Here is a 72,089-nt window from a genome sequence, read left to right on the forward strand (position 1 = left end):
TGCTGGGCCTGTGCGTCCGGAGCCTGTGCTCCGCAATGGGAGAGACCACAGTAAAAAAGAAAAGAAAAAAAAAAAAGATACATATACCCCAATATTCTTTACAGCACTATTTACAATAACCAGGACAAGGAAGCAACCTAAATGTCCATCGACAGATGAAGGGTTAAAGATGATGCGGTACTTATATACAATGGAATTTTACTCAGCCATAAAAACAAATGAAATTGAGTCATTTATAGTGATGTGGATGGACCTAGAGTCTGTCATACAGAGTGGAGTAAGTTAGGAAGAAAAAAATGAATACCGTATATTAACACATATATGTGGAATCTGGAAAAATGGTACTGATGAACCTAGTGGCAGGGCAGGAATAGAAATGCAGATGTAGAGAACAGACTTGTGAACAAGGGGGATGAAGGGGAGTGTGGGTCGAATTGAGAGCGTAGCATTGACATATATACACTATCATGTGTAAAATATAAAGCTAGTGGAAGCTGATGTATAGCACAGGGAGATCAACTAGGTGCTTTGTGACAACCTACAGGGGAGGGATGGGGAGGGTGGAAGGGAGGCCCCAAATGGAGGGATTATAGGTATATATATAGCTGATTCACTTTGTTGTACAGCAGAAACTAACTCAAAATTGTAAAGCAATTATAATCTAATAAAATAACAAGGAATATTAATAGCAATAGTAAACATCCATTTTACTGTGAATTTATATATATAAACTATATATATATATAGTGTATATACATTGTGTATATGACTGCTTAATGCATATGCATATATATATAACAGATATATACATACACACACACACACACACACACATATATATACACACACACACATATATCTAAAACACCCAAATATAAACATTTGTGATTGTAGGGTGTACGTGTTTAATATACATAAATGCTTGGCTCTATGTTGTGTAAGTAAAATTAATTGCTTCTTCTCTGCCTCTTCACCGTTTATTCACCCATTAGATTATCACGTAGTTTTATCAGTATAGACAATTGCAGATACTCATTTTATTCCTTGGTTTAGAATCTAATACTATTGCCATTAATTTTGTTACAAATTTGGCCATTGGGAACTCATTTTAGTTGGCTCCTATGTCCTTGTGACATGCCCTATGCCTTAATTTTTTTTTCTCTTGCTTTCTGGTATTACAAGATGTTCTAGGCTCATTTTGTAATTTCTCTGCCTCAGCCCTTAAATTATCCATTTCTCTAAGTGGACCCATTTCCTTTTATTAGAGAACTAACTGTATAAAAAACAAAGATCTAGGTGCTGGCATGTTTGTGACCATCTCTAGGTTCTTTCAGCAGATGCACCTAGGAAATCTATATGTATATATACTAACCCACCTATACCTACAACTCAATATTTATTTATCTATCTATCCATATGCATGTATAATAAAATCAATATGAATTTGTACAGATATGACTGACTCTAATTCATCATCACACAGTTCATTCAAGTCTTCTCCCCTTTCTTATATTCTATTTATTTCTCTGACAGTGTAAAACCTCCTGTCTTCTGTCATTTAAAGTTTATTAACTTATTTGTTATTTTTATAATTTGAATATATGTGGATTGGAGGGTAGAACAAATAATAATATATTTGCATTTTAAATGGTGTTTTTTAAAACTTTTAATAATAAATAGTCTCATATATATATATATATATATATATATATATATATATATATATATATATATACACATACACACACAAACGCACACACAATTGATTTTTTTTTTTCGATACGCGAGCCTCTCACTGTTGTGACCTCTCCCGTTGCGGAGCACAGGCTCCAGACGCACAGGTTCAACAGCCATGGCTCACGGGCCCAGCCGCTCCACGGCATGTGGGATCTTCCCGGACCGGGGCACGAAACCATGTCCCCTGCATTGGCAGGCGGACTCCCAACCAGTTCACCACCAGGGAAGACCACACAATTGATTTTTTATCTATAGGTCTTATTCTGCAAACTTGCTATAGTCAGTTAATATCTCAAGTAGATATTTTGTAGATTCCATACTACTTTCTCCAACCATCAGGTCACCTGAGAACAAAAACAGTGCAAACAAAGAGAGTTGAATTATTTCTTATGAGCCTGAATGACTTTTTTTACCTTAATTGCACTGGTTATGTCTCCAGTGCAATGAAGAATAGAAGCAGGGAGAGCTTACATCCTAGCCCTGTCCCTGAACTTAGTGAGAAATATTAGCTCTTTCACTATTAAGAAGGGTGAAAATTATGAATTTTTTGTAAATGCTCTTTATCAGGTTGAGAGATAGTCCTATTTGCTGGGAAATTTCATTAGAAATAGATATTAGATTTTGTCAAATGTTTTTCCTGCATCTATATAGGTAAATATATTTTTCTTCTTTAGTCTGTTAATGTGATAAATCACACTGTTTTTCAAATGTCAATATAACTCTGAATTCTATTATTTATTTTTTTAAAGTTTGGTAAAATTTATCAGTGAGGCCATCTGGATATGGAATTTTATTTGTAGGAATGTCTTTAAATAATCTAATTTCTTTATAAGCTACAGGAATATGAAGTTATCTACTTCTTTTTAAAATAGGTTTATTAATAAATGAATACAATCAACTGTATATGTTATTATCATTCACTTTTAATATTTACACACGTTTGTATGTATACATGTATACACATAATTAAGACAACACAATAATGAAGATATTATTACCCCCAAAAGTTTCTTCGTACTGACAATGTTTGTAAGCTTGCACCTTCTCTAGAAAGTAACCCAAATCTTTCCTGAAGTGTGATTCACAGCTATTGTTCCTACCTGTATAAGTTTACTCAGATCTTTTATTACAGTTTACAATGAAACTATTGAAATAGTGGGAAACACCCTAAGAGAGTTCTCTAGGTTGCATGTATTATTTTCCCTCTTCCCATTGTGCAGAAGCAACCTTATTTTCTCTTGATAGTCATTAATCACCCCCAAACAACACTTAATCTTCAGTCTATTGGTCCAGAATTCAGTCAACAACATATTATCAAATGCCAGTCTCAAATTCCAGCTCAAGGTAACTCTTTCTACTCTCTCTTGTTTCAAGTTCAGGAATCAAAAAGATGAGAAATAGGTAATTAGACACAATGATCAGAGACATCTCTCTACTTATAGATTCCTCTGACTACAGAAGAAACAACATCATGTTCTGTTTACTGATTCAGAATATATATCTCCTGCTATAAAAAAGAAATCTAATATAATAAGTTTTTGTCTCCTAGCTGGTACCATAACTAAGTCCTATATAAGTTATGTCTTTCTTTGTGATCAACTCTTTATCAATAATGGGGCATATTTTCTGCTATTAAATGACTTACTTGCTCAGAAACAATGCTGTAAGAAGTGACATACCTTAGAAGACTTTTTTGTTTCTTTCTTTTTTTGTTTTTTAATAATTCTGTGGTTAACATTGCATGTGAAGCATAGCAAGTAAAGAAAGGCAAATCCATACCCAGAATAAATATCCACTCTAAGGTGAACAAATTGTTGTTTCCTCCATGAGAGAAGACATTAAATACAATCAAAATATAGTCAAGTGGCCAGCTGGCCCCTGCCTTTTCCCTCCACCCTGAATAGGATGTCATTTTGGTACTCATATTGGTTTCTGCTGCTGGCAGAGTGGGCAAGCAGTTTTGATGGTAACGGGAATAGTTGTGGCAAAGATGATCCACATGTTTGATTGCATGCAACGCCTAAATGTCTGTGACCAACACATAATGGGTTCATGGAATCACCATGCCACAGTGGATGGTAATAGGCCAAATTCCATTTACCACCTAAACCCTGCAATTCCCCACTTTGCGATCCAGGGAATGACATTTTCTAAAGTCAGCGTCCAATAGTCTGGTATTGTTGACGATTACTTGTTGACATGGAAAGAAACTTGGGTTAATGGTCGTTTATCCTCTGAAGAAAGGCAGTAAGATTTTGGTGATATTTCAGGGTGTTTCTACAAGAAGATCAAAGGGCTTCATTCAAGGAGCTCTGTGTTTATTAACTGATTCAAACCCGGGAATGTTGATGAGGCACCAAAACAACTAAACTGATCAAAGATTATTTTTCTTTAGCAAGAACTAAAGGTTTTTGTTTGTGCTGTTGTTTTCTTTTTGAACATTTGAAGGTTGTCCACAAAATTGGGGACACAATGAGCAATATGTCATCTTCAAAGATTCTTCCACGCCACAGCATTCTCATTATTGTATTAGCCCTGCTGTCTATGACAATGCCCATTACTCCTGGTACTAAGGGGCTAAAACCTTGCCTCTGAAGCCAGAACTCATTCTCACTAAAATTGGAGTCCCTTTTAATAACAGTATCTCCCATATTTATCTCAGGACTTCAGAGAAAAGTAACTATAATACCTCTTTTGTTAAATAAACATTTTAGTTTAGATAGTTTTAGATTTACAGGAAAATTGGGGACAACAGAGTCCTCAAATACTCCACACAGTTTCTCCTGTTATTATTATTGTACTTTATAATTGTAGATTTTCACAGTTAGTGAACAAATATTGATATATTATTATTAACCAAAGTCCACACTTTATTTATATTTTCTTAGTTTTACGTAATGTGTTTCCTTCTGTTCCAGGACCCCATCAAAAATATCCCATTATATTTAATCATCATGTGTCCTTAGGTTCCTATGGCTCTGAGAGTTAATAAAGTGCTTTTCAAGGTTACTGAAACTTCCAAAATATTAATCAACATCACTATTAAGGGAGATTCTTTTGACCTCTGTAATGGACATAGTTAATGAATAGTTTAATGAACTGGCTTTCACTCTACCTTAGTTCAATATAGACCAAGTCTGAGTTTATGATTTAATCAACCAACCAAGTAAACAATTTGAACCATTCCCCATTAATCAAGCTAGCACAATACATTGAAATTCATCTTTAAGAGCACCCATATTGATAAATCCAACCTGGTCTTAAATTCTGCTCCTCTCCGTTTTCTGTAATATGCATGGAATCTACTCTTACACATATTCCCTAGATTTTTTTGCCAATATAAATGGGAAATTTGAAGTTGTTTTGACATTCAAAAATTTCCATCTGACATTGACTTTATGTGGTTCATGGGGTAATACTAGAATCTGGATTGGTAATGAGAGTTTGTTGTGATGAGGCCTAAGGAAATTTGACATTCGCTTGCAAGATACATCAGTGAAGGTTCAGTCAAGGAAGCAAAATCAGTATGAGTATGATAGGGTAAGGAGTTTTTGTAGGAACAATATCTTGTACTAATGTGGAAGAAGCTGGGGAAGTAAAGGTCCACAAGGGAAGATAAAGGATGAAGGGGTATTTACTCACCAATCCTCCTGTTGCCAGGTATGTCAGAGAGGGACTCTGAAGGAGAAATGATGGACTTGTGTGTGGAAGCCTAGTGTCCTGAGTCTTACAGTGGAGTTACTATTGATCAACAGGGACAGCAGTAAAGGAGGAGAATTAGACCTAGAGTGTTGTAGAGTGAGGACAAATGTCAATCTGCTGGAATTTATGCATCTGTCTGTCTTCAAAGAGAGGACAAAGACCAGCTGGAATCTGGTAGCCTCTCCACATCTGTCTCTCATTACCCCTATCTATGATGGCATTCAGGGAGTAATAGCTACTTTTACTCACTTCTGCTTTCAAAATCTCTTTCAAATTTCTGTTTTGATCAACTCTAATGTAGAAGTAGGCAATAAAGGGTATTCTGGTATTTTAGTTTCATTGTAGGTAAGTTGACACAGTATTAAACCACCACAAATTCCACTTCAGTACATCACATGAACTTGAGCTGTATCTGAATTTCAGGTATGGAAGTTCTGTAACAACAAGAATAAGAGGATATTTTAGGACAGAGTTAGATGTCTGTGGTTTTCTGACTTTGAATTGAGCCCAAAATTAACACTTTGAGTCTAACATCTTTACTTTAAATTCTCTATTGTAGCTATAAGCGAGCAGCCCACTCCACAGTTCTTATATCCCTCTGCTCCATTCACCGAACACTTTATCTAGAAAAGCTTGTCTTCAATATAGTTTATGAAGGAAACCACAGGAGTTAATTTAACTGTTCTTTCACTGAATGTCCTAGACTTCCAGGGTCCCTTTTTCTAGGGATCATGGATTTTCACAGCCTTCAAACAACCCAGGAAAAATAACATATTGTAAAGTATGTTTTTTGAAGTCTGTTACAGGGAACCACTTCCAGGGTCTAGTTATGTTATAGGCATTCTTGGTTTATAGGCAACAAAACTATATGTAGCAGTTTTAAGCATGAGGAAATGTTCTGAGGTATATATGACTCAAAGCATTATTAGAAGCATTGAAAAAGGAGACTCTAAGTGGAGTTTCTATAGATGACTCACAAAATCACACCATAAAGGTGAAGATAGAAGAGAGCTTCTGCCTCTCACCACTTCAGGGCACTGCTGAGTCAAGTGGCCACCTTCCAGAACCACACCACCACTACAAGATCTGTACCATCAATGAGGATGCTTCACATCCTCAAGCCACTCAGCTCTGAATCAGAAGTCTGGCAGAATTAGATTAATTGTTGGAATTAAACCCTTTTTGAAGACAGGGTAAATTAAATTATCCTTTCTGCAAAGGAGAGATCAGAAATGCAGGTTTTGTTTTTCAAGTTCAGAAGGTCATACCAGAAAGTAGTTTAGGGTTGATGTGAGTAATCCAAACCCAGTAGTTGCTAAACTAGGCTTAGCCAACCAAAGACACCAGCTGTCTGCTTAGAGTTGTGATCAAGTGATGCAAATAAGCAGAGCTATCAGTGATTCCTTTTTGGATGTAGCAGTAGCACTATGATTTCTTTCTTTTCTTTTCTTTTTTTGGCCCAGCACTGCTGGCAAGCTGGCAATTCAGAGCCAAGAATCCCAGTGCAAGCTATAGATTTCAGGACTTAACTGCAGCTTCAGTCGGCAGTGTTCTCGCTACCCTAATGTGCATCCTAATTTGGCTGTAACTCTGGATCCATAACCTCCTTGTTGAGATTCTTATTTTACAAAATTTGTTCTTCAGGCTTTCTTAAAATTGTGTAAGCTATCCAGTACTCTTTCATTAAATTGCTGTTACTCTTTAAATCAGATAATGTTTCTATTGCTTGCAAGTAAGTGACGTGAATGTTACAAACTGAATGATTTTATCTTTTCTAAAGTGCTATAGAAAACATTATCAATAGAAAAAAATGATAGTTAATATTTCTGCACACGGATTATTGTCAGGAGAACAGGTTAGTAAATCCATCAAAGACAAGCCCTTTAAACACATAAGTGTTATTTGTAGATACTTCTTTGACACATGTTATATATATATCATGTAGATTTTAGATCATATTTATGATTCTCTTAAGTTGCAATTGCATGCACATTTTGGATGGAGATTGTTATAATCTCATATGTAAAACATTTTATCTTTTACATAAAGTAGACATATATTTTCTCAGAACTTTTGAAAGGAAATAGCAGTGTCATAGACACAATGCATGACTTCAAGTAAAAGATGAGGGTCTGATAAGTCACTTACACTGTACTGGTTTCAGATGTCTCATCCATTAAATGGGGAATTGGATGATCTTTAAAACACTGTCTCTAAAATTCTATGATAATATGTAATTTTAACAACTTAAATGATCACACATTAAAGTTTCAAAAATTATAACATTGTATATATGAATCATATTGTGTATATATTATTGCTCAGGAAAGATACCTCTATATCATTATTTTATAGGCAATACTTTGTTTAAAATATGAATTAACTGATTTCCTGAAAGCAATTGGCTAAAAGCTGATTTGTCATTTGTTCCAAGCTTGGCCTGTTTACTCTAAAATCCATTTCTTGCCTTTGCTTGCTCTGGTTGGTATCACAAACTGACTGATTCCTACTGGCTGTCATTCCCAGGCTGTTCTGTCAGCAGGCTTGCATCTGAACTCAGCCAGTGACTTCCAAATTACAGAGGAGGAGAAAAATCAAAATGAGTATCACTTCCTTTCTCTGTCTTCTCTGTGTCTGTGTCTCTCTAATGGTGTGTCTCTGTCTCTGTCTTTCTCTATCTCTTTCTCTCTCTCTCTCCTCTACTTTGAGCAGCCTCTCTGGCAGCTGCCAGATTTCCTCCTTGGCAGCTGCCAGATTTCCTCCCTGGCAGTTGCCAGATTTCCTCCCTGTCAGCTGCCAGATTTCCTCCTTTGATTCTGGGTTAATTTCATATTTTGTAAATCTTTCAATAACAATGTTATGGCCACTTTTCACAAAAAATCAATTCATCTGGTAATGACTTTTGAGTCATTCTACAGTTTAAGGTTACTGTACTATCCTTATTTAATTTAAAATTCACTTCTCTATGATTTTATTATTATAAAATTCACTTTAGTATGTAAACTATATTACATACAATATGATTTCTATTACTGTCCTAATAAATTACTACAAATGTAACAAATTAAAATAATACCCATTTATTATTTCACAGTTACAACTGTTGGAAGTCCAGGTGGGCTCAACTGGATACTCTGCTTATGGTCTCACCAGGTTGGAATCAAAATGCAGGCCAGCCTGGATTCTTGCCGGGAGGCTTTAGGGAGAATCCACATACAGTGTTTCCGGGTTTTTAGTAGCATTTAATTCCACATAATTGTAGGATTGAGGTCCTTCTTTCTTTGGCCAGAGACCTAACAATTGACCAAAGGTCACTCTCAGTTTCTTGAGACCCCCTGCATCCCTTGACTTGTAGCTCTTTCCATTGTCATAACCAGCTGGGGTGCATTGCATCTCTCTGGCTTCCACTTTTCTCCATCACTTTAACTTCCTCTCCCTTCAGAGACAAGGGAAAGCTCTGCTTCTAAGAGCTCCCTTGAATACATTGGACCTATAAGAATAATCCAGGATAATCTCTCCATATTAAAGTCAACTAACTGGTAAATTTAATTATATTTACAAAGCAACTTTTGCCATGTAATGTAATGTATTCACAGGTATGACACTAGGGGACAAAAGTCATGGGGGCCAAAATTCTGCCTACCACAAAATATCTTAGAGAAAAGATGTGTTAAAACAATAAGCTAGATAAATATCAGGAAAATATTAAAAAAAAAACAAGCAAAATAAGTGAATTATTTGATAGGGGGTTAGATGGAAGGGTTTTGAAGGATTTAGTATGTGAGTATAGAGTAAATTCTGAGAGATATTTGATAAAGAATGATTTGCAATATCTATTTAACTACATAACCTTGTTTTTGACAAGTACCTTTAAGAACAACAATTCTATGACATTCCATTTTAAAACACTGGTTTCTAAATCTCATATGTGAATGTATATGCTAAATTCCTAAATAAAATGTAAGAGTATAAAATAGAAAAATCCCTTAAAGAAAGCATTGACCATATTTAAATATTATTTATTTAGCTCAAGAAGCAAAAGATAATTAGTTTTTGTATAAATATCAAATATATTAGAAGATATCAATGAAACTAATGATTTTGACAGATGCAAGAAAGACTTTCAATAAAATCCATTACCCTCACTTAATAGAGAAATTCTCTTAAAATACTACAGCATAAACTTATGTAACTGAGTGAAGACTACATATCTCATACTAATAGCCAAAATGATATTTAAGGTTCAAAAGGTGGAGATGTATGATACTAATATTAAGAAAAATAATGAATGAGGTTAGCTATAACTATTATTAATTGTTGTTGTTTAGAATGTATTCACAAATGCAAAAAAAGTGAAAGATAAATAAGGAATAAAAAAGCTTTCATCAAATTTTACAACCCCAGTGATTCAAAAAGGATCAACTTCTTTCACGTGCTCTCATTATTCCCCTACTCTCTTCAAACAGGATCTTTGTACAACCAACCTAGCTTTCTTAATTACATGTTTCTACCATCTATTTCACTTTATTTTGAACTTGGACTTTTTGCTTTCTGAATATCTTCCTCTTTCAAGTAGGATTCCTCACAGAGTGAGATAAAAAGACAATAATTTCTGGGTCTGAAAAAAAAGCCTATTATTGAAACAGACCCTCTCCATCTTCACCTACCTGAGTACAATTATTACACTAGTTGGTTTCATCCTATGAGACCAAAATCAAACACATGCCAGGATTATATTTGTTATTGTCTTGCCTGTCTCCCCTTTGTTTTTTCTCTTCTTAGCTATAACTATCCTTAGAGGCCTAACTCAATAAATTTCCCAGACATGTTCCCTTAGGGAATATGCCATGTTTTCCCTCCTTCCTGCTGCAATAACTGTGACATCTCAAATCTCATCTAACCCTGTTTAAAGTATTTTATGTGATATAACAGGCAATCTCTTTCCACTCTTGTCTATTGTGTGACCACCCCGTATAGATTTCTCAAACATCAGAGGGTGAGCTATCTTTTGTTTTCCCATGTCTTGTATGAGGGTGTCTCAATAATTTATTGAATCCAAGGTTCCTCAGAGATCCATGAGCAATCCCTTTCTTTGCTGTAGGTTTAATTGGGACCCTAGTCAACTTGCATGATTTTGTAATAGTGAAAATTGCTCTCTTTCCTACTCTAACCATTTAGAATATTTAGATATGTTACTATTTCAATTTCCCTTTGCTTTCTGTTTATCCTGGGTGCCAAAATCTATATCTGTTCCTTTCTTTCTCCAGCTTCTGAGTTAAAAAGTCAAAACATATTTATATAAGTATCATTCTTGCTTTTTGATTTATGTTTATTTGATTTTATAGTTCTGTTTCCCCTTGAGATTTTTTTATATAATATCTAATTGCTAGAGTTAGAGTACATCAAATGGAAGACCTCTTTTAAAGTTTCAAAAAGTGCATTAAATTTAAATTGTCCAAAAATGTGACTTTCCCTCCTAAAATAGTACTTCTCCAATAAGCTTTGTGCTTTTATAAACTTTATCATGCACCTGAGTTTTTGAAATCACAGTGATGGTATTAATTAGAATTTGACTGGAAGAGGTGTGCTGTGCTCTATCTTAGTTCAAATCGTTCAAAATTCTTCATCATGTATATTAAAAAAACAAGGTAGTGAGGGGCTAGTACACCTAAAATGTCTATTCTTAACAATACACAACCAAAATTTCATAACATAGTAGTATGACCCAAAGTCAAAACACAACAAATTTTATATTTCTGAATAACAAATACAATAAAGGAGGAATGTAGGTAAAAACTCTACCCAGTTTAAGCTCACCAATGTCCATTTAATCTCATATTTTATGTCAGCTACATACAGTGTGTTCACTTTTCTGGCTTTCCATGTAAAAAATGTTAAAACCCTGGAGATGTGAAAGGCAACCCTTTCTTCAAATACACAGGCAAGTTACAACTTATCCAAAGAAAGACCCTTTAATCTGTTTCCAAGAGAAAATCCTTACTTCTTTTGGTGTCTCCAACAAATTGGTAATGATCTGTTTTCAAAGACATCAGACGAAGCCATATTTCATTTGTAAAGAGCTTTTTCCCATCAAGCACACTGAGAGCCACTGTCACTTCTCTAAAATGTGTGGAGTCTACAGTATGTTGGGTACAATATGTTTTTGTGCCACCTGACTTATGACATCAGCTCAGCTCTGATTTCACTTGTGGGTGTGGTATGCAATTTCCTCAAAGCTCAAAATCTCTCTGATAGCTTACACCACATTACCTTGATAAGTGGCAACATTTTTCTCCTTCTCTTCAACTGTGAGAAACTGCTCTGCTCACAGCGAAGCTAAGTTGGAATTAGAGGGAGTAAGCTCTCCCCACAGCAAAAAAACTGGCAAAAAGGGGCATGCATTGATTGACAAATATCCCAGTCTCCTTTATATAATTGGTTCTATGGACTGAATTGTATCCCCTCAAAATTCAAATGTTGAAGCCCTCAACACAACGTGTTTGGAAAGGGGCTTCCAAGGTGCCAATTAAGAGTAAATGAGGTGGTAAGGATGCAATCAAATAGGATTGGTGGCCTTATAAGGAGAGGAAGAGAGAGAGAGAGATTTCTCTCATTTGACACACATTCAAAGAAGAGATCTCAGAATGAAACCTATTTTACCAGTACCTTGGTCTTAGACTTCCCAGCCTCCCGAATCATGAGAAAATAAATTTCTGTTGTCTAAGCCATCCTGTCTATAGTATCTTTATGGTGGTTATGGCAGCCTGATATAACTAATACTGTTGGGAACTTTGAGAGACTCCTAAGGAGGGTTTGGTAGCTACTATAATTTTGAGGTAGTGCTAAGTATACATTATATTTTGACATGCTTGTGGTTTCTGTTGGTGAAAAATTCACAGATACTGTTAATACCACTATGGCTTGTCTACATCTATAATTAACAAATCATGGTGTTCTTTGTTCTTGACAAGTTGTGTGAAAATAAATGTGAGAATTTTTTCCATTCAATTTCATGGAACTCATATTCTAACCAAGGACCTTTTGTGAGTTCATGTACAACAGACTAAAAAATAGAGTAACTCTATTTGTTCATGGTTGAAAATGTATTCTGACTCCATATTTATTTATTTTGTGGTTTGAGAGAATAATAAATAATTATCAAGTGCACTCATCTGTAAGATGGGAGAGTAGTAGCACCTACTCAATACAGTTATTGTATGAGATCAATATAAAGTGCTTAGGATGGAGCTGTGCCGAGTAAATTCTCAGTAAATATTGGTTATTGTTATTCTTATTCTTACTAGATGAGATGGATGAGAAATATGAGGCTTAGAGTGTTTGGATAATTCACCTGTTTTGTGTGTCAGTAATGGCAAAGTCAAAATCTGTACACGGGCAGTCTGCCTTGCTCTTAATCCTGATTCTCTTCACATGCACAAAATGGGGATTTTTGAATCCCAGACTAAAAACTGAGCATAACACTTCAACTTAGATGCTGCTTATTTGGTACCATAGGATCAATAACTGTCTTGTTTATACCTTAATCAAAAGGAAATCCCAGCATCACCTTTACTTTTATTCTCCACATCCTTGAAAAGTAGCACTGTGATATCTGGTGGGCAGCACAGCAGAGCAGAGCCCCATGGCCTCTGGGTCCTCTGATTGAAGAAGTGTCAGAGTACACACTGTCTTGCAGGGAAAATCATTAGCAGAAGCAGCAACAGCAGCCTCAGGATACCAGGGTTAATCCTCTACACAGATCACCACCATATTAAGTATATGTTATGAACTAGTGGCTTAATCTACTTCTAGGGTAAAGGAGCTTGAATCATTTTTTTCTCATTTTTAGAAATTCTTATAGAATAAAAATCACCTGTAAATTCCAATAAGAAAGGAAGAATAAAGAATTCTTGGAGGTCCAGTGGTTAGGACTCAGCACTTTCACTGCTGAGGGCATGGGTTCAATCCCTCTTTGGGGAACTAAGATACCACAAGCCACGTGGCATGGCCAAAAAAATAAATTAATTAAAATAAAATAAAATCACACAAAAATGAAAGGAAGAATAACCTGGAAAATAGGGCTAGAATCCTTAATCTCTTACCACCATAGCCACCATGGAACAATTATGGTAGAGTTACCGTTCTTTTGGATTTTTTTTTGCCTCAATCAGAAACCATTTAATGTAACCTGACAACAGTTATGAAGGAATTATTCCAATTTTGTTTTTCTGAAGGGGCAGGCAATCTTAATTCTTGAACTTGGAACCTTAAGTACAAAAGTTGGGAATTCCTTAATGAGAATTAAGCCACATTCTCTTTTGGAGTCACAGACCAGTTTCACTTAAATCCAGCAAAGAATCCTACATATTTGGTTATAATTCCCTAAGAGATTTCTAGTATGTGTTACAATCAGACAAATCTCAGAAATATCACTTGACAGTAGAACTGCCATGTTGCACAGATCTGGGGAACCCCCTTCAGGTTGTAATCTCTGTGAATAAAATCACCTGCATTTGTGCAGTGGAAAACCTTCAAGGCCATAGGCAGAGTCCCTGCTTGGCAGCCCCTTTACAGCAAGGATATCATGGTTGCTATGAATTCTAGTTCAAAGGACAAAAAAGGGCAGAGCACACAGGGGCAATCTAATGCCAACACCTGATGAATTATTTAATAGATACTGTTAGTTGCAGCACTCACATTAATTAACTTTTAAAAATAATATGAAAAATGATCCAGTATCATAGGTTATTATTAATAATATAATTAATATTAGTATCTTTATTAACAGTAATTATAGGGGTGTTTATAAGCACAGCAAATGATTTTTAGGTACAATAATTTAATTTTCAATAAAATATCAGTGTGCCACTTATTTTTTAAAATAGCATCTCTTTGCTATCTCCATTTCTCAAAAGGAAACAACACAGAAAGATATAACAGAAATAAATAATCAGAAAAAACACTTTCATCATTGTTATTTTGTGGTGAACATACTTTCAGATATTTATACATAAATAGATATTCAAACAAATAAATACATATGTATTTAATTGTACATAGGTAGATTCATAGATACCATCTGTTGGATAACCTATAGTTTTATAATACTTAATGCATGGACACCTATCCATTTTAATAAATATTATTTTGAATTGTTGCATAGTATTGAATTTTCTAGTATTTCATACTGTGGTCATCTACTCCTCTATTACTGAAAATATAACATGTTTCATTTTTTCCTTCTAAATCAGTTATGTTGTAATGAGCATTTCTTATTTTTTAATGAAGAGTCTTTATTTTTAAAAGCACTTTTAAGTTTCCAGGAAAACTGAGCAAAAATTAATAGAGTTTCCATTACCTCCTCTCTGTTCACCCACGTATTTTCCCCTAATTTGAACATCTTGCATTAGTGTGGTACATTTTTACAATTCATGAACTAATATTGGTATATGATTATTAACTAAAGCCCATAGTTTACATCAGTTTTCACTCCTTGTGTTATTCTGTTCTGTGGATTTTGATAAATGCATAATGTCATGTATTCAACAATTTCAGTAACATAGGGAACAGTTTTACTACCCTAAAAACTCTTGTGCTATATCTATTTACTCCTCCTTCCTTCCCTTAAACCCCTCAATGTTTTAATTTTATGAAAAGTAGAATCATATTCTGCTAATAGTAGAATAATGCCAAAAACTAAAGGGACTTGTATAATATTTTGTTCTTGTTCTAGTATTATTCTTTTCATCTTCTTATTAATCCAAGCTCTGCTTTTGAACAATGCATTGACAGGTATGATTTTAATGAATTTCTCAGAATGCTTGTCAATTAATTATTTTCATATATTTTTGTCTCTAATGTTGCACACTCCCCCAATCCCCCCAAAAAAGAAAAATGTCTGGAATAAGAATAGAAATATTCTTCCTTCCCTCCCTCTTTCACTGAAGGTGAGAGGCAATAAATTGTCAACCGTGGTTCATTTACCTCTCATCCTCAAGTTGCAAAAATTATCACAAATCCCCATCAGTAACACCATTTTCAGAATGAACAAAACATCATCAATAACGTTTTAACTAAGCACTTACATGGGCATAATGTTGTTAGTCTTGACCTATCAGAAGGAACTTTTTAACAGTCTGTAATGAGCACTTCTAATACATACACATATTTTGGAATTTTTTTAATTTTATGTTTTTATACATATTGCCGAAGTAGATTTCAAAAAGGTTAAATCAATTTATAAGTAAACCAAATGAAAATATTCATTTCTAATTTAACCAACACTTGATTATTAATAAAATTCTAAATTTGATTTTGCTACCCAGATGTTTCAGCTGAGGCCCAAACATGAAAACAAGAAGTCCTAAAGAACAGTACTGTACTACCTTTGCTAGACATGTAAATAAAGCAGCTCAAAACAGATTTGGAAAACCCTTATAGCCCATCACCAAATTTTATCTTAAATATAAGAGTTTGCAAAATGATTAAATAGAAATGATCAGTGGAATGGTAATTCCTTTGAGGACAGTGCTTGGAAGACTTATCACACCAGGTATGGCTGTCTGTTATGTCAGAATAAAAAAAGTGAGGAAGGCTGAGGTGAATGCACCTTGCATTTTCAGATTCTGGTTTTGCAAAGATGCAAACTTTTTTCTCAAGGGCAAAATGGGCACCACAGAAGTCGGTCATGCATGAAGTATTTTGAGAAACAATCTAGAAGAGACACACCTTCCAACAAGAGTCAGAAAGGCTGATTTCCTCTCCCATGAGAAAGACTGTTTATGGTGTCCAAGAGAAGCATGGGGGAAATTTAAGATGTTAGAGCTGGAAACGCTAACCCTAACCCTAACACTGGATGCACAAGTACAACAGGACCAGCCATGTAAAACTGTACGTTTTTCTACTCACCTCCATTGCCCTCTGAGCCAGATTCCACAGAAGAACTGAAATAGTACCTATCGAGAAAGGGAGTATGTGGAATAGAAAAGAGAAGAAAACTATCCATGCTAACATTTTCTCCTACAAATATCTGAGCCTGGATCAGAGCTGAGCTTGGGCAGAGACTGAGGATCAGATAGGAATCTGAGAAGGTGGGGAGCACTTTAAACTTAATGAGAGATTGAAATTTTGATATCGGGTTATATTTGACTTCTTAGAATCTGAAAATAAGTTTGTTTATTAATGAATGAAATTGACCATAAACATTTATATCTCTGCCAAAACTATCATATTACAGAAGGTTAAAATGTTGTGATGATAAACAATATCTGATAATTTCCCTCATAATTTGAAGACCTTGTCCTTTGTCAATCAGCAGGCAACACAACTATTTGACTTATGATATAATATTCTGTTTCTAATTTTCTTGTAAGGGGCTTATTATTTTCCTCCTCTCTCGAAACTTTTAAAACTTTTCTTCATTCCAATTTGCTGCTTAAGTTTTAGCATCATTGATTCTGTTAGCAAATATTTCTATTTTGTCTTTATTGTTCTAAATTTCTTTTCTTTTTTTCAACAGTACAGCCACATTTATTTTTCAATGTTAAATTTGTTTTTCTTTCCTCCTTTTGTCATCAGCATAAAATGAGATCAGTTATAAACTACAAAGAAATTTAATTTTTGTGGAGAGTTTAATATAGGAGTGAAGTAAGTTACACATTTAAATTTCAAATTATACAAAGAAAAATATTAATGTTACATTAATTGAGGATAAATATTCAGTTCCAATCATTGTGAATGTACTAATTTAAAGTTTTCATTAGCTGTCCTACTGAGAATCAAATTCATGCAATTAGCCACCCATCAATCTAAAATATATCAGTGTCTAAAGACATACTTGGATGTATGTTGGCAAAATTAAATTAATCTGAGATTGCTGATCTGGCACTACCATGAACCAAGAAGAGAGAAGGATAGTTGTCCTCTTGTTTATCAACCCATTATTCAATTCTGTCTCATAAGTGCACACTTACATATCTGCTTTCTGCTACCATGTATCAATTTATTAACTGTTTCTGTCAATAATTTCAGAGGAGTTTCACAAGGCAATTACAATAAAAATTGTTTTCATGCTGTAGCTTTTTTATGTATAAATATATATTACATCTAAATTAGGAACCATTTTAACCATTTTCAGTAAGGTATAAGTATAAATAGAAAAGTGTCCAATCTGAAGATTTAATATGATGAGTTTTGACATGTACACACCTGTGTAACCAACACTCTTCAGTAAATATAGAGCACTGTTATCACCAAAATTCTCTTCTGTCTTTTTCCAGTCATTCCTCACTTTCCCAAGAAACTGCTATTCTAATTTCCATTATCAAAAGTTACTTTTTTCTTTCTGTTAACTGCAAACATATGGAGTCATATAGTATACCCTCCTCTGTCTTTGATGAACTTACTGTAGTGGAGGCTCATCCTTGTGTATATCAGCAGTTTGGTCCTTTTTATTGCTGTAAATTGTTTACCCTAAATTTAGTTTCTTAATTCTGTTCATTGATTAATTTTGATTACTTCTTTTTATATAGACTAGCCCCCAAATATTCTAACTTCCTAGAAAATGTGTACAGATATTTTATTTTTTCCTTCTTTTCTGATAGTAAGTATTCCATAATATTTTTTCTGGTTCTTGTGTGCTATATTACTTGCCTTGTTTTTTGCTATAGATTTTTAAAATAAATATCCAATGATATTTTCTGTTTTTCTTTTTGCCCCAAGGGAGAAACTTTTTCTAGGGCTGGTCATTTTTTCCAAAATGAATGTGGATATAGCCTCATAATCTAACTTCTTTTCCTATTTGCCTTGTATGAACCTAATTTGCATTTATTTTTAGAGCTGGACAGTGATTTTTACATCCAGTTGCCTGCAAGAGATACAAAGAGAACTAGAAAAAAAATGAAAATCAAGAAAGATATCATCTAGTGTTACACCTCCAGTGTTTTCTCTAAAATGAGACTACTGAATCTGAAACTCACCATATTCGAAGATTGTCCTGTTCAAATGGAGACAGCCTTTGACTGGCTAGTGGATAATTAGATGTAGCTGTCAGGTAGGTTTATTAAAATCTCAACTTGCTCACCCAGGAAATTAAGACAAAGAAAAATGAGTATGCATTGAGGTTGGGCTCTTTTTTTTTTTGGCCCCACTTTCTTTGTTGCAGCTGATTATTTCCACAGCTACCTTGGCTGCAATGGCTGATTAGATCTGAGTGACATCCCCCAAGGTGAGATCACATGGCCACATGTCTCCCTAACTCCAAGTTTAAGAGTGTGATATTTGTGTATTCATCATGACATATTTTCTCGAATCCATGTAGATTGTAGTATATCTGGTCAATATCTGCCAGGTTGTGGTATGAGATCTGGTACTTTCCTAAATGTAAATGAAATTTTAATTAATGTCTTTAATCACTGATTTCATTCCACTAAATATAAGTAATTGACATTTTTGAAATATACATTAATTTATCCATATTTGTTAAACATGTAGTCATCTAGAAATTAAAACATATCTTTTTCAGTCACTATCTAGGAAAATTTATCACATTTATGTTGCTTTTATATTATTTTATTTCCTTTTTTACATTTGAAGAAGCGCAGAATAAAAATTCAAAGACTATTGGATGGAACTGGTAGACTATTCTGAGAATTTACCCCCAAATTTGACTAGTATCTAAATAAATACTTTTTCCCACCTAGGTAGTATATTTAGTTCTAAGGATGATTTTCATATTTATTAGTGAAATACTTTAGATATATTTCCAGCTGGATTCTTCCAAAATTCTTGATTTTTTTTTAAATGATTCAAAATACAAGTATATGTGCATGGGTAATAAAGATTTTTACATTCTGTAATAAATTCTGGGAGACCTTGGGGACAATTCTAAATGAAAAGGTAAAGAAAAATAAGATTTCTTCAGTGATGCATAATTTCCTGAAGAAATGGAAATAAACAATTTCTCAAGGTCTCTTTCAGTTCTACAATCATTCAAAATTCCCAGTGTTAGAATGTCTATACTGCAGAAGTCACCACCAATGTCAGATATGGTCAAGTTACAAATACTGTTTTTACTTAGATTTGGGTTAAGTGAATTTAATTATTACATCACTTAGCATCTGGTCTTTTTTATCCAGGTAGAATTTCTCATGTGCTCTATTGCTCTTTAACACAAGTTAACATTTTGGAATTTAGGCCTATATAAAATATGTAGAACTTGTCTTTAAATATTAAGCATACTCAAAAATCATTTTGAACAATTTTCACTAAATGATAATAATCCAAAACTGCCATTTTTAAAAATTTATTTTCTTGTATGCATAATTAAATGAGACCAACATTATCTGACTTTATTTATAGTCTATATATTATAAATACTTACAAACATGAGACATCTCACCCAAGTATGTATATACACAGAGGTATACATATATGTATGTGTGTGTGTGTGTGTGTGTGTATATATATATATATATATATATATATATATGTCCTAGCAATAAAGCTATTTGTTAATAATTTATATTTTTGTAGTCAAATAGTGCATGTTAGATCATGTTAGGCACAGTTTAATGCCAGTATGCATACAGATTAAATGTATCACTTTTGCCTTTGAAAGAATGATTCTTAAGAATATTCTGAGGACAATAAAATTTGGTATCAAGTTTAATGTTTTACTAATTAATCAAATCAATTTAAAATAATCATACCTTTCCAACTATGTCTAATCAGTACCTATTTTCTGTCTATTGATGTATCTATCTATTCAGTTAGCTAGCTATACATACTATACGATTTTCAGGTAAAACATAATTCAGGGACCTAAGAAGAAAATGGAGGATCTCAATCACACCCAAGGTGTGTTGCACTCACATATATTCACTTGACACAAGCATTTTACCTGAATATGTAGCCCTAATATTCTATTAATAACATTTATTGAAAATTTTCAACCAAGGTAAACAAAATGTATTCTTCCAAATACATTTTGTTTGAAGGACATTAGCAATGCATAATTTGTAGAGACTCTGGTCTTCATGACTCTGTTTTATAAGCTAGTAGATATGCTGAGGTACTAATTTATAACCTCAAATCATGAACCTCATGCAACTGAAAGATATTTATTCACTCACACATAATATTATGGCAATTTCTGGGGAATCAAAGTGTGAATAAATGCAATAACTTAAGTTTATGCACTTTCTATTACAGCATTGGAGAATTAAAAGGCAATGTGAGCTGCATTGTGTTCCTGAAATGTTTAGTAAGGATCAAAGCAGAAGGGAAAATATATGTGTATACATTTACTTAATACACATATATATACATTTATATTTACTATGGTAATATAAAATATTGCTCTACTAATGTATATAATACTATTTACTATATTGTAATCAAGACTAGAGTTCTGTAAGAAGACTGGGGAATGCATGTGTTTGGTTTTATATATGATGCTTTCTCTAGAACAGTTACTGCCTTGCTTACATAACTGTTCAGCATTTCTGATTAATTTCTGAGCTCCATATCTAGTGCTTTGATGTGTCATGAAAGAAATTATGTAACATGTATATTTAATGCACAGTCTTTTGGCACCAAACACTCCCCATATTATGCAAACATTATGTTGATTTAATACTATATGAGTTGTGTATTATTTAGAAATATGTTGAAATCTCTACATATGTTGAATGTAAATTTAGCCATTGTAGATCAAATAGGTTCTCATTATTTGTAAGGATTAAACAAAAAATTTTGTGTAAGAACACTTAGTATCCTATTGAGAGAAAATTATGTTTATGATAGTAAAAATCCTGACTTTAAACAGGTACCAGTTTTGTGCTATCAAGAATTATAGTGAAATATGAAGTCTAATAGTGAATTTTAAAACATAATCTACATACATTCACTAAAGTGTCATCTGTATATTCCAAAGCAGTTAGATGGATTTTTCTTTCATGTCCCTAATTGCAAGTTCTTTAGGATAACTTTCTAGAAAATTAAAGATCAAATTAGAGACAAAGGGATATTACAGCATTTACTACAGTACAAATGAGGGGGTGGAAATTTAAAGTAATGTGACTTTCTCTGAGTCATGAAACCAAGCAATCACATAACTAGTGATGTCATACAGTTCCCTGGCAACAGAGTAGTATTCATGCACCATAGACTTGACAATCTTTTCTAATCTAAACTCCATATCTTACAGGTTTTTGACCCTCAGCAAATCATTTAACCTCTGTCAATCTTAGTTTTCGTATTCAAAAAAGGAAGAAAAAAAACTAAAATGAAGAACAAAAGCAATGATAATGCATCATGAGAGTCTGTGAAAATGATACAAGATAAACAAGCTTGGGAACTTAGTAGGTTAAGGAATTAATATAATGCTTTTCACATAGAAGTGTAAGTGTTAGCTATTACTTTTTAATTATATTTGCTTCTATTATTATGATGACTCCCATTACAGTACGTTTTCCAGTAGACCTGATTGCCAATCTCAGACATCACTGTAGAAGTTCTCGAATCACTGTATACATATCCATCATCAAATAACTGAAAGAGAGGGACACTTGTCTCTCAGTGTCATGGCTATGGGCCCTCATTGGAACCTTGAATATATTGACTCTGCACCATTAATATAATTAACCCACCACAAGTTCCCTTAAAGTCTTGTTCCTTCTTATCCACCTCTATATCTAAAGCAGCAAAATTCCAATTGTTACCAAACAAATGTTAACTATTTGGTGCCTGTACCAGGTTGAAGAGTTGAATACTGTCTGTAAAAAATCAGTCACCCTGTTTGTCCCTCAATTTATATAGGCCTTCAACACTACCTGAAAATTCTCCCATACTTTGCTGGCATGTTCTTTCTCTCCATCTCCAAAGCAACTACTTCATACATTCCTCCCATACCTTAAAATTCCAGTTCTACACTTTGTGACTCCTCACCTGAAAGAGCTGAAGACATTGTCTCAAATTGCCTCATGAAAATCAAAGCAATCAAGCATGAGCTTCTTCATTTTTCTCACCAATAAATCTGTATGCTTACCTGACCTGGACCCACACTCCCTGCATTTCCTCCAGTCACAGTAGTCAAAGTGGCTTCTCTTCCTTTAAAAGTCAGCTCCTTTACCTATACTCTGAGTCCTATCACTTGCACTTCTCAAGAATCTGCTGCTGTAACATTCCTTTCTTGTAAATAATTACTTTATTCCTCTCAACTAAATATATCTATGCTCTTTTGTTTGCCCATTACAAACAAATAAATACAACAAAACAAAGCAGGTTTACAACTTCCATTCACCCCAAAATCCCCTCTATGCAGCACTTTTTTTTAAACTTTTCACAGAAAAACTCTTATTAGATTTATACGTTATCTATAGTCACTAAATTCACTTCTTTAACTTCCAATTTCCTCATCCTAATCAAATTTATTTTGTCTGAATGCATCTACAGGTAGTAATCTCATCAGTGTTATCTATGGCCATTTGTCTGTTTTCATTTTAATTGATGTCTAGGCAGAATTTTTCACATTTATAAACTCTCTCCCTTTTAAAAAGTATTGTTTTTGTTTGTTGTTGATGATACCATATGCATCTGTCTTTTTCTTCTACTTATCAGTTGTTCCTCCTTAATCTCCTTGTTTGTTCAAATATATATTTTTTTAACATCTTTGTTGGGGTATAATTGCTGTACAATGGTGTGTTAGTTTCTGCTTTATAACAAAGTGAATCAGTTATACATATACATATGTTCCCATATCTCTTCCCTCTTGCGTCTCCCTCCCTTCCACCCTCCCTATACCACCCCTCCAGGTGGTCACAAAGCACCGAGCTGATATCCCTGTGCCATGTGGCTGCTTCCCACTAGATATCTACCTTACGTTTGTTAGTGTATATATGTCCATGTCTCTCTCTCGCCCTGTCACAGCTCACCCTTCCCCCTCCCCATATCCTCAAGTCCGTTCTCCAGTAGGTCTGTGTCTTTATTCCTGTCTTACCCCTAGGTTCTTCATGATATTTTTTTTTTCTTAAATTCCATATATATGTGTTAGCATACGGTATTTGTCTTTTTCTTTCTGACTTACTTCACTCTGTATGACAGACTCTAGGTCTATCCACCTCATTACAAATAGCTCAATTTTGTTTCTTTTTATGGCTGAGTAATATTCCATTGTATATATGTGCCACATCTTCTTTATCCATTCATCTAATTATGGACACTTAGGCTGTTTCTATCTCTGGGCTATTGTAGATAGAGCTGCAATGAACATTTTGGTACATGACTCTTCAAATATAAATTTTACAGTTGCCCAGATTAGACCAGATAACCTCTCTTTTAACTTTATTCTGGCCAAGATTATATAATCGGGCCCATAGATTTAAAAGGAATTCTTTGGTCGGTATATGGTATTGACTCCCAATTTTTCATTTCTACTACTGACTTTATCATTGACTCTGCCATCAGATTTATATAGAGAAACATTTATTTTATTTTAATATAAATTTGATTTAGTAAAATTTAGCTACCTGGTCATTATCTCAATATCATGTGACCAAAACAGAATTCTTATTTCTATTCTTAGAAAAGAAGCAGATAAATAAATCACCTGACCCCACCCAAGCCATCTCAGAACAAGACTTAACTGATCTCCTTCTCCCATAATCTATCCTCTCCACACAAATATCTTTCAAACATAAAATACACAAGTCATTTTTCTGCCTAAGATCCTAAAAATGATATAAAATAAAATCATGTAAATAATGAATCCAAAAGAAGACGGTGAAATCAAAATGAGGAAGAAAGAACACAAGACAATAATTAGCAAAAACACATTTAAGCCTAAGAATATTAATAATTATATTAAATTTTGAATTATAAACATTCAAATTGAAAGGCAGAGATTATCACACTGCATTAGAAAATTAAAACAAATCCATACTTTCTACATGAAACTCACATTTTTAAGTAAAGACACCAAGAGATCAAAAGTTAATGGATAGGACTTCCGGGAAGATGGCGGAAGAGTAAGACGCGGAGATCACGTTCCTCCCCACAGATACACCAGAAATACATCTACGCATGGAACAACTCCTACAGAGCATCTACTGAACGCTGGCAGAAGACCTCAGACCTCCCAAAAGGCAAGAAACCCCCCACGTACCTGGGTAGGGCAAAAGAAAAAACTAAACAGAGACAAAAGGATAGGGACGGGTCCTGCACCAGCGGGAGAGAGCTGTGAAGGAGGAAAAGTGTCCACACACTAGGAAGCCCCTTCGCGGGTGGAGGCTTCGGGAGGCGGAGTGGGGGAGCTTGGGAGCCGCGGAGGAGAGCACAGCAACAGGGGTGCGGAGGACAAAGCGGACAGATTCCAGCGCAGAGGATCGGGCCGACCGGCACTCACCAGCCGAGAGGCTTGTCTGCTCGCCCGCCGGGGCGGGCGGGACTGGGAGCTGAGGCTCCGGCATTGGTCGGAGCGCCGGGAGAGGACTGAGGTTGGCGGCGTGAACACAGCCTGCAGGGCGTTAGTGCACCGCGGCTGGCCGGGAGAGAGTCCGGGGAGAAGTCTGGAACTGCCGAAGAGGCAAGAGACTTTTACGTCCCTCTTTGTTTCCTGGTGCACGAGGAGAGGGGATTAAGAACGCTGCTTGAGAGAGCTCCAGGGACGGGCGCGAGCCGCGGCTAAAAGTGCGGAGCCCAGAGACAGACATGAGACGCTAGGGCCGCTGCTGCCGCCACCGGGAGGCCTGTGTGCGAACACAGGTCACTAGCCACACGCCCTTCCGGGGAGCCTGTGCAGCCCGCCACTGCCAGGGTCCCGGGATCCAGGGACAACTCCCCCGGGAGAACGCACAGGCGCGCCTCAGGCTGCAACGTCTCGCCGGCCTCTGCCGCCGCAGGCCCGCCCCACACTCCGTGCCCCTCCCTACCCCCGGGCCTGAGTGAGCCAGAGCCTCCGAATCAGCGGCTCCTTTAACCCCGTCCTGTCTGAGCAAAGAACAGACGCCCTCCGGCGACCTACACGCACAGGCGGGGCTAAATCCAAAGCTGAGCCCCTGGGAGCTGTGAGAACAAAGAAGAGAAAGGGAAATCTCTCCCAGCAGCATCAGAAGCAGCGGATTAAAGCTCCACAATCAACTTGATGTACCCTGCATCTGTGGAATACCTGAATAGACAACCAATCATCCCAAATTAAGGAGCCGTGTGGATGAAAGGCTCTTGGTGCTGCAGCCAGGAGTCAGTGCTGTGCCTCTGAGGTGGGAGAGCCAACTTCAGGACACTGATCCACAAGAGACCTCCCAGCTGCACATAATATCAAACAGCAAAAATTTCCGAGAGATCTCCATCTCAACGCCAGCACCCAGCTTCACTCAACGACCAGCAAGCTACAGTGCTGGACATCCTATGCCAAACAACTAGCAAGACAGGAACACAACCCCACCCATTAGCAGAGAGGCGGCCCAAAATCATAATAAGTCTACAGACACCCCAAAACACACCACTAGACGTGGACCTGCCCACCAGAAAGACAAGATCTAGCCTCATCCACCAGAACACAGGCACTAGTACCCTCCACCAGGAAGCCTACACAACCCACTGAACCAACCTTAGCCACTGGGGACAGACACAAAAAACAACAGGAACTACGAACCTTCAGCCTGCAAAAAAGGAGACCCCAAACACAGTAAGATAAGCAAAATGAAAAGACAGAAAAACACACCGCAGATGAAGGAGCAAGATAAAAACCCATCAGACCTAACAAATGAAGAGGAAATAGGCAGTCTACCTGAAAAAGAATTCAAAATAATGATAGTAAGGTTGATCCGAAATCTTGGAGATAGAATGGACAAGAGAATGGACAAAATGCAAGAATCAGTTAACAAGGACCTAGAAGAACTAAAGATGAAACAAGCAACGATGAACAACACAATAAATGAAATTAAAAGTACTCTAGATGGGATCAATAGCAGAATAACTGAGGCAGAAGAACGGATAAGTGACCTGGAAGATAAAATAGTGGAAATAACTACTGCAGAGCAGAATAAAGAAAAAAGAATGAAAAGAACTGAGGACAGTCTCAGAGACCTCTGGGACAACATTAAACGTACCAACATTCGAATTATAGGGGTTCCAGAAGAAGAAGAGAAAAAGAAAGGGACTGAGAAAATATTTGAAGAGATTATAGTTGAAAACTTCCCTAATATGGCAAAGGAAATAGTTAATCAAGTCCAGGAAGCACAGAGAGTCCCATACAGGATAAATCCAAGGAGAAATACGCCAAGACACATATTAATCAAACTGTCAAAAATTAAATACAAAGAAAACATATTAAAAGCAGCAAGGGAAAAACAACAAATAACACACAAGGGAATCCCCATAAGGTTAACAGCTGATCTTTCAGCAGAAACTCTGCAAGCCAGAAGGGAGTGGCAGGACATATTGAAAGTGTTGAAGGAGAAAAACCTGCAACCAAGATTACTCTACCCAGCAAGGATCTCATTCAGATTTGATGGAGAAATTAAAACCTTTAGAGACAAGCAAAAGCTGAGAGAGTTCAGCACCACCAAACCAGCTCTACAACAACTGCTAAAGGAACTTCTCTAGGCAAGAAACACAAAAGAAGGAAAAGACCTACAATAACAAACCCAAAACAATTAAGAAAATGGGAATGGGAACACACATATCGATAATTACCTTAAATGTAAATGGACTAAATGCTCCCACCAAAAGACACAGATTGGCTGAATGGATACAAAAACAAGACCCATATATTTGCTGTCTACAAGAGACCCGTATGCTAACACATATATATGGAATTTAAGAAAAAAAAATGTCATGAAAAACCTAGGGGTGAAACAGGAATAAAGACACAGACTTACTAGAGAATGGACTTGAGGCTATGGGGAGGGGGAAGGGTAAACGGTGACAAAGCAATAAAGAGGCATGGACATGTATACACTACCAAACGTAAGGTAGATCGCTAGTGGGAAGCAGCCGCATAGCACAGGGAGATCAGCTCGGTGCTGTGTGACCGCCTGGAGGGGTGGGATAGGGAGGGTGGGAGGGAGGGTGATGCAAGCGGGAAGAGATATGGGAACATATGTATATATATAACTGATTCATTTTGTTGTGAAGCTGAAACTAACATACCATTGTAAAGCAATTATGCTCCAATAAAGATGTTAAAAAAAAAAAAAAAAAAAAAAAAAGCTTTCCCTGACCACCACAACTAATATATTTTCACTCAAATTTCTCTCCACCTCATTTCCCTGTTTAGTATTTTTTACAGCACTTACCACTAACTGGTGAAATTATCTCATTATGAAATTATCTCATTAATTTATTTCCTCCTTATTGTCTATGTTCCTCAGTGGAATAATAGCTCCCTGAGGAGCATCTCGACGTGTTTATGGTGGGCTCTTAAACATGCTTGTTGAAGAAGTGAGTAAATGAATATTGCAATTACTTTTAGTCTCTTCATTGCTACATAGTGATGGGGAGCTCTGGTTTTGAAGTCAGAACTGTATTTGAATTCCAGCCTTGATAATTACCAGCTGAATAAACTTTTGCAAGTTAAAAAAAAAAAAAAAAAAGTTAATGGATAGATACCCCAAAAAAGATGTTAAAAAAAAAAAAAAAAAGAAAGTTAATGGATAGAGACAAAAAGTGAAATAATGCTTGCCAGAGGCTGGGTGAAGGAAGAAATCGGGAGTTATTTTTTAATGGGTACAGAATTTCAGTATGGGATGATGAAAAACTCTGAAGATGGATTTTGCTGATGATTATGTGACATTGTGAATGTACTTAGTGCTGCTGGATTGCACAATTCAAATTATCAAAATGATAAATTTTATATTATATATATTTTACCAAAATAAAAATTAATATATAAGGAAAAAAGCATTCCATGTTAAGACTAAATAAAAGAATGCTGAAGTGATTATATGAATGCTAGAAAAAATAACATTTGTAACAAATAATATTATCATAGAAAAATATGGTAATTTTATCAAAATATACCAGAGAATAAATACATCAAAATGCATCATTAAGAGAACAAAACCATCTTAAAAATAACAACTGAGCACCAAAATACATGAAGCAGGATCTGTTGGACTACAAGAAGAAGCAGACAAATCTAAAATTATAATTGGGGATTTCAATATACCTCTCTCAATAATTGACTGAACAAATAGATAGAAAATCTCTATAGCTATATTAGATTTAAACAACACTGTCAAACAACTTGACCTAGCTTACTTTCTAGAACATTCTCCCTAACAACAACAGAATGAATATTAGTTTGAAGTGTAATGTGGAAAATAAAAGATAGACTATTTTCTGGGTCATAAAACATGTTTCATAAGATTGAAAGGGTTCAAGTAAGACAAAGTGTGTTTTCTAACTAAAATGGGATTAAATTAGAAGTCAGTTATGGGGAAGATGCTTGAGAAATTTCCAAATAGTTGAAAACTAAACACTTTAATATAAAAATTAGGTGAAAGAAGGAAAGAAATGAAAGTTAGAAAGCCGTTTGAATTAAATGTATGTGCAAATTCAGTATATCAAAAGTATTGCAATGCAGATAAAAATAGTTCTTATAAGAAAATTGATAAAATAGAAGAAAAGAAAGATGTCACATCAGTGACCTCAGTTGGCATTTTAAAATATTAGAAAAATAATAATATTAATTCACAAAACAGTTAAATTCAGTGATAAAAATCAAAGAGGAAAACAAGAGAAGAGAAAACAAAACAATAAAGAGAATAAATAAAATTAAATGTTATTTTTGAGATCAATGAATTTTATAAAACTCTTCCCAAACTAAGGAGAAAAATGATGAGACTACACAAATTACCAATATAAAAGTAAGATATGGCATCTCTACGGATTCTCATATATTACTTAGCTAATTAGGGCATATTACCAATAAGTTTAAGTCAAAAAATTTGACAACTTAGAAGATGTAGACAAATTTCTTGTGAGACAGAAACAACCAAAGATCATCTCTAAGAAATAGATAATCTAAATAGCTCTATATCTATTAAAGAAATTGAATTTGCAGCTAAAAGCCTTCATAGGAAGAAAAGGCCAGGCCTCACTGGTAAAATCTACCAAAATTTTAAGGAATAAATAATATCAGTTTTACCCAAATTTTTCAACAAATTTAAGAGGAAGGAAAACTCACCAATTATTTCATGAAATCAGCATCACTCTGACACAAAAACCTGACAAAGATGTTACAAGAATAGAACAAACAACATAAGGTCTCTCATAAATAGAAGCAAAATTTCTTAATAAAAATTTAGCAAATCAAATTCAACAGTACATAAAATTATAATACAGCATGACTAAATAGAGTTTATTTCAGAATAATTGTTTTAACATTGTTTTAACATTAAAAAATCAACCAGTGTAATATACCATAGTAACAAATACATAAGAAAAACAAAATGCTGATCTGAGTACACACAAAAAAGCATTTGGCAAAATGAACTATACATTCCTGATAAGAACTTTCAGAAAACTAGGAATGAAAGGGTATTTTATCTTGATAAAGGACATCTATGAAAAACCTACAGCTAATATCATATGTAATTGTGAAGACTGAATGTTCTTATTCCATGATGGAGATGGCATGATGACCACTCTCATCACTTCTATTTGACACTGTATTGAGGAACTCATAGTAACTACTTTTTAAAATTTAAGTTAAATGAAGATAATGTAAATTTATATGATTAATAGATTGTATTTATAGTAGTTCAACATAAGTTCTAAACCAAGCGTGTCCATATGGCTTATTTACTTCTGAATTTCAGTTACTGCATTCAGTAGTCTAGTGAATAAAATAAAGGCATAATGTAAGAATTAAGTATGTTCACCTAACTTAATTTTGATCAAGAAACTTAGATGGAGATAGCAGAACACCTGTATAACTCCTAGGTTTAACCTGACTTTCTCTTAAGAAAATCTTTAAAAAGCAAACAAACAAACAAAAAACCCACTTTCATTATTTTGCAGGAAATCCTTGCTACAGTTTTCATTTGAGTAAGTAAACTTTATTTGACATATTACTGTAACCATATTCCAATTGAGTGAGTCCACCAAAGCAAATTCCAGATCATCTCTAATCTCTATTCTGCTTTCATTAAGGCTCCAGGACCTTTTACAGTCTATATCCATACACAGCCTTTTTGAAATCAAAGGAAACTCCCTGTTCAAATCAACAATATAAGGGTATGAAACGGAATGGAGAAAGTGACCCTTGAGATAGTATCACTCTTGAAATTGAAAAGTTATCTTTCTTATTACAGAACCCAATGAAACATATTTCCTATTTCAAGGGATGTAAAGTTATGTGTTAAAAAGTGTTTCTAAAACAGCCTTCATATTCAGCTACACACTGGTGTATTAAGACTGAATTTAGATCTTAGGAACAAAGATAATGGAAAAAAATAGAGTAGCTTTAAAATAGTTATATGACCTGGTTATTAAGAGCAGTAATGGTTTTGAAACTACTGAAATGCGAAGAAAAGGGGAAAAGCTACCATTTTTATATAACTTGAGAAAACTAACATTTAAAAGTTAAATGGAGTAACTATTTTACATATACTGATAAAATATCTACAACATTTAAATTTTTAAAATCATTTTTATGTAAAATACAGTGACATTAATTGTACAGTCATCACCACTATCTACTTCCAAAATGTTTTCATCACCCCACGTAGAAATCTGTACCCATTAAGCAATAACTCCAATTCCCTCTACCCCAGATCCTGATACCCTCTAATCTACTTTCTGTCTCTATGAATTTGCCTATTCTATATATTTTAAATAAGTGTATCATGCAATATCTGCCCTTTTAGCCTGGATTATTTCACTTAGCATAATATTTTTCAAAGTCCATCCATGTAGTAGCATGTATCATAATTTCATTCATTTTTATGACTAATAATCCACATATTATATACCACATTTTGTTTATCCATTCATTGTTGATAGACTCCTGGTTGTTTCTACCTTTTGTCTCTTGTAAGCAATGCTACTATGATCATTTGTGTACAAGTATGAGTTTGAGTCACTATTTTCAATTCTTTTGGGTATATACCTAAGAAGTGAAATTGTTGGGTCAAGTGATAATTCTAGGTTTAATTCTTTGAGGAACTGTCAAACTGTCTTCCACAGTGGCTACACCATTTTATTTTCCTACCAGTAATATAGAAGGGTTCCAATTTCTCCACATTGTGCTTTGAATTTACATTTCTCTAATTATTAATGATGTTGAGTATCTTTTCCTATGCTCACTGGTAATTTTTATATCTTCTTTACATAAATGTCTATTTGGGTCCTTTGCCTATTTGTAGTTGTGCTATTTTGTTGTTGAGTCATAGGAGTCCTTAAATATCCTGGATATTAAATCCTTATCTCATATATGTGATATGAAAGTATTTTTTTCCAATTCTGTGTGTTGTCTTTTCACTCTGTTGATAGTGCACTGACCTGTGCTTTTGAACTCATATTTAAGAAGCCATTGTCAAGTCCAAGGCAATAAAGACTTTCCCCCATGCTTTTTTCTAGGGGTTTTACAGTTTTAGTATTTCCATTGTGATCAGAAATCTACTTTATATGATTTCAATCTTTGTAAATTTATTATGACTTGATGTGTAGCCTAACATATGGTCTATCTTGGAGAATGTTCCATGTGCACTTAAGAAGAATGTACATTTTGCTGTTGTTCTCTCTCTCTCTATGTCTCTTAGATTTAATTGATTTAGAGTGTTGTTCAATTCCTGTGTTTTCTTGCTGATGTTCTGTTAGGTTTTTCTATATTTTATTGAAAGTGAGGTACTGGTGTCTCCAACTATTACTGTAAAACTGTCTATTTCCATTTTCAATTATGTCAATTTTTGCTTTATATATTTTGGGGACATCTTGTTAGATGTGCATATGTTCATAACTATTAGATCTTCTGGCTAGATTAAATATTTTATTAATATATAATGTCCTTTGTTTTTGTACACATTGTTTACTTAAAATTTCTTTTTTCTGATAATAATAAAGTCACTATAACTGTATTTAATTAATATTTGCATGGGATGTCTCTTTCCATCCTTTGCTTTCAATCTTTTTTTGTCTTTGTACCTAAAATAAATCTCTTGTATACAGCATAGATATATATATATATATTTTAATCTATTCTATCTCTTTCTTTTAATTAGCTAGTTAATCCATTTACATTTAAAGTAATTAGTGATAATGAAAGGCTTATTTATGCCATTTAGTTATTTGTTTTCTGTGCATGTTATGATTTGTTTCTCAATTCTTTATTACTGAGTTTTTGTATTTAGTCAGTTATTTTTGTAGTATACCATTTTCTTTCCCTTTTTATTTCATTTCTGCATATACTTTTAGTTGTTTTCTTAGTGGTTATCTTGGGTATTCTAATTATCTTAAATGTATAATAAGTTAGATTGAATAAGACCAACTTGGTTTCAATACTATATAAACACTCTGCTCTTACAGCTCTCCCTTCTTCATGCTTTATGTTGGTTTTCTCAGAGAATATGTCTTTATATATTGCACCAATTAACATAGATTTGTAATTACTGTTTTATGCATTTGCCTTTTAAATCATAGAAAAATGAGGAGTTACAGATGAAAAGTACAATAATTAAAGCATTTATTTGCCTATGTTATGATTTTCACAGTATTATTCATTTCTTCATATGCTTTGAGTTACTGTGTAGTGTCATTTCATTTCAGCTTGAAGGACTCCACTAAGCATTTCTTGTAGGGCAGGTCTATTACTAATAAACTCTGTTAGCTTTTGTTTATCTGAGAATATCTTAATTACTCTTTCATTCTTGAACACTAGTGTTGCCAGATATAGAATTCTTAGTTGATAGTTATTTTTTTTCTTTCAGCTTTTTAAATAGGTCATATTACTGCCTTATGGCTTCCATGTTTTCTGATGAGAAAAAGCTGTCAATCTCTTTAAGGATTCTTGCATATGACATATGGCTTCTTTCTTATTGCTTCAAGATTTTATTATTTTTTTTCTGTCTTTGGCTTTTGAAAATTCGATTATAATGTGTCTCAATTTGGACTTCTTTCAATTTATCTTCTTGGAGTTTGTTGAACTTCTTAGGTTTGTAGATTTATATATTTTATCAATTTCAGAAGTTTTTGGTCATAACTTCTTCAATTATTTTGTTCCTTTCTCTCTTTTCTCCTTGGTTTTCCCATGTTGGTGTGCTTGGTGGTGTCCTGCAGGTCCCTCAGGTTTTTCCATTTCTATTCATTTTTTTTTTTGTTTCTGTTTCTCAAACTGGATAATTTTAATTGCCTTATCTTCAAGTTGGTGATTCTTATGTTTACTCAAATCTGTTGTTGAACCATATATATATATATATATATATATATATATATATATATATATACATACACACACATATATATATACCTCCTTTATAAAATGTCTGTCTCTATTTATTTTACATTGCCTATTTTTTGATACACTGTTCTTCTGATGTTCTTCAGTTCTTTGTCTGTGGTTTCCCTTAGTTTGTTAAAACAGTTGATTTAATGTCTTTAGCTAGTAATTCCAATGTCTGGGCTTTCTCATGATACCTGTTTAAATTAATTTTTCCTGTGAATGAGCCATACTTTTATGTTTCATTGTCATGTTTTGTTTTTGTTTTTGCTGAGAATGAAATATTTTAAGTATTAAAATGTAACTCTGGAAATCAGATTCTCTTACTTTGGAGGGATTGCATTTGTTTCTTATTTAGACCTTCATTCGTCCACTTTTAGAGTAGATTTTATAAACTATTTTGGCAAAATTTGTATTCCTTTTTGTGTGTGGTCAGCCTGTGACCAGATACAGATTTCCTTAAATTTCGAGATCAAAAAACCCAAAAAGGTACTTCCAGTAGGTGTTGCTGGGAACGTCATACCTAGAAACTAGTCAAAGGCAACTATCTGTGTCAGTCCCTCAGGGACCCACCAGACTAACCAAAACACACAAATACAATTTATTGGAGGACAAAATCCTTACTGTCCACCCTAACACCAGCCACGTGCTTTAGGAATGCTGGTTTTCGTCCCCATAGCCACAACAAGGGTGTAAAATGGGGGCGAGAAACATGCACTCTGGACTTCCCTGGTGGCACAGTAGTTGAGAATCCATCTGCTAATGCAGAGGACATGGGTTTGATCCCTGGTCTGGGAAGATTCCACATGTTGCGGAGCAACTAAGTCCATGCGCCACAACTACTGAGCCTGCATGCCTCAACTACTGAAGCCCACGCACCTAGAGCCTGTGCTCTGCAACAAGAGAAGCCACCGCAGTGAAAATTTGTGTACCAAAAAGAAGAGTGGCCCCTGCTCGCCACAACTAGAGAAAGCCTGCATGCAGCAACAAAGACCAAACGCAGCCCCCCAAAAATAATTAATTAATTTAAAAAAACAAACAAACAAAAAATGCACTCTGCTCTCTCACCAAAGTTCAGCAATCTCTCTCTTCATCAAGCACTTCTCTTGGTTGCTATAAGTAAGTGATCAGGTTTCAGATTTTCAAAACTGTTGATTTTTACAGTTATTTTTTTTTCCATCTTAGTGATTGTTACAATGGTGTAAGTGACACCAGGAATTTCCTACTCTGCCATTTTCCATGATGTTACTCCTAGGCTATCTTTTAATCTATTAAAAATCATATCATCAGTTGCAGCATCTTGTTCTAAAATGTTTTTTTTTGAGTTTAGAATTTTGCCAATAAATACAGTATGAATTTTATGAAACATGTTTAAGGCATAGTAAATAACTTAGTCCATTATAGTCTATATCCATTTTTTCACTAACAATATCTCATTTTACTCTCACAACACCTTGCATAGGAATTATTATTCACATTTCAGAGATGACAAAATAAAGATTATTAAAATTAAATGATAAATTTATAACTTGTGAATGGAAGAAACAGAAGGTAAAGCCAGGTCTGTTGAGTCTGAATCCCACACTCATTCAACAGTACAATTTATATATTATTGTCTGGTGATTTGAGTAAACTATGAATGTAAAAATGTGTCAATTAAAAATTAGTAGAATTTTCAAAACTATTTTATCCTGTTACTAAAGTTGTCATTGTTGCTTCAAATAAGAGAATGAATATTTTTACACTGTTTTACATAATAAAACTGAATATCCCAGGGGATGCACTTTCACTTTTGCTAGACTGTACTATTTTAAAGTTTGAGAGATATGTTAAAACACTCATCTCTAAAAATAAGAATAGAATGGCAAAAAAATTACTTCCAAGCTTTGATTTGACTTGCAGAACTTCTCATTAGTTTAAAATCTAGTTATTGAAATGATTGTGTGTTTTGTTTATCTTTACTAAGTCAGCATTACATTATTATTAGTACCACCTATGTAAATAATAGCAAGCTGCATGCTCCCTAGCCTACCTGATCAGTTCTCTGAACCACAGGGGAAAAATATGTCTTTATATCTTTTCATTAACTATCTTCTTGTTAGCAATCAGAATGCCTTTTACACTGTAGAATATAGAATTTTTATTGTTTGGCTTCCTGGAAAATGTAAAGTAGGAAATTTGAAGAGAGTACGCAGAGAAGATAACTTATTAGAGGTGGGCCCAATGATAAAAAGAAATGTGATAACTTACAATGATCAAAGGAATGAACATTTTCCCAACTTGTTGCAAAAAATGAAGGCTACAAAAAGTGATCAGCCAGAGTCAATTTATTATAACAGGATATTAAACTACTCCAGTATAATGTAATAAAGAAAAGAATACACATTCTTCTTTGGAATTTTTCTATACATATTTTAAAAGTTAAATGTATTTCCTTTGGAAAAATTATAATGATATGGCAATCTAGTGCATAGTTTTAATATGTGCTAACATTTCAGTACACAGAGGAAGGTGGTTAAAAATAAGTAACTAATTATATAGTAGAGCTTACTTAATAAGTTCCCCATTTTAAATCTCATTGTGTGAAATATATATTGCAGCAGAAAAGTAGTATGTTTCTATCCAATTAAATTAATGACATGTAAATTAATGCTTATTTTGAGTACGTTGTTAATTCAAAAGGACAAATAGTGTCTATCAGCAGAAAAATGGGTGGATACTCATTGTCATACTAACCTTGTCAACTTTTAATTATATATCCAGGAATGGGTTACATTTCCCATACACCCTTAAAGACAGGATTCTCACTTACATTTATGAAAGGTACTCGTGTAATATTTAAAGACAAAAAGAAGGGAAAATCACTATCCTCTCCTGGAAGAGATAGACACCTCAGCTGATGTGACACACAAAGCGGTTTCTATGTGACCTTTTGCTAAGCATCTGCAGCTGAGATCACTGATAAGCAATTCCTGTGTTTTGGGGATTTACTAATATCTTGGAAGTCATAAGGGGTGATTATTCTTCCTTGCATTCCCTCCACCATAATACTACCAACTGATTTTTTTTTTTTTTTTGGAATACGCGGGCCTCTCACTGTTGTGGCCTCTCCTATTGTGGAGCACAGGCTCCGGACGTGCAGGCTCAGCGGCCATGGCTCACGGGCCCAGCCGCTCCGCAGCATGTGGGATCCTCCCGGACCGGGGCATGAACCCGTGTCCCCTGCATCGGCAGGTGGACTCTCAATCACTGCGCCACCAGGGAAGGGAAGCCCCCAACTGCTTCTTAAACATCTATTTTCCTTTATCATATACTCCCTCTAAAATGTGTACTTCCAGCCCTTGAGGCAAAAATACAATTATATATCTTTTAAAATTAATGACAAATCTCTGTGCATTGACATGGAGAAAGGTTCACAAAATATCATTCCATGAGAGCAAAAGAATACTACAGATTGATAAATATTTTATTTTGTGAAATTATGACACTCTGTTTTAGTAAACTCTATTCTCACAAAATCTGTTTATATTATGAAACATGTGTATATGAGAAGAGATATGAGCATAAGATGGTAGAGGGGCAAAATAATAACCTCTATGCATCTCAAAATTATTGAACTTGATAAAGCATGTACATTTTTGATTTGTAATAAATAATTTTAGTAAAAATATTAGCGTAATCTTTAATAAAAGATTAAATTGTTTTAATTACATCAGAGTACAATCTTTCTAGCTTGTGAAAATGTTTGCTATTTTTGTTTTCCACATCTATTTACCCTTCCTTTTTGTCATCTTTCCCTGAGTGTGAATTCTGTATTTACCACTCTTACAAAGCTCATATACTTTGATAAAAGTAGACATCAGTACTAACTTCAAGATTAATCTCTAGTTGGCTTAGTTTAGGATGATGTAAGAAGCCCAATTCAAGCAAGTGAGATACATAAAATATATTTTGGCATACCAAAACACTGTCTCACTCTTGAACTGTTTCCTAGAGATGCTTTCCCTTTCTGTGTGATGTGAAACAGGAAGCTTGGAGATCTTGGAAATTTCTGGAAACCATTTTATGAGTTTGGGCACACAAAAAGCAAGGAAGAAAACATACATGCCCTTTTTATGACCTCATCTTGGGATTCATAAAGCATCACTTACACCATATTCTATTAGTTATGGTAACTTCAAATTCTATCAGTTTGAAGGGGAGGGGACATATATCATACATTGATGGGTAATGCTTTCCAGGACCATGTATAGTGGGAGATATTGTTTCAAAAATGCATTTCAAATTACTTCAAAAAATTAAATCTGCCCTGTTGTATTATAATGTCTAAGGTCTGTGACTTAGCATTGTCAGAGGTAGACATATATTCCTCATTCTTTATTTCAAAAGGAAAGCTTGTAATATTTTAATTTTAAATATGATATTTTGCTCTAGGAATATTTGTTGTTATAAGCAGATTTAGAAATTTTCTAATAAATTTTTGGTCATCAGATTTTTATCATTGAAAGGAGGAGGTTTTATCCTTTTAAGGTGCTGTATTCATTTTACTTATATTTTATTTATAGTCTTTGATTATGTATCTGTGTTGGAGATTACACTTTCCCTTTCTTTTGATGTCCTTTTTATACCTAAGTATCAAGTTTTTGACAGTCTTATGAAATGTTAGGACATGAACCCTTCTTTTTCTATTCTCTATAAAGTATTTTTGTAAGAATGATATTATATTTTCACTAATTAAGATGTTGTAAAGTCATTTGAGCATGGATTTAGTTGCAGATAGTTTTATCATGGATTTGGATTCATTTAATAGCAATAAGACATTTCAATTTTTCTCTTTCACCTTGTGTCAGTTCTGGCTAGTTATTTTTATTTTTAGGAATTTTTCCATTTTATCTACATTTTCATGAGTAGTAGTATAAAGATGTTAATAATATCTTCTAGTTTTTCAATATCTCTAGATTCTGTATTGATATCCACTTTTTAATTTTTGGCATTTGTTATTTGTACTTACTCTTTTATTGTTATGTTTTCTTGAGTTTTTATAAAATGTATTGTACTTTTTAAAACACCAAATTATTTGTTGATTATCTGTATTATATTTTTATTTTATTACTCCCTGATATTCCTGTTATTATGTCTTTCTTTCTATGCTTGGTACATATAATTTATTGTTCTTGTTTTCCTTGAAGATCTCTACGATTTCTTTGTAGATCTCAGTTTGTAATATATTGTCAGAAAATATAAAGGTGTGCATTCAGATTGAGACACATTATATTATCCTGGATGATGGAACCATTTGTTATCATGAAATATTCCTCTTTAGTTATAACATTGCTTTTTGTTGTAGATTTACTCTTCTTAACATTAACAAAGCTTCACAAACCACATTTTGTTTAGTGATTGCAATGTTAATACAAAGAATTCCATATGACCAGATAAAAAAAATGACATATTTTATAACCATGGTGCAATTACCAAATTAAGAATTTAACAATGGTACAATCCTGTAAACTAAATTACAAATTTTACTTTATATTTCTTCATTTTTTTCCACTATGGCTTTTTTTTTTTCTGTTCCAGGATCCAATCCAAGAGACCTTTGTGCAATTAGTTGCTATTTCTCATTATTTTCCTTCCAAGTAGACAAGCGACAGTTTACTTTCACTTTACCTTGATTTCTATTTGCTGTATATTATGGTCCCAAACTAAAATGTGAATGCTTTACTAGGCAACCCTTCCTTTCTTGCACCCCATCAAGACCTGAACTCTAATTTTATACTCCCATTCCTGCAAAGCTGTCAACAATATCTAGTCTGTTAAGCTTTCTGTCTTGGCTCATCTTTATACTTCCATCATCTGGATATTGGCTAGGTGATATTTTACAACACTGGTACTTCTTCCATGTGTTCTAGATATTCTGTGTGGGAGAGTTTGTGCAAAGCATCTTGTCCACCTTTAATCAAAGTTCAAGTCTTTAACGTTTTTATAATTAATCAAGACTGAAATGGTGCAGTTATTCTACAGTCAGCATCCCTTTCATCTGTAAAGCAGTTAGACCTATTAAACAACATATGTACATTCTTTCATTCGCTAAATATTTATTGAAATTCTACAGTGTATGATTAATTTGTAGCATGCTAAAATCAAGACAGTTTATTTTCCCTCTGTGTTACATCTCATACACACATATTATATATATTGCATATATTTTTCTATGCTAAAAGTATCCTCTTCATATACAATGAAAGAGTGAACAAATATTCATCATTCAGCAGATTTTTTAGTGCCTACAATTCTACCATGCATTGGACATAATTTTGGAATTGGGAATTTCAGAAAAAAATTTCATAGACAATTAGTAATAATAACACAGCTATGGGCAAGAGTAGAATTATACAATATATTCAAAATGAGTGACTGTTAATAAAATTAACAGAATCCTGGTTTTTTTCCTAGTTTCTATCCAGGATCAAAGTATGCCACTGATCCATCTGGAGTATTTAGCAACATATATTTGAGTACTTTGATAAAGATGGCATGTGAAGAAGAGAAAATAGGACAAAACCATAAAGCAAAAGAAGTAAATGTCAAACAGACCAGACTTTTATGTACCAAAATTTCCAGCCAGGGAAAATGTCTTGTCTTACTAAATCTTCTTCTTTCACTACTCCATATATCTTTCTGGAACATGCATTGCCAAGTTAGACTAGCAAGAGAATTCAACTCTAACTGTACTATATAACTGAAAAAAACTCAGTGCAGGTAAATATTACACAGATCATAAAGAATGATAGGTGTGATATTACATGATCGAATGTAACTTGTTATTCTCCTCATTAGCATTGGCTTCCTCTGAAGTAACTTAATAAAGGTGGGCTTAGACTGGACTCTCACTTTCAACCTAGAACTCAATTACTTCTATTTATTCTGTTATAAATGTTGTGTTTTAAGATGCCCTGTCAGATTAGAGACAAGTGTGATTACCGAAAATAAAATGTGATATAATAAAAGAGCACTTGAAGTACAACCTAATAAGTAAACGATTCTAAAGGTTAAAGAATGTATATCATTGAAAAATGTAGTATATTTAACACAGCCCATCACTTTTGATCTATAAATTCAAATTAAACACTAAACACATTGTTAAAATTCAATGACATCAAATTTTGTCATTTCATGGAGACTCACAATCTTTGAAAACCAGTCTTGCAATTAACTATTATCTATCATCAGAAAGGGTGCCTTTATTCTTAGTGACATATTTAGTTACATTGTTTCATCACTAATGTTTTCAGTGCTATTAACTCCAAAATAGTACTCTATGACTTAACTTATGGAAATGAGCCAGTATCCCAGTAAACAACATAGTTGCAAACGACATGGCACATTTATTTGTGTCACAAGAACTGTTCAAAGTGTCTTAATATTATTTCCTTTATCAAACCAGCACAAATCAGTGAGTTTGAAATTTTAGAAATGCCTTTGGTTTTTGAAATAATAATAATAGTAGTAGTAGTAGTAGTAGTAGTAATAATAATAATAATTTCTTTAAAAGTCAATCTTGTGATATGAAATAGGAAGCATAGTTTTGTAGGTTCTCAAAGTCTTTTTATATTTAATAAACTGGTTTTACTAATTTTTCTAAGTAAAAACTAAAATAAAAAAGCTTTTTGAGAGAAAAATAAAGAGTACATGATTTTAGTGGAAAGACTTAATCTGTGTTCCAGTGCCATCCACAAAATGCTTCAGCAGTACTCTTCAGGGGTGAAATAAGACATCTGACTCTCAAATACTTCTGGGACTGAAATGACTTTGGAAAAAAAAATAAAGTGGCATATTTTGAAAACATCTAGATGTGTTTACTCAAATCACAATAACCCTAAGTCACCAAAAGAACGTTTTCTTGTACCCTCAACTCTTATGTAAGTTTTTTTGCCCTCATCCTACTACTACTCTTCAGAAGAATTGGCAAGCTATCTTTCCAAACATAGTCTTCTTCCCCATCTCAATTCATTTCATTGAGTCCTGCATGTGTATCCCCCACATTAACCCCCATCTCCTGGATACCTATACACACAGATAACACTATACTCCTCAAGACTGCTCCCTCAGTAGTCTCTTACACACTGAGGAGATGATATTGACTTCTGTTGCACAGAGAAAAAAATAAGAGCTATGACACTTGAAGTCATACTTTCCGTCACCTATTTACAAATAATAACACGTGTTTGCTTGGTTGAAAGGAAAATGGCATCCAAGAGACACCCACCTTCTTATCCCCATAAGCTGTGAATATGTTACCTTACATGGCAAGAAAGACTCTGCAGATGAGATTAAGGTATGAAATATGAGAAGGAGAGATTATCCAGGTGGGTCCAATCTAACACGAGTCTTAAGAGTGGAGAATCTTCCATCTGGGGTTAGAGGCAGATGTGACTGCTGGAGAATGGTCAGAGAGATGTAATGTTGCTAGTTTTCAAGATGCAGGAAGGGGACCCCGAGCCAAGAAATGTGGCAGTCTCTAGAAGCTGAAGAAGGCAAGACTGTGGATTCTCCCTTAGAGTCTCTATGAAGGAATGCAGTCCTGCAGGCACATTGATTTTAGCCCAGTTAGACCCATGCCAGACTTCTGACTTAAAAAGCTATAAAATAATAAAATTGTGCTGTCTGAAGCCATTAAGTTTGTGGTAATTTATTATGGCAGTGTTACAAAACTAATACAGTGGATATACACATTACCTATATATATTCCAATACCTATATACATGTATGTCAAATAAATATATATAAGAAGTATAATAAGAAATTTTGAAATGATAGACAGTCACTTCATATTAGCGGTTATTTGTGACAGACAAGTTCACTGAGGTTGAAAGTAGAAATAAAGGGACACACCTTTGTCAGCAACTAATTTCAATTCTTTCTAAATTGTTTATTTTTTTTAAGAATAATTTTTTTTTTGATAATGAGTGTAACAAATACATTAAATTTTTAAAGAGATATTTAAACTTTTAAAGAGAGCAAGAGAATGAAATCCATGTAATTCAGAAAATTTATTTGCAAAAATGTTGCACACATCTTCCTCTCTACTTATTTCTACTCTTCTGGATGTTCAGAAGTGGTTTTGGCCCCCGAGGTGAATATGGGTTCAAACCTACTAAATTAACTGTCTCTGTAGATGAGACCATCACTCTCATCATAAAAGTACCTAAATTAAAAGATATTATGACAGTTAAATGAGTTAATGTCATGCCTGACATATAGTATATACTATAGAAGTTTATTAAATAGCTATTAATAAAGAATTATTAATATTATTATTCTGCACTACACACAATCTTGCTTGGAATGTCCTCACTTGTATGCACTCTGATCTCTTATTTGTATTAAAACTCTAACTCTTGTGTCTTTGATCATAAGAAACTTTTTCTTAGTTTTAGCAAGTCTGTCCCACCATTGCTTTTGCCACTAGTCCCAAATTGAACATTTTTCACTAGTGGTAGCATCTATTCATAATTATGTAAAACTGAATTCTATTTGCTTTTCATTTTGCTGCCAAATTTGTCTTTCTTTTTGGAGGACATTAAGATCTGCCAGGAATTGGACCTACTTCTGGAATTTAATCTTCATCCCTTTAGAAGAGGTTAGCAGGCTCTCATGAGTCTTGCCTCTTAGTTCTTGAATAATTGGAATCTGAATATTCTGACTAAGCAGGTCTTATTCAGTGCTGGGCAAAGGATAATTTGCTTCCTTCATTCCCTCATTCTAACTGAAATGGCTCTCTGTTCCAACTGTAAAAGTAGAATAAACGCATGTGGAAATATTGTTTTCCACCTTCCATTTAACTTGAAATCTGAAACTCAGAAGTCTTTATATCTATATTTTATTTGAATATTAAAAGACCTTTCTTATACGTCAGGTCAGGGGAAAGACTTTCATAAAATGGGTGTGCTTAAAGTGCTATGACCTAAAGAATTTCTCTGCTTTTGAGACTAGAAACCTGACTATCTTATTAAACATACAAATTCAAATGACTATAAGCACTCCCAACCCAGTGTTTCTCTGTTTTATAATGAATATTGTTATTTAAAGCTCACTCAATATCCTCATCAAATCTAGGAAGCAGGAGTTTTCTCTCCAACTCACTTCTTTACTTTTAAAGATGTCATGAACATACCAGACTTCATGTAAGAAGAAGTAATTTTTAAAAAGACAGATATATTTATACATATATGAAATTTACAAATGCTATAGTAATATGATCAAATCTCAATGAAAGTAATAATGAAGCAACTTTGTCTAACTAGAGAAAATAAGGAAAGAACAAATGATTCTAATTGGAGGGAAGGAAGAAAGGAAAAATGTTGGTAAGCATCAATAAAAGTGATTACTTATAAAGTGGACACTAACTATTATTAGCATTATGACTATGACTACAACTATGGCATTTAATGAGCATGTATTATGTACCAGGAATTTTTCTAAATGCATAGCAACTAAATGCATAGCATTACTTAACTCACCTATTCCGAATTGTAATAATGCTTTCCCAAGGGAAGCAAGTTATAAATATATTCCAGAGTAATAAACATCATGGTCAAAAGACTAAAAGTTTTGGGTACACAAAAGTGAGTCAAAACATGGGGTATGACTGGAAAACAGTAGAAAAGAAAGTTAGATTGGAATAACTTTGTACACAACTTGAATGCAACAGTAAGACATTTGATTTTGATGACTTTGTGATAAGAAGCCATCAAAATAATGTAAGTAAATAAAGTTTTCAAAGATGACCTATCTTTTGAAAATATAACATTTTCAGCAATGTGGAGGTTAAATTCAGTAGTCTGGGCAAGATGATGAAGAAATAAAGATAGGATGAGAATAGATAGTAAAATAGAATTAAAGAGATTTTCAGTGGTACAGAATTTGATCTTTAAATGTTGAGATTGAACTGCCAATGGCATACCTTGCAGAGAAGGCTAGAAATAGAGATTTATAATCATAAAGATATGAGCAATGCTTGAAACCGATAAGCATATAAGTCAAAAAGAGACAAATAAATAAACTCAGATGCCAGAGATAGAGTCATTCTAGCAAATGAGGCTGGGAAGAGTAATAAGAGAAGTAGATGAGAAGAATATTATGTAGAAAACAAAATCAGGAGAGATTTTCCAATAAAAGAATTCATAGTGTCAAAGGGGTAGATGTTAGCTGGTATAATTACAGTTGGATTTTGAAAATAACAAGACACCGATGAGGTTAGAAAGAGCAAGTTAAATGGAGCAATGGGAGTGAAAATTAGATCATAGAGGATTAAGGAACTGAATGGTTAATTAAAAAAATTAATATACTTAAAATTTCCAAATAAAGAGAGGGCGAGATGATTGCAATTGTTTTAATGAGGGAGGTGGAGTTAAATTGGAAACATTTTAATGAAAGTAATTGAAGTAATTTCTAATAGGCTACAAATTACCTAGGATCAGAGAATAGCCAGTCCTCAATAAGCACACCTCTGAATTATATTGAACTATCAATAGCTATTAAGAGAAAACATATTTTTAATATTTTGTATTGCCTATATAGATTTTTTTACATTTTTCAAAGCTAGGAAGAGATAGAGACAAGAGAAATATGACTAAATAAGATTTTTTTTAATGTTTTAAAATGAAAACAAGAACTATTTACCATGGAAATCTTGTAATTAGTCTCCAAACAGCAAATCCCATGAAATGCTCCTTGTGTTTGGACATTTAATGAAACTAATAATAAATGTAATGAAACTAATAATAAATGTAAGAATATCACTGGATTATTTGTTGTCCCTGGCAATATAGCTAAAAATATAGCCTAAGGACTAAAATTAAATAAAATATAGCATTTCGAATACTTAAGCAATTTAGCTATAAATAGATATGTTTCAAGTATTTATACTTGTATTTTGTTCAACAGTAATAAACATCATTGTGTGAGGTATTAATGTATGCAATAATCTGTGTGAAATATGCTTATTTAATGTTAATGCTTATTTTACTATTTATCTTATGTTAATATTTATGTATTTATCTTATTTATATATTCTCTATTAATGTATCTGTTTATCTATTAATGCTATTAGTTTATGTTACTACTTCTTTAGTAAATATTTATTTACTTATTTATGTTACCTTTAAGTCAGAGTACTTATGAGGAAAAGAGATGTGCGGATATGGGAGAGGAGCACATCAGACAAAATGACAACCTATGATTTCTCATTTCATCTCATTTTAAATGAATCTACATAATGTTTTCTGAAAACTGTATTCCTCCATGTTTCCTCCACTGTTTTTCAGGCTCATTGCCTTAGCAATAGTCTTGTGACTTAAATGGAGCCAGGAAAGCAAAAGAGAAGTAAGTTTTCTGGAAAAATATACATACCCTCTTGCAATTTACAGGTAGCTTTAAACAGCCATCGTGTTCACTGTCCCCAGTTCATAAGCCCTCAGTAATACTCTGGAGGCAAGATAGGTATTTTAGCCTCCGAGCTTTGGGGGTAAGTGAGGAAGTTGTACTTTGGCAGATATTCTTTCAAGTTTTCTATCTAACAGGCCTGAGAACTTACACACACACATACACACACAAACACACACACACACACACACACACACACACACACACACACATACACACACAGACTCTGATTTCTCTCAGAGTAAAGATTAAATTCCTTACAATGACCTGTAAAGTTCTAGGTGATCTGTCCCATCCTTTATTTCCCTAAATTTCTCTATTACCTCTCCTCCTCTCCTTAGAGCTTTTAGTCAACTCTGACCATTCTTACATCTTTACCATTCTTAGGACTCTAGGCTGACTTCCTCATTACAGCCTCTGTATTGGCCATTCCTTCTGCTTAGGCCACTGTGCAGATACGCACATGACTAATTAACTTTCCTACCTCATACATCTACTCAAATGCTTCTTTACAATATACTTACCTTGCTCTCTCTTTTTAACACTACAGACCACTTCCATGTGCAAGCCTGATCCTCTTCCTCTGTTCTTTAAAAAAAAAATCACTATATTGTTTAATGTATAATACATTAAAATACATTACATACAAGTAATGTTTATACATTAAACATGTATGTTTGTTTGTAATGTATGTTTAATACATTAAACATACATACAAGTAATGTATAATACATTAAAATACATTACATAAAAGTAATGTTTACTTTTACTATAAGGTAAACTCACAAAAAGTAGGAGCTTGTTTTCTATTTCATCTCTGATAGACCTAAATTAAAGAAAGAAAGAAAGAAAATAATAAAATAAAAGAAGGCATAGGTTAGTGAATGCTGAAAGTAATAGAAGAAAAGAAGAAAAGGGAAGAGTAAAAAAGATGAGAGAAGAGAGAAGATTGAAAGGAACAGGTAAAGGTGAGAGGAGAGAGCTGGGGAAAGAGATAGGAGCAGAGATGAAAAGAGTTTGCTCCCTTCATCAGCATCTTCAGTTTCCTTATCATGACTGCAGTCATGAAGCACCCATCCTGTGGATGGCTCTAAGCCAGAGAAGAGTGATCAAAGTCTTTCTCTCACCCCTTCATCCAAAAGACTCTAGCCCGGGATGTCAAATTTGTAGACATTTTCAACTTTAGACTTGTGTATTAGCTCAGGCAGCTGTTGCTTCTGCTTTCATCTTTGTACTTCTGTCAAAAAAAGTCATGCTGACATGTCTATTTTAGAATTCCTTTGAATCTCAGAAAGATCTTTTTCTTCCATAAGTTTTACTTAATATAGGCTGGTTAGGAAAAGGATGTATCCCTTAAAGGATGAAGCTGATGCTTCTAACGTTCCAGTTCTCTAGGTACCAACATTACCTCTTTTTACCATAAAGACAGACACAGAGCTAATGTCTAAAAGGAAACAGGAGTTAGATGATGTCTGTACACATCATCTTTAAGGGGTTTAGTCTCATAAGAAACTATAAGTATATCATGGTTGATATTTCTAAAGTGAAATATTTAACAGCTATAATTTTTAAAGTATTAAAAAATGTAGTTGAATTTGAAAAATAATAATTTGTATGATAAATACCTTTTTTAAAAATACAGACTAACTTTCTTATTTATTTAAATAATCAGTCTTCCACAGTATTTAAATATAATATAGCTTATAAAAATTGATTTTGCATATCAACTACCTATTATGACAGGTATTGTAAAATGTCACTTCATATCCTTAAAGAGCATAAAAGGTTAATATAGTTGATAAACTTTATTAATATAGTTGATAAACTTTATTTTGAATGTAAACATAATATGAAAATAGGCAAGTATTTAGGGTTTTTTTAAATAATTTTATTTGTTTATTTTATTTTTGTCTGCGATGGGTTTTCATTGCTGTGTGTGGGCTTTCTCTAGTTGCAGTGAGCAAGGGCTACTCTTTGTTGCAGTGCATAGGCTTCTTATTGAGGTGGCTTCTCTTGTTGCAGAGCACCAGCTGTATGTGTGTAGGCTTCAGTAGTTGTGGCACGTGGGCTCAGTAGTTGTGGCTCATGGGCTCTAGAGCACAGGCTCAGTAGTTGTGGCACACAGGCTTAGTTTCTCTGTGGCATGTGGGATCTTCCTGGACCAGAGATCGAACTGGTATACCTTGCATTGGCGGGCGGATTCTTAACCACTGTGCCACCAGGGAAATCCCAAGCATTTATTGATTTATCTAAATAATTGTTATTGACATGCATGCCATATTTAATTCTAATGTGACCTTAACAAACTAATCTGAGATAAATAAAATTTAAAATTATACTTTGTGTATTTTGTAAGCAAAAAGAAAATCATTACCTTGGATTTTTATCCCTTAATGAGACAGATTCCATTTTGTAATTTCATTGATCATTTAAAAATGAAATGTTATCCAAAACTTTCTTGCTCAACTTCTTTATGATATTCAAATTAAAGACTCAAGTTTAAAAAGAAAATAATAGTTGGATTAATGACTCAAAATAAAAATAAATTATAGACTAAAGAAAAATCTACCTTCTTATTCTTAACTGGAGCCTCCCAGATAAAATTGATTTTTTTTTTCTTTTAGAAAAATCTGTGACTGTAAGCCAACTATCATTGGCTTTCTAATTCATTATTTTTCTCTAATTATGTCACAGTTCTGGATGTGTATAAGATGAAGAAAGACAAGAATAACTAATGTCCTTTTAAGGAAGGGAAGTTTCTAGCAAAGGTAGTGGTTGGGTCAAAACAAACAGATATGGATGCCCACTATAAAAAACATTTTTCCCCCTCTGTCCTCCTCTCCCTCTCTCTCTCTCTCTCTCTCTCTCTCTCTCTCTCTCTCTCTCTCAAAAACCAGATACATCCTGCAAGTGTTCTCTTTTTGACCAAGCATTTAATTTTTCTCCAAAATCTAGATGTGAGGTCAGGTTCAAGCATACACAGATTATATTTTAATCTCTTAAGTAAAAGAGGAAGATGTGAGGTAGAAATAAAAGGGAACACAATTTTTTTAACGTTTACTCTTTAAAATATAATTGTTCATAAATTGAGGAAAGATTTCCTGGAACATTCCACTGGCTTCTTAGCATGACTTTTGTTGTTTTTGTTGTTATTTCTATACAGAAAGCGCCTGTGAACAATTTGACTAAAATGTTTAGCAAAAGAATATCAAGGGGGACAAAATTTTCAGAAATAGTTTGAATTGAAATGTTACTCATTTTTCAACCTAGAAGAGATAGGAAAGCAAATTTCATGGGTACCCTATTTTGCACATTGCCACAACACAAGGAAAGTATGTAGATGGTTAAGTAGATAGATATATATGTGTGTATATATATATATATATATAAAATATGTTTAACATGTATAATATATACATGTTAATACAAGCCATGCACTTAACTATTAAAAATTTAGAAGTATCAAAGTTTTTTTCAATGTTTACATTTGATTCTATCTTTGTTAAACAAATGTAGCATTATTTACGAAATCTCTCTACTGGAGAAATTTTTTTCATGGTACTAAACTAATGTATTATAAGTCTTGTTATACTTATTAGCTTTATAAAGCTTCAGTGCATATGTTTATAGATCTTTTTAGTAGCATGTTACATAAAACAAATAACATTTGACCTCACAAAATTCTAATGACATAAGTTGCCAAGTATCATTGTTTTTCTCATGTAGTTGAGGGAATTTACCTTGAGAACGGCTAAGTAACAGGTCAAAGGTCAGACTGAAGCTCAATATCAGTGCTAAGTCCCAATTCCAGGTGTCTTTATTTTTTGCAACTCTTTAAAATTTTAATTCATTAACAAATTGTTAAATGAATATTTGATTAAAAACTAATGCATATGTTAATTGGTGGGCTTGGTGGGCTTTAAGCAGTTATTGTGTTGATGTAATAAAAATTTTGAAAAATATTATGGTTTTATTTTAATTTATTATGATATAATTTGGGAAATGTGAAAGCAATGAATTAAAGACCCTCTTACTGCTATTGATAGACATGCTATAACACCCAGTATTTGGAAAATTTAATGCACTTTTCCACTTGCTCAACTTGGTGCTACAGAGCTACTTAAGTCTATAAGACATTCTGATCCATTTATTAAATGCTATTGTTTCTTAGGATTGACATGTGTATTAATATCCTTTTATTACAAGATTTCTTGAGGAGTAGGAGAAGTTTGAAAGATAGTGAATTAAGTCATTTATTCCAAGATGCAAGGTGTTCATACTAGAGTTACTATAGATGACTACTCTTCTTGAATCAAATAACATTCTCATATTAGGATTGTGCTTGATCTAGTCCAATAAAAGTATATTTTTTTCTCAAGAAATAAATCAGTATACACCCGTGAAATAGCATGATGGTGGCCTTATTTGTATTATCTTTATAATTAATAGCTCTTGAAACATACAGCTTGTTGATTAAATTTGCATTGTTTTCTCTTTAATCCAGTAAATAGAATAGAATTGCTATTTTCCAATGTTTTGTATTCTGCTAACTTGATGATTTACTACATTTTTAGGCAGAATAAGCAAGCAACAAATTAACTTCTATTCTCAAGTGAGAGGACTTAAAAATTAATTAGACCAGTTTCATAAAGCAAGAAGGTGATTCTAGTCTGTCTATCCATACACAGACTTTGATCATATAAAAATTGATCCATTTCCATCTCTTTTAGAAAGAAATATGGAGCAAGATTTATTTGTCTTAGTCAATCGGTTCTCTTGATGTTTGTGATGGATTGGCCAATTATATTTTACAATCTCAAGGGGGAAATTAGGCAAAACTTGTGCTTCATGTGATTTTAAGTCTGGCAATTTCTATTGGAAAGCTTGCAGTAGCCTCTGTGCAGCCTATAGGATATATTCAATGTGCTTTTAATGGATGTTTGCATTGATGAAAAACAATAACATAAACTGTTGTAAGACCTTTTGCGAACTATGTGTTTAAGTTGGTCATTTTCCAGTTCTCAATGGCTTTCTGATCCTTTTCCAAGTAATTGTTGTTCTGAGCTTTAATATGAATAATTACACACAAAAATATATGCCATCTTTTGCTTTCTTATTGATATTGCCAAAGAAACATTCAGTTAATTCTTACTTTTATCTATACCCAAAACTTTATGGAAGAAATTTGTTTTAGCTGAGGTCAGCTTAGAATGTATTGTCATATCAGAGATCATAATCTTTAACTCAATTTAGAATTCCTAGTACTTTGTAGAAACATCTAGGTAATCCATTTAGCCTATTCATTGATTCCTGTAGATACGATGTAGATAAAAACAGCAACACATTGTACTAACAATACTAAGATAAATATTTTATAAAGCTCTAATATTTAACATTTATATAATTCATAAAATAGAAAATATTATCCTTATTTAATGGCATAGGTAACTGTTTATCTGATATGTGAAATTATTTCAATAAAGTCACCAAATTTCTAAGACATACATTTGAGTGTCCGGTCTGGGTATGCAAGACTAGTGTTCTCCAATTGTGGTCCCTAGACTAGAATCACTATCATCTGGAAACTTGTCAGAATCATTAGGAACATCCAGAAACTGGAAATGCAAATTCTCAAACATCACTCCAGAACAACATAGCAAAATCAGAAACATTGGGAGTAGGGTGCAAAAATATGCATTTTAACAAGCCCTCCAGGTAGTTCTGATGCACACTAAAAATTTAGAACTGTTTCAAACTATCAAACCTGTACTTGTTAAATGACTCCCTCTAGGGAAGGTTTTGTGGTTCAACAGACATTAGTTAACAAACATTAATAACAAGTTACAAAAGGAATGAAAAATAGAAAATGAAACTGTAATTATTAGGAGATAATATGATTATTTCCATAGACCATCAAATGAATTTATTGACAAATTAATAAAACTAATTTGAAACTTTAGTAAAGTGGTTGTAAAAAATCAGTATACACATGTTGTCTGTATTTCTACATATAATCAAGAAACAATTAGAAACACAATTATAAAATATATTACTTAAAAATTTAAACAAAGATTAAAATTAATGGAGAAAAAAGCCAGCAAAAATTTGCATGAATCTTAAAAAACTACAATGTAGGACATTAAAGAAGACATAAATAATCAATTTAGTATTTAAATTTTGTGCATAGAAAGATTTACTGCCATAAGGATATTGCCTTCTCAAAACTGTTCTAGAAATTTAATGGCATTCTAATAAAATTCCAAATGTAGTTTTTATGGCCTTTCCTAGTTAATTTTAACTTGAACATAGAAGAGCAAAGATCAAAGAATATCCAAGACTGCCTGAAGAAAAGAAGGAGGACATTAGTCTAAAATACATGAAGATTTATTATAAATCTATAATAAACACAACAGTTTTGCTCAGGAATAGAAAAGACAAATTGGCTGAAGGCCATAAAATAAAATTTTTGAAACAAACATTCATAGAGAGGAAATTTTGATATCCTACAAAGATAGCATAGCATATAGTCAAGAAGAAAATAGACTGAACAATTAGACAGATAGAAAAAACATGTTTATCTTTATAAAATAGAAAAGAGGAAATAAGAATGGGATGGAGGGAGGGAAAGAAGAAAGGAAGGGAGGGAGGAAAAAAGAAAAGTGGTTTTCCAAACCTCTTAGAAAAAAAATTCAGATAAACCCGAATTTTACAAACCTGATGTAGGGAAGAATTTCTTTTCTCAATATAATATAATCAATATATAATATGTATACATGTATAAGAATTCATATACATTAAAGTTGAGAAACTGTTTATCAAAAGATACCTTAAGTGAAAGAAAAGCTATAAACTGGAAGAGGATTATAGTATATTCTAAATTAATATTCAAAAATTTTAGTAACCAATAAAGTTAGAAAAAATTCAGGTAAACATTTTACAATCCAAATGTAGGGAAGAAATTCTTAGCTCCTCTCCCCCCACCAGTATCAATATAATATAATCAGTATATTCATATATGTAATACGTATATGAATTCAAATACATTAAAATTGGGAAATTATTTTTATCAAAAGACATCTTAAGTGAAAGAAAATCTATAAACTAGAAGAGGATAATCGTATATACTAAGATGAAAATTAACAAATTTTAATAATCAATATAGCCTGGATATGGATCTATAAGAATGGAAATCAGTTGTAAATAATATATACATACTTGTTCACATCAACTGCAATTAGTCAACAAAGGAGTAGTATCAAAAATATATAAATAACTTCTACCAATTAATAAATAAAAATGAACCATGTATAGAAAAATTACAAATGACAGGATCTGACAATTCATAGAAAATAATGTACATATGTCTTTGAACACACACACACACACACACACAGGAACAGAAACCCAAACAAACCATTAACAAGAAAAATACAAATTTAGATCAAAATGAGAATTTTTATCCCTATACCTATACAGAATTAAAACCTATGATAATAATCAAATGACAGAAAGAATATGAAGAATATGAATCGAGGTTTTTTTCTAGTGACCATGCAAATTGTTAGACCCATGTTGGACAAATATTGGTATTATTTTAAAAATTCAAAAATTTATTGAATTTAAAATGACTCTATTAGGAGTCATTCTATTTCTAGCTATACAAGCAAGAGAAAATGCTATGCTTTCAAAACAAGAAATAGGTACAAAAAAATAGCACAGCATTTTTAATAGTAGTGAAAAATGGGAAACAACCCAAATACTGAGAAATTAATTGTGATATATACATACAATAGAACATTAGAGAATAGTGAAGACTAAATATAGTTATATAAAATGACATAGATGAATTTTAAATGACAAGCTTCTAGTGACTTAAGCAATTCTCAGAGGAATATGGTCATTTTTATACAGGTCAAAAATAGACAAAAATAACTGTACACACACACACACACACACACACACACACACACACATATGCATTATGTAGCAGTCAGAAGTCATTAAGGGGATGATCCGTGGTATGCTGGCAAAATTTAATAATAGACTCCTCCTGGGAAAGCACAAAAAGCTTTCATAGCATTTGAGCGTTTATGTGATGTAAATCCTACTGCCATGATGGTGATACGAAACCATTTATGTGAGGAAAGAATCAAGGCATAGAAAAACAAGAACGTCCTGACATTTTATTGTCTGCATTGGTTCTCCTAACAAGAAACTGAAAGTAATTATTTTCCTGCTAACTCCACTTCCTTACAACCAACAACTGTCTCTGTCCTTCAAATTATTTGCTAAAACATAAACTCCAAAATTATGTGGGACCATATATTTATGTAATCCAAGGAATTTCTTTTCTCCTTTTGCTTCACCTCCATGTAATTGAAACTATCAACCAGCCTCAGGCACTCCCTTTCTTTGACTTTCTGGACGTTTCAATTTATGGTGTCTGCATTTCCTTTTAGATTCACATCAGACCATTTTGCCCTAAATTTTATGTAGGCTCTGGCCTTGTTAGCTACATTTGATGTAATACATAATTGTGATCCTTTCAAGGACTGAAATTCAGAAAAAGTGAGGTGCATATTCAAATGTACCTTTAAAATATGTATTATTTTATAATTTTAATTATAATAATTAATGTTAATTATAAAGCAGATTCTTGAGTCCCAGCACAGACCTGTAGAAATCAGCACAGTGCCTTTCCCAAAATAGAGACTCATTTAAAGTTTATTGACCAAACATGAAAATCTGCATCTCCAAAGGACCTCATGTATCTGCTATGTTCAAAAATTTTATTGAGGTATAATTAATGTACAAAGAACCACAATATGCAAACACCTATGAAAACCTCACCACAATCAAGGTAATAGACATATCCAACATCTTCCAAAGTTTCCTTTTGTCCCTTTGTGGTTGTGGTGAGGTTCTTGTTGTGGTTTTGCTTTGTTTTGTCGGTAGTAAGAAGACTTAACATGAGATCTTCAGTGGAGATTATCTCAGTCCTAGACATTTTGAAGTTCTTTAGAATTCTCACTCAATCTTTGAAAATCTAATTGAAAAAATTGCATTGCAAATTGGCACATCTATAGTAAACTATTCACATGCTACAGCATCTCTTACATTTGTGGTGTTTACTCAAATATTAGTATGTTTTATTACTTGACTGTGCTTTCTGGGAGGAATACACTGAGGAATATGATTTCCTAGGGGTCAACAGAGCAAATGGATAACTTTGATATAGTTTTTTATTTTCTGTTTGTGTTTAGTTTCTTTCTGCTTAGTATGCTATCTCCTTATCATATTTTATCACTGACAATTTACTTTAGTAAATTAAATGCCAAGCTGTGTGATTTTTGTCAACTACACATCATCCTTAATTTTATAAGCATAGATAGAAATATTGGGAGGAAGTATATCACCCAGATGCCTTAACCAGGTAATGTAGTTTTTAATTAGCTTCTTGAATGTCAGGTAGTGTTTCCTTTGCACAGAGATTTCCTGTTCTGTGCATTTTACCTGCTTTATTTTTCTTTTCTACCTATCATAGGTTTAGTTACAGTATGCAAATGCAGACCTAAAACACTGTAAGATTAATATTTATATAGAAAAAATTAAAAGTGAAACAGACACTGTATTTAAGCAGATGTGATCATATAAAATGTAAATGCATATTTTATATCAAAATGGAAATATAGTAAACATACACATTTTTGTGTATATAGATACATAGATATAAAATCTTGTTCCCAAACAGTTTTGACAAAATGAATTGCAATTTTTAACAACTACTGTATATAATTCACAGGTAATTATAACAAAATTTAAACAATTGGCTCCCCCATGAAAATAAATTTGTAAATTTGTGAAATGTTGACATGAAAATCATTGTCTGACATTGGAAATAATGTTTATTCTAACAGTAGCTACTACTTGAGATTGTAAGAAGATGCAATTCTGAAATGCCTTTTAGAATGATCTCTTTTAAAGATGATATAGTGATAGGATATATGAGCACAGTATAATTTAGAGGCCTTGAATTTTCTCATTCATTCACCTAGCTATGTAATTTACTGTACTCAAAATACTCAGTTGCTTAAGTATCTAAACTGTTCTACACTGAAAACTTAGTGGGGAACTATTAGGAAGCCTGGAGATAGAATAAGATAAATTTCCTTAATATTTAATATAAAATAACCTGAAAGATCTGATTTTGTCACTTACCAGCTCTCTAATTTCTGTGTATTATGCAAACCCTCTAAACTCTTATTTATCTATAAAAATAACAAAATAAAGAATTTAATGTCAATGAGTTGTAATAGATAGAATATACATGATGTCAAATTATATGTAAACTTTCATGTAAGGTCTTATGATTTAAAATACTGGATGCAATGTTCATAATGGTAGCCAGTATTAGTGGATGAAACTACACCATATTGTTTGCTAACAGGTATTAAGAATTTTTAATATTCTAGGGAAAGGAACAACATAGAATTCAGTCATTGAAAGAGTTAACATCTTAAGAAAAATGAAAAAAACCCTGAGAGATGAAAATATAACCATAATATAAGAAATATATCATATATGAGATACTATATTTAAACTTTCCAAGGGAATCTGACTCATTTTTTGGAGATACAACAAAACTGCTACCTAGAAAACTATTGATATACAAAAACTAAGTATTAATAAGATGAAAATATGAATCTTTCATGGAGACAGAACAACAGGTACAAAGGTCCAAAGTCAAGAGTCTAGTTATTTGGACAACTGCAAAATATTCATCATGACTGGAAGATGGAGTGTAAGGCGAGATTGATAAGAGATGAGTCTAGACATCTAGGAGGGAGCAGGTGAATGTTTGCTTATGTGCTTCCCTAGGGACTTCTGATTTTATCCTGATGTTGAATATGGAGTCTAAAGATTTTTATTTAGTATAGGAATATTCTCATGTTTGTGCTTTATAAAGATGACTTTGGCTAGATATTAAAAGCAGACAAACTATTTAGTGGGCCATTACACCCACCTATGGGAGAAATGATGAGCCAATGAGCTGAACTAAAGTGGATATAGTATCTATGAAGAGAACTGGGCAATGGACAAGTTAAAGGAACAATGAGATGATTTGAATGGGAGGACCATGTATGGTAAGCTGAAGTAGTAGGCTTTTCTCACTTGGGCAAGTGAATGATGATTTCTGAGACGGAAGGAAGGCAATGTAGAAATGTTTAATTGCAACAGGAGAAGCGTAATGGTGTATTCTTTATTTTTGATGTGTTGACTTTAAGAGGAAATGAAAATTGTGGAAAATCTGACAACTTCTTGGCTACGCTGAGCTTCCTTCCTCCTGTGAAACAGCATCATTGTGCAATCACATTCCTTACTCTTTATGAAACCTACAATAACTTATATGAGACTTTTGAAATCACAACTAAGACTTTACATCTCTTCTGTTTGTTCTTATCAAGTATAACACACAGTCTGTCAACTTCAGGAAAGTGTAAAGTAATTAGACAAAGTTTTGAGAAACCAGACTTCAGTAGTTTCATTTCACTAAATATAAAGATAAATCATCTTTAAACAATTGAATGTGTCAGGATACTTTCTAATTAAATTCAAAGAATTTAAGAAAATTTCTTAAGATTATGAAATGCTTTCCTCATTAAAATCAGTGTGATAAGTTTTATTGAAATTTTAAAGTCTAATTTTCTACTTACTAACTCTCTCATAGTACATCATTATGCAAGGATCCTGATGTTGTCCTGTTTTGCACTTAATAATTGAACCACATAGAAATGCATGCTATTAATTCTCTATTTGCTTTTTCACTTTCACACGGCAATATTTCCAAGTCAGAAGTTTTAGAAAATATCAAAAATGCCAACCACATAGTGGAGTGAATATTATTTTTTTAATAGTACTTGGGAAATAAGTGAAAATTTTGCCCAAGTACCCACAGTGTTCCCTCACTGACCTCTCAAAGTTTTGAGTATATTTGTTAAATTTTGAATCATGTGGTTATTTATTGTTTGAAATGCATGGCATCCAAAGTATTGTTCTGGTAATACTGCATTAATATATTTATATGACAGTACCAAATCTTACATTATCTCCATTATAATATTTTTACATAGGCCTTTATTTTATTAGTAGACATTTTCAAATCTCTTCTCTTTAGATTACTCCTCATGTATTGAGAAATAACTTAGTGAAGAAGGGTCATGAAATTCTACTTCTGGTGGAGGGCTCAGATTTATCCTAATAGAAAGTACTAGAGCTATTATCTCTAAATGAATGAACACAATGATCTTTTTTCTTATGTTAGTTTACCACTATCTTCAACTCATTTTTGCCTACTCTGCTTCACAACTTTAGTATTTTTGTGACAATCTTTCAAGCATTATTAGATATGCAATTCAGAACTGAAACCTGAATTTTGAGCAACATCAAAAGCAAAGCTCCTAGGTTAAAATTTTCTTGTTTATATTTCTAACTAATAGTTCTGAACTGTACTATGATCATTCAAACAGAAGTGATGGTTATGAATGTATTATCTTTTCTTGTTTGCCTCCATTGGGTATGTCTAAGAACCTTGTTTTGAAATATTAGCTAGATTCAACATTAGACTGCATACTGACTGCATACTTAATGCTTTAGTTATTATGAGAATGTCTAACTGTAGATATACATGGTAAAGCTTCCACTTTGTAGTGAGTTATTGAAACACCACATGATGGAACAGGCAGGAAAGATAAACCTATTGCAGCATATAATAATGTCCCATCTGCCAACACTGACAGTCTTTGTTATCTGGTCTTTTCCTCACACAAGCGTCCCTCAATAATTTTGATAACGTTATTGTTATTCTATCCTAGATACATTTTTCATAAGCAATTATTAACAGCTTTGTTTTTAACAAGAGTACCATGAGTATCACAGTCTTTTTGCACACATTTGCTGGTGCATTTACGTATGTGTGGCTTAATGACATTGCAAGCCATACTGAACATAATTCTTGAAAGATGTGATTAGAATTTATGCTCTAATTTCCTGGAGCTCTTACTTCCACTGAAATAAGTAAACATCTTATCACTTTAAGTCATTCATTATAAATTCATATATGTTAAATTAGTTTTCAAACTGAGTTCAGGAATCATCCAATTGATGAGCATAGTAAATTACTGCACAATGAAACAGGTTGTCAACTACAGTAGGAGTTGTTTACTGAGATTTTTCTGCACAGATCTTAGCACATATAAACAGTTAGTTTACCCACATCACTTTAACTGCTAAGGCACTATACTGCAAGTGCTATATGTCATTTCTACACTGTACACATTGGAAGAAGGTGCTTGGTTAGACAATTGTTATAGTTTCTCTGTTTTCTCCCTAAAGCAAATGTAATACACTACCTTAAATGCCAGGTGGAAAACTAATTATCTCCAAAACAAACACAGCTGTAGCTAAAATAGTACTGCCTTCACAACAAGTATGTCTTAGTCTGGCCTGAAGGAGTATACCTAGAGACAAAAAAGTATAATATTTCCACATCTAGTTTGTCATCTGAGACTGCAAATAAGAAAGTTTATTGTAGAAAGGATAAAAGGAGTTTATTCCTGGTTAGTTTGTAGGGGAGGATTGAGTTGCTAATGTCATGTCCATGACCAAGAATTATAGATCTCAGGGTAGCTCTTATTTTAGGCTATATTAGAATTAGAATGTAGATATTAAAGTTTTCTATCCTATTTCAGGAGAATCTAAAAGGTGAGGTTTTCTAAAGACTAAGTGAATTTTGGCTGATTTTTGTATATTGACTACAGATATTTTAAATATACAAATTAATAGATTTACCTATTAATTTAACATATTTTTATTGAAAACCTCCTATATACCAAGCATCATATTAAGTACTAAGAACTCGGTGGTAAACAAAAGTAAAAACAAATCTCTGCTTTCCTAGAGTTTGCACTGCAGTTAATGAAGATGGACAGTATAAAAACAAATAAAATATAGACTATAGTAGGTGGCATTGACTGCTATGGGGAAAAAATAAGAATAAAAAGATATTAAATATTAGAGAGTAGAGATTGCAGTTTTAAGGAAGAATGCAAGCAAGGTCTCCTTGTAAGTAACATATATGTAAAGACCTGAAGGATGTAAGAAAGTGAACTAAGGGATTTATAGAAAGAGGAAAGAACATATTAAAAGCCCATGAGGTGAAAACATTCTTGGTATGTTTCAGGAACACCAGAGAGGTTAATGATTCTGGAAAAATATATGAGGAGAATATGAAAAATAGGATTTGAGTTTTGAGTGTTAACAAGGAAACAAATAATATGGGGCATTATCAGCCACTGTGATGATTCTGACTTTGAATGGGTTAGAAAAGCATTAAAGGATTTGGCCAAAAGTTTAAACATGATCTGACTTACATTTTAAAAGAATCATTCTGGCTGCCATTATGAGATTAGACTGATGAGGGCAACAGGAGGGGTACAAGTAAAGGGTGTGTTTTGATCAGTCAGATAAGAGATGATGGTAACCTTCACCAGGGTGGAGGTCATGGTATTAGTGAGCAAAGGCTGAATTTTGGATGTAAGCTGAATGTATATTTGCATAGAATTTGAAGTAAATGTACTAATGAGAAAAAGAAATGATTCAAGAAGGATGCAGAGGAGATAGAGAAGGATTGTTGGAGTAGCATTTGTGAGTAGATGAGAGTAGACAAACTAACACAAAAAAGGTTGGCCTTGGATAAGAGCCAAGGACATTTATGTAGCAGTGAGTGAAAGGGAGAGTATATGTCACAAATGCTGCTCATGGAGTAACTTTTTCTATTGCTTCTATTTTGCCCAGAGAAAGAAAAAAGAAAATAAACAGATATAACTGACTAAATGGTTTCTGGGCATATTTAGAAGCTCACTCTCATTTAAGATTAGTGGGCATGAGTTTAAAAATTATCTAGTTAACACATTCTTTTCCAGCCACATTTAGCTGTGCACCTGTGGCATGAAATAGGTTTACAGTTGCATTTAACCTGGGTTGTGTATTAGTCAAAAAATTAGTGCCAGAGCTCACAAGCCTAAGGATGAGATCTAGATCTAATGGGCTCACCTTGCTTGGTGTAGCTTCCAACACCTCTTGGAAATGGAAAACTGTCTTCTATCAAGACTACATTTTCCATTCATTTTTCAGATTTTACCATAGTTTGATTAAGGCTCAAGACATAAATTTAGAACTTTTTAAAGAAGAGTTTATTTATTATGTCACTTTCAGTATGTAATTAATGTTACATTATAAATATACAGTTTATTATTTCATTTCAGCACAATAATATTATCACTTAGTGAATTTAAATGCAATATTTAAAGCATCAATTTTCTTTTTTTTTTTTTTTTGCAGTACACAGGGCCCTCACTGTTGTGACCTTTCCCGTTGTGGAGCACAGGCTCCGGATGTGCAGACCCAGCAGCCAAGGCTCACGGGCCCAGCCACTCCGTGGCATGTGGGATCTTCCCAGACTGGGGCACGAACCCATGTCCCCTGCATTGGCAGGCGGACTCTCAACCACTGTGCCACCATGGAAGCCCCAATTTTCTTTTTTTTAAATTTTTTTGTTTGTTTTTTTTAACATCTATGTTGTAGTATAATTGCTTTACATTGTTGTGTTAGTTGCTGCTGTATAACAAAGTGAATCAGCTATACTTATACATACATCCCCATATCTCCTCCCTCTCATGTCTCCCTCCCAGCCTCCCTATCCCACCCCTCTAGGTGGTCACAAAGCACCGAGCTGATCTCCCTGTGCCATGCGGCTGCTTCCAACTAGCTATCTCTTTTACATTTGGTAGTGTATATATGTCCATGCCACTCTCTCACTTCATCTCAGCTTACCCTTCCCCCCAACATGTCCTCAAGTCCATTTTCTACATTTGCATCTTTATTCCTATCCTGCCCCTAGGTTTTTCAAAAACATTTTTTTTTTTAGATTCCATATATATGTGTTAGCATACGGTATTTGTCTTTCTCTTTCTGACTTACTTCACTCTGTATGACAGACTCTAGGTTCATCCACCTCACTACAAATATCTTAGTTTTGTTTCTTTTTATGGTTGAGTAATATTCCATTGCAAATATTTGCCACATCTTCCTTACCCATTCTTCTGTCGATGGACACCTAGGCTGCTTCCATGTCCTGGCTATTGTAAATAGTGCTACAATGAACATTGTGGTACATGACTGTCTTTGAATTATGGTTTCTCAGGGTATATGCCCAGTAGTGGGATTGGCAATCTGTATAGCTTCTTTGGAGAAATGTCTATTTAGGTCTTCTGTCCATTTTGGGAATGGGTTGTTTGGGGTTTTTTTGATATTGAGCTGCATGAGTTGCTTGTATGTTTTGGAGATTAATCCTTTGTCAATTCCTTCATTTGCAAATATTTTCTCCCATTCTGAGGGTTGTCTTTTTATCTTGTTTATGGTTTCCTTGGCTGTGCAAAAGCTTTTAAGTTTCATTAAGTCCCATTTGTTTATTTTTGGTTTTATTGCCATTTCTCTAGGATGTGGGTCCAAAAGGATCTTGCTGTGATCTATGTCATAGAGTGTTCTGCTTAAGTTTTCCTCTAAGAGTTTTATAGTGTCTGGCCTTATATTTAGGTCTTTAATCCATTTTGAGTTTATTTTTGTGTATGGTGTTAGGGAGTGTTCTAATTTCATTCTTCTATATGTAGCTGTCAAGTTTTCCGAGCACCACTTATTGAAGAGGCTGTCTTTTCTCCATTGTATATTCTTGCCTCCTTTATCAAACATAAGGTGACCATATGTGCATGGGTTTATCTCTGGGCTTTCTATCCTGTTCCACTGATCTATATTTCTGTTTTTGTGCCAGTACTATACTGTCTTGATTACTATAGTAAAGCATCAATTTTTTTAAAGTTATCATTAGAACTTCCTGCTAGTCTACTTAGTATTTTACTGCCTAAAGTTGATAATTTTATTTTATTCTCTATCAGTAAGAAATATTGTTATAAATTTAAAACTTTCCATGTTTCATGATTTCATTGCTAAAAAAATCATTAAGATAGTGATGTTAACATCCAGAAAAAAAAAATTGATATGCTCTACATGATATGATACACCTGTATAATATGATATTCATATTATACATGTATGTTATAATATATATGTATACATAAAATCACGTTTCCCTGGAGTTATTTTTGGATATTGTCTACCTAACCCCAAACCCCATCTAACTCCTAAGCTCTCTAAAAAAGACAGGCCAATTAACTGACTTTTATTAAGAAAGAAGGAAGTGACTCCAATTATTTATCTCTCCATTTCACAACCCCACTCTTGGGCTCGGTAGTGGTCAATACTCTCAGAATACAAGTGTTTTTTGTTTAGGAAACATATCAGTTAGGGCTAATACAATGTTGACAGTTTCTCTAGAACAAGATTCAAGATGGGTTATATACTTTGTTTAAAAGCTTGACAGTATAAAGTAACCCTAGCTAGGTAACTAACAGCCAAATTCTGCAACTTGTAGGTGATTTAAAATATTTGAGTCACTTATGGCCACTTGAAACCACTGAATGCTAAAAACAGGTAACGTAATCAGATTTGCATATCAAAGTTAGTCTGAATGCTTCTTGACAAAAAGATTGAAGGAAACATACCTTAACATAGGAAGATAGATAAGACGCTATTGAATCTACATGGAAAAATAGTAATGTCTTTTCCAAAAAAGGTCATGTCAGAGAAAATACAAAGAAAAATCAGAGGTAAAACTGTCAGAGATTGAAAATGGAGGGTAGTGAGGATGGGAGTATCAACAGTGACTTCTTACTCTTTGGCTTGTGTGATTGGATGGATGGTACTGACACTCATAAGACTGGAAAACACAAGCAAAAATTATGTTTGAGAAGAAATGTTAATTTTTCTGAGGCTGATAGATAACAGGGTGTTGTTCAGTCATCTGTTTCAAAAATGTTACTTGAGAAGCTAATTGTAAAGGTCTATACCTCAGAAAAGATTTTAAGCTAAAAATGTAAACATGAAAGTCATCCTCATATGGCAATATGTGACATAATTTACATGGGTGAAAGACGTTATGGAGAAAATATGGATGGAGAACTGAGAAGAAAAAAGGCCACAAGACTGTTACACGACAGGTTACACAAAAATTAGAGGAAAATGCTGCTAAAAGGAGATTGAGAGGAATAAAGTTTTAGGCTGAAAACCGAGGGGCTATGTCATGGACACGAAGGTAAAGGAATGTAAAAAACAGTAAGCAAACAACAATGTGGAATCATTTTCAGAGGCTAAGTACATTTGAGAATTAAAAAAATGTCAAATTAACTTTGATGGAAGACTTTTTGTTGTTAGCCATGATTGTCTAGATAGAGAAATGGAAGTGGAAGTGTATTTAGAATGGCTTGAAGACCAAGTGGGAGATGAGGACATGAAGGCTGTCTATTTTGAAATGAAGCTATTGGTTTTGATATGGTTTACTTGACATAGTATCTAATAGATTTGGAAGCAGCTGAAGGAGAAAATGTATGGGACAATAAGGAGAGATAAAGAAAAATAGATCCTTTAGGTTGCTTTAAAGGCTGGAGGAGATGAAATCCAGCCTTTAAATTACATCATTTTAAGCTGGATATAAGTAGGCTGGGTGCAGATATAGTTAAGTTTGTGTATTTGCTGCAGGAAGTTGAAAAAGAATCAATTTATCAAGTGGGAAGTCAATATAACTCAGGATTGGATTGAGATTGCTAGAAAAAAATTGTAAGAATATTTATCAGTACTTATGATGTGATTTGAAGTTCGCAATCTTGAATCAGTAGTGGATCCCTTCTATCCTGCTGTGGAGTGTGCTAAGGTACTTAAGTATAGGCATGTAGAAAGAAAATAGAAAGTTTTCCTAGGTTTATACTCTGCTTAAATGATAGGATCAAATGGCAGAGGAATAAGGGATTTTAGGTAATGGCAAGAGTGTTATTAAAATAATGGTACTTGTAATCTTATAATGAGGTAAATGAAAGAGAATCCTGATGAATTGGAAGAAATATAGAAAGGTCAGTATATGGGAGAATCCTATGAGATCAAAGAGCAATTATCATAGAGGTAGTTGCACAAACTAACTGAAAAGAGAAAACACTGTGGGGTGCTAGAATGCACACTGTAGGAGGAAGTTCTGGGTGATAACAAGGTCAACATTGTAACAGAATACCAAGGGACTTTGAGAAAGTGATTATGAAAGGAAGAGATCATCAGAATGAGAAAACAGGGAACATAATCCTTAATTTCAGTGTCTTCCTGAATGAACGCAGGGCTTGACATGAAGCCTGGGACCAAAAAACAAAGAAACAAAAAAAGTTCTCAAAAAAGGCTCGGCAATCTATTTCTTTTTTTTCTATAACGTAAGGAAAAGAGATTAGACTCATTAGTTGAAAGAAATGGGGATACATGAGAAAAATTCCATTTTTTGATCCTGAAATTCATTGTGTGTAAAGGAAAAATAAACAATTGAGAGAAAGGAAGTGAGAGAAGATTGGGAGTTTGGGACTGACATGTGCACACTGCTATATTTAAAATAGATAACCAACAAGGACCTACTGTATAGCACAGGAAATTCTGCTCAATATTCTGTGATAACCTAAATGGGAAAATAATTTGAAAAGAATAAACACATGCATATGTGTAATTGAATCACTTTGCTGTTCACCTGAAACTAACACAGCATTATTAATCAACTATACTCCAATATAAAATAAAATTTTTTAAAAAATGTAGGAAAGTAGCTAGCCATGGAACTACAATTTTAGAAGGTACTTTGTAAAGCTTTGAAAGGAAAGGGTATATTTCTTCGTCAAAAACTAGAAGTCATTGGCTATTGTGGAGGCAATGGTTTGGTATATGTTTGGCTAGGTAGAGGGTCCTATATTTTAAGGGGAGATTGAAAAGAAGAGTGAATGAAAAACCCAGTTGATCCTTAACAGTCACTTTGAGGTTGTAAACATACAATCAAGTTTCTGTATGTCTTATGTGTCTCAGCTTGGCTGCTGATGAAGCAAAACTCCAGCACCCCACAAACTCTACTGACTCAAATTAGGCTATATTAATCTCAAGATTGACATTTTAATTTTTAATGACATAAAAGAAAAAGAATTATAAACAGCAAATAATCTTCACCAAATCATGAAGATTATTATGGACAATACAGTTGCTTAGTAATATATTTTTACATAAAATAGTCTGCTATGTGTAGATTTCATATATACATATAAAATATTTTAGCAGGAAAATAATCCTTTCAACTTTTTCTTTGGTTATTAATAGAAATTCTTGCAACATTAGTGAATATTTAAAGGGCTGAAACTGTGTTTATCCAACAACTGTGAAGATTCCTAATCTTTCTGTTGGATGTATATGTGAACAGTAACAGCTGTTGTTTTTCCAGTATTATTAATGATTTCCCTCTCATTTCTAATTCATGCAGAAGTCACTGCCAAAATGCCAACATAGATATTCTGAAAAACTGTGTCCTGGTGGTCATCAAATTAAGAGAAAAATCCTAATAGAGCAATCAATAAATGCAAAGCTCTATGCTAGTGTGCAGGAACAAAAATAAGTTCAGAAAATATCGATTTCCTAAAAAAAAAAAAATGAAGTTGGCTCAAAATGGATATACACATGATTATTTAAATAATTATATATTTATTTCATGTGTAATCAATAATTTTATGAAATCACTAATTTAGAAAAACTAAAAGTCAATATCTAATTAAATACCAAATTGTAGCATGGATAATCAAATATATGAATTTAGGTAAGTCAAATTTTAGTTTCTATGGAGTCAAAATAAATACAACCTCTATGATGAATTAATTTATATGTCAATTCCTCTCAATTCACATGGATATACAACTTTATAAATAGTTTTCTTGCAGCAATTTCCATTAATTATTTCAAGTGTATAGATACCAAAGATGAGTAGTCAGTAGTTAATACACTCATTCAATATATGTTGATTGAGCACCTACTATGTGCTAGACAAATATTAGGAATTGGTGATCACTGAGATTTTTCTAGTAATGACTGGGAACTTCAAGTCAGATGCAAAGACTATGTTTTATTTATTTTTTCTGCAAAACTATATAACGATATTTTAATAGAGTCTGAGTAAGAAAGAAATATGGTTTCTTATTGAAGGCTGAAGTCAGTGAAGTCCATGGATTCAATTGTCATTATAATTTTCAGTTTTCCTTCATAATTATAGACAGTATTTTCAATAAAATAAAAGTTCTTTTCAAATTAAATATTTTGACAAAGTAGACACTAGCTACATAGGTGGGAGAGAGGAGCAAAAGATGAAGGTTTTGGGACTTTTGACTGCAATTTTCTCATGTCAAAAATATATGTCATCCAATGAATCATTTTTACTAAGAAATTTTGCAGTAAAAAGTGATGCTCAAATATACCACAACAGTAAGCTTATTTAACATCCAATAACATCAACGTATTATGAGTTCCAGGATCTTTTATTTATTCTTCCAGAGTAATATTTTCTCCAAGGGGAAAAAAAGTTTCCCCTCTAGTAGCAATTCAGTCATATTTTTCTCCCAAAAGTCTTTCTAAGGGAAAATTGCCTTATCATGTCAAAACAAGTTTTCATCAAATCCAGTGAAATAAAGAATAATATTGAGAAAACAAAGTCCTGGGTGTGAATGTTTGTGAGTCACTGTCTCAGGTGATGTTTTCAAAGTTTAATTCATACAGGTCAACTGCAGTTAGCAGAATTAAACATAAGCAAACATTTCTTGTAATGAGTAATGCACTTTGGTCAATCAACAAAAGTGCTTAAATCTATTGCAAAAATCAAATTACAAATTTTCACTTCCTTTTAATCTAACTAGTTTGAAGATTATTTTGGAGTTAAAAAGACACAACATATGTCTAATACGTTAGTGATATTCCAGCTTTGGAAACACCTCCTATTTCTGCCTTGTACATAGGACTTTTGATTTACACAATTGTACTAGAACACAGGTATTATTTTGAACTTGGTTAAAAAAAAAAAAAAAAAGAACTCTTTGCCTCAGTGTCCTGGTACCATGAGTAAAACAGGAAAAACAGGAAATTTATTTGCTTAGATGCAGTTAGTTTAACGTTTCTAATTAAACAAGTATGCAGTTCAAGGCAATTTTTTCCTGTCTTGTGTGAGCAGTGTCTTTTTTTCCCTCTTTTTATCTCCTTCCATTGAATGGGAAATCTGTCTGGGAACCAACTTATATTTTCTTTTTTCAAAATTGTTTCTATAATGTTCTTTCACATATAATGTCATTTTCCTAATGATACTGAGGAGTTTGCCAAGCTATTACAGTTTTGCTTGTAACTGTGCTAAAAATGTTAATTAATTTTGAATGATATATTAAAGATATTCACTCTCTATCTCTTCCATTTACTCTGATTTTATTTTATGTTCATCATTTTATCTAATTAAGGATAGAAGTAATTTAATTTTTGATAAAGGAGTAAGCAAGTGGAGGAAATTTTCTAGGGCTATTCTGACCTAGCACACTTAAAGTAATTAATATTCATATAAGGTTGACCATTATGAAAAGAAAGTTTGGGTTTTATACATAGTATTTAGAGGAAGAGAGCAGGTCAAATTTGATTCCTCACCCAAATTTAACCATATCTATTATTCTCTCTATTGTGGTAGATTGCAAAATTAGCACAAAACATTCTCCTCTATATATCCACACTAGCAATTACTTTCCTCTCATTAAAAGGTGGAATCTTTTTTCATCCTTTGAATTCAGGCTGACTTCACATCTTGCTTTGGTGAAAGGTATAGTAACAAACATGACAAAAGCATAATCTCGGAAAGTGATTGCACACCAGGGCTTGTCTTCTCTTGCTGCTTTTGACATGTTGCCACTGTATAAACAAGCCTGGGTTACCTTTCTGGAGGATGAGAGACAACATGTTGAGAAGCCCTGATCTACAGCCACCCAAGCCAAATCCTTCATAAACCAGAACCAGCTGATTGCAGATTCATGAGCCAGCTGGCCCAGATTAGAGACATGCATGTGACCCTAAGTGGCTCATCTACTTGTTGTAGACTAAATCCATGGCTTGGATGATAACTTATACTGTAAAATCTAACTCCTATTTGAGTGAATTCTGGTTATGGCAGATAGATTCTGATTCTTTTAAAGCCACTGATTCTGTTGTAACATATCTTGCTTCAGAATGATGGAAATTCAGGGGAAATAAAACAAACAAAACAAAAACTGTTTTTGTCTTGGTAAGCCCAAACTCTGTCCCTCTCTGTATTTCTGAATGTAATACTCTCCTGCTTTTGTCACCAAAATCCAGATGCCTGATATTCAGAATCATTTTCACCTGCTTTTCTTTCATTTGATTAGCCATTAGTGATCCGGATCTTCTCACTCCCATTCATTCTTTCTATGCAGAAATGTCCCATCCTTACAGTGACCAGGTCTCCATCCCACCTCCAGCCCTCAGTATTGCCAAAATACACAGGGAAATTATACATAATTCTATGCCCAACATATTTCAATTGCCTCATAGGACACTTTGGGAACCTAGAAAAATGAAGAGCAAACAGTAACTCTCAAAATAATTTATATCTACACCTCCCCAAATAAGTAGCCATAGGGAGTGAGGGAGTATCAGAAAGAGTAGGTTTAAAAGAGGATTACACAGACCATGAACTATTACATAATGTCCAGGAATCCTTAAGCTATAAGGCAAGAAGTACCTGACTAGGTAAACATAGCCGTTAGAAATCTAAATTTACCTTTTGAAGTTTTTCACAAAATACTCCTCTAAGGAGAGAAAACTTAGCATTTGGGCTGATTAAAGACACAGGGAACTAACAAGTTAAAGCCAGAGAAATTAAGATCATGTTTAACTGTACGACAGTAATAATTATTGCTGTAATTTTATGAGCCGCTTACATATTGAAGGCTAATTGCCAAGCAATATAACAACAATTGCATTTATCACTAGTTATGATTCAAAATTAGTATCTGCTTTATTTGTTGATAACAGTGCATATATATGCAGGTGTGACTCTAAGGTAATAAATTTGAATCTATGAGTGACGTATTCAAGTTATCCACATTATTGTGTAGTTAGTTCTTTCCTTCTGTTGTCTCCAGAGTTTTGTTCAAATAGTATGATAACACTTAGCATGTTAGTGAAATGATTTAAGTGAGTATTACTTTATGGGAATGGAAGAAAAAAATCAGATCCTTGGTTAATTTTTAAAATCAGATTATGTTTTATTTTTTATTTTTTGTGGTACGCAGGCCTCTCACTGTTGTGGCCTCTCCCGTTGCGGAGCACAGGCTTAGCGGTCATGGCTCACGGGCCTAGCTGCTCCGCGGCTTGTGGGATCTTCCCGGACTGGGGCAGGAACCCATGTTCCCTGCATCGGCAGGCAGACTCTCAACAACTGCGCCACCAGGGAAGCCCTAAAATCAGATTATTTTAAATTATTCCATCAAAGTTTCCCTTTGGTTTTACCAGTTTGTTAGGTTAAAATAATTTTGGTTACAAGTGACCACATTTTACTTCAAAATAACATGAGAAAAATGGATTGTATTAGAGAGACACAGGGAGCTCAGGAATACATTTTAGAACAAAACTTTACTAGGACCTAAAATAGCACCTGCATAAACTGCAGCTACATGCAGCTCAGTGTACCTTTAACTCTGTCTTTCTCCTCATCCTTTTGCTTTCTTCACTCATCTCTCCATTTTTGTCAGTGTCAGCTGTCTTTCAGCTTGATTTAACCATCTTACACTGGCAACCTGAGATTGTTTTAAATATTCGTTAGACTCTGGAATATTTTAACAGAAGTAAAACATGGGTTATGTGTATCTTGTTTTATGAAACATTCCCTAATAAGCACATATAAAAGAGTTTTTACTACTGCTATTTTAATGTACAAAATATGATTTCAAGGGGCTTGTTCTTGTTAGTGTCTGGGTCAATTATTAAATAGACATATTGTTTAAGAAAATGTGTCTATTTAATAAAAATAAACAAATGGGACCTAATTAAACTTAAAAGCTTTTGCACAGCAAAGAAAACCATAAACAAGATGAAAAGACAACCTTCAGAATGGGAGAAAATATTTGCAAATGAAGGAATGGACAGAGGATTGAACTCCAAAATATACAAACAGCTCATGGAGCTCAATATCAATAAACAAACAACCCAATTTAACAATGAGCTGAAAACCTAAATAGACATTTCACCAAAGAAGACATACAGATGGCCAAGAGGCACGTGAAAAGATACTCAACATCACTAATCATTAGAGCAATGCAAATCAAAACCACAATGAGGTATCACCTGACACTGGTCAGAATGGCCATCATCAAAAATACTACAAACAATAAATGCTGGAGAGGGTGTGGAGAAAAGGGAACCTTCTTGCACTGTTGGTGGGAATGTAAACTGGTACAGTCACTATGGAGAACAGTACGGAGGTTCCTTAAAAAACTAAATATAGAACTACCATACGACCTAGCAATCCCACTACTGGGTATATACCCTGAGAAAACCATAGTTCAGAAGGAAACATGTACCCCGATGTTCATTGCAGCACTATTTAAAATAGCCAGGACATGGAAACAACCTAAATGTCCAAAGATAGATGAAAGGATAAAGAAGATGTTGTACATATATACAATGGAATATTACTCATCCATAAAAGGAACCA

The sequence above is a fragment of the Grampus griseus genome (assembly GCF_964374135.1).
Source record: "Grampus griseus genome assembly, chromosome: 17".
In the NCBI taxonomy this organism is placed as follows: Eukaryota; Metazoa; Chordata; class Mammalia; order Artiodactyla; family Delphinidae; genus Grampus; species Grampus griseus.